This window comes from Musca domestica, unplaced genomic scaffold (genome assembly GCF_030504385.1).
Source record: "Musca domestica strain aabys unplaced genomic scaffold, Musca_domestica.polishedcontigs.V.1.1 38, whole genome shotgun sequence".
In the NCBI taxonomy this organism is placed as follows: Eukaryota; Metazoa; Arthropoda; class Insecta; order Diptera; family Muscidae; genus Musca; species Musca domestica.
The window spans coordinates 8,198,825-8,270,913 of NW_026712324.1; the positions used below are offsets into that span (position 1 = coordinate 8,198,825).

At 34.8% G+C, this 72,089-nt stretch overlaps 4 protein-coding genes across 11 annotated transcripts; 1 reads left to right on the forward strand and 3 right to left on the reverse strand.

Annotated features, from left to right (window-relative positions):
• Positions 1-6,542: 6,542 nt before the first annotated feature.
• Positions 6,543-8,977, reverse strand: LOC101897628 (calcium/calmodulin-dependent protein kinase type 1). Its single transcript, XM_005181790.4, has one exon. The coding sequence runs from the start codon at positions 7,948-7,950 to the stop codon at positions 6,580-6,582; it is 1,371 nt and encodes a 456-aa protein (XP_005181847.2). The 5' UTR covers positions 7,951-8,977; the 3' UTR covers positions 6,543-6,579.
• Positions 8,978-12,527: 3,550 nt separating this feature from the next.
• LOC101897804 (probable serine hydrolase) lies at positions 12,528-16,719 on the forward strand. Of its 8 annotated transcripts, none has more exons than XM_059126304.1 (5): positions 12,528-12,660; positions 12,720-12,832; positions 12,970-13,082; positions 15,185-15,325; positions 15,396-16,719. In XM_059126304.1, exons 4-5 carry the CDS (start codon positions 15,194-15,196, stop codon positions 16,284-16,286), a joined length of 1,023 nt encoding a protein of 340 aa, XP_058982287.1. In that variant the 5' UTR covers positions 12,528-12,660; positions 12,720-12,832; positions 12,970-13,082; positions 15,185-15,193; the 3' UTR covers positions 16,287-16,719. The 8 variants fall into 8 exon arrangements, with proteins under 8 accessions (XP_058982287.1, XP_058982289.1, XP_019891711.2 ...); XM_059126306.1 differs by having other exon boundaries at positions 13,007-13,082; XM_020036152.2 differs by lacking the exon at positions 12,970-13,082.
• Positions 16,720-17,285: 566 nt separating this feature from the next.
• Positions 17,286-21,267, reverse strand: LOC101898188 (pre-rRNA-processing protein TSR1 homolog). The gene is made up of 7 exons (XM_005181794.4): positions 21,032-21,267; positions 20,891-20,970; positions 20,309-20,828; positions 18,945-19,779; positions 18,280-18,403; positions 17,924-18,190; positions 17,286-17,862 (listed from the first exon to the last, which is right to left on the reverse strand). Exons 1-7 carry the CDS (start codon positions 21,135-21,137, stop codon positions 17,365-17,367), a joined length of 2,430 nt encoding a protein of 809 aa, XP_005181851.2. The 5' UTR covers positions 21,138-21,267; the 3' UTR covers positions 17,286-17,364.
• Positions 21,268-65,107: 43,840 nt separating this feature from the next.
• LOC131804083 (uncharacterized) lies at positions 65,108-68,280 on the reverse strand. The gene is made up of 2 exons (XM_059126433.1): positions 68,145-68,280; positions 65,108-68,076 (listed from the first exon to the last, which is right to left on the reverse strand). The coding sequence occupies exons 1-2, from the start codon at positions 68,156-68,158 to the stop codon at positions 65,250-65,252; spliced, it is 2,841 nt and encodes a 946-aa protein (XP_058982416.1). The 5' UTR covers positions 68,159-68,280; the 3' UTR covers positions 65,108-65,249.
• Between the last annotated feature and the right edge of the window lie 3,809 nt (positions 68,281-72,089).

Sequence of the window (72,089 nt, forward strand, 5' to 3'; positions counted from 1 at the left end):
TGGGCGAAGAAATAGAGTTGAGTTGGTTTAGAAAAATATCTGGTTTTGGTTAAGCGTACTATAATTGAAATAAATGGTACGAAATTTGATAAAGGGGCAATTGAACATTTTAAATGCTGAAATTTGATGTTAATGTCACTGTTGGTATCTGAGCTTAAAATATGGAGATTGTTTTAAAAATGTGTACAATAATTGTTCAAAAAGTACTAAATGCATATTGAATGAAGCTGAATTTCCGAAATTTTATATTGAAGTATCTGTTGGTATCTGGTCGTGGTAGTGGGTTTGCATGTCAAACTGAACAAATTGTCAATTTTGAGTTCTCACAAGGTCTAACACGAACTGTTGGAACGAATCTAAAATTTTAAAGTGGACTTTTCGCTGGCGAAGTAGCAGTTACTTGCTAGTTTGTTTATGTTAAATGAGTCTATCAAAAGTCGAAGCGCTCTGTAAGTTGTAGTTGGGCTTTTTTATTGAAGTTGAAATAAGCTCAATCTCTATGGTTTGTGTGTTTTAGCTTCTTGACCTTAGGTTTCATATACAAATTAAAACAAAATTATTTTATTTTGTATTTTATTCCTTTTAAGTCATTATTACTTTCAACATTACCAGGAGGCACAAAATATCTGGCTTTTTCCAAAGGCGACAGTTGTTAATTCCGTTTTTTTATTTTCATTACAGAGTAATCATTTTTTACCTATTAGTTCTTCAATGTCGCAAATTTAAACATCAGCAATGTAGTGACTTATATCAACATATTTTACCTGAATATTTACTGAAAAAATTAAATCATTTTTTTTTTCAAAACTTCTAGGGAATCTACTCACTTGGGATTTGTAATTTTAGTTGTTGTTGTTGTTGTTACTTTTTCTCACTTATGTGTTCTCTCCATTAAAGAAACAAACCACACAAGACAGAAAAAATAGGCTAGGCCCATTGAAAAGATCCAATTATCCAACACTTCAAAAAATAGTCTATACCCCATAGCCATAACACACTCACACACAGCAGGGCCAAAATAAACAACAAGTGCCAAAAGGCATCCTTTGTCAGTAAATATGTTGCTGTGTGTTCGGCTTCATATTAGCTTGTTAAAACTACAATCAACCATCCAGCCATAAACCATTCATTCCAACACCGAAAATCGTCGTCATCGTCCACAACAATTGAGCATTTATTTACCCATGACTTCATACTTTGTACAAGGGTTTAGTGTTTTATTTGATTTGAGACTAATAAAACATTGGGGCTGCAAAATATAGCTGCCTACCCCTTCCCCAGGCAAAAAAAAAAAATGGAAATAAAACCTCTAATGCCCATTTCATTATTAGGCTGTAATTTCTTGTTGGTTGCCTTAGACCTCAAACAGCAGTAGAAGAAGAAAAAAATAAATATGAAACAAAAATCATAAAGAAGGCCGGCAGGCAACAAACAATGCCGGTTGCTTTTTTTCGTCTTCTCTTAACTCTTTCAAAAAAACACTCGGGTTTTGCTTTTTTTGTTGAAAGTGAAGGGGTTTTGTTGTGATATTTGCTATTTATGTCTTTGAGTCAAAGGTTTTTGTTTAGGATTTCTATCACGTGGCCATATTGCTGGAAGACATTTTTCCACAAAAAGCGTTTTCTTTTTTGGCTCATATTCATAAAATATGGCCAAATGTAAATGGAAATATTTCCGTCTCAAATAGAAAAAAAGGGAGCATTTCCAATTTATCCTTGTTCGCTTGGTCACTTGGTTATGGATAAAATATGCAGATTAGTAGTTTGCCGAAAAAATGGTGGATATATTTATGACTTTTGTCTCCCGTGGGGGAGTTGCTGAACAAGTTATGAATAATTTTTGCCATCAAAAATTTCCACAACGAGGTTTCGAAAAAAAAAAATTTAATAATAATTGTAATAAGGAAGGCGTTTTACTCAGTGGAAATCAATTTAAGCTATAGTTCCCATGGAAAATTTGTAAAACAGTAGCGGATATAAAAGAAGTCCAAAGAGTTTTCAAACTTATGGTTCTAAGAAGGTTTTTCTAATCTCATATCCCTTTTACATGAAATTCCCAAAAGCATACTTTATTAATAAGTGTTTACAAAAGCAGGACAATAAAGTTCATGTATTAATTGTCAAAATGCCGACAATTGCAAATCCTCAATGAAATTACTATATTTTTGTTCTTTTTCCTCTCCCTTGTTCATTGTTTCTTTTTTTTTCATTTCTTCGTGATGTCAAAAATTATTAGCATTTACCATGGCAGAAGAATACAGGTAGATGCATCAACGCTTGTGAGCATTGATATGTCAAAAAATTTTAAATGTTTTTCAAATATAAGTAGATTTTTATATGTTTTCTTATACGACGTCATTCGGAGGTTATTATAATTCGCGTTTTTAACAATTTTTACAAATTTTAATAATTTTTCATTCAACATTTTCAATTCCAAAATTGGTTTGACAGTTCATTGTCCCAGCAGCTGTGTCGATGCGTCTACCTATATTCTTCTACCATGGCATTTACTGTCATTTAAATACAACTAAAATACAACTCTGATGCAAGAAAATTAGTATAGTGTAAACGTCAGGTTATTCCTGATATTTTTATATTGATTTGGGGTGTTTCGTAGTTTACTCCAATGAACTAGTTCAATTAAAATATTCATTGAAAGGCCAATACAACTAAGCCAATTAAAAATCGTTCCTATCTATTATTAAAAATTGATAAAGAAAACCATTTAGAAACCCATTCAATGGTTTCCAGCTTTTAATCATTCCCTGAAAATTAGTTGCACCGTATTTCACACTACATCAATTTAAATTCACACCATCTATGTCTCACGTCCAGCGGAATGAACGACTATATGTGGAGTTCAAAATCAAAAGTCAAATATCCACCAAATAAAACTAGGATTTTTTCGCTGCAAAGTGATATACAGATCGAAAGATCTCAGACATTGTTTAATTTCAATTGACCTAAGCAATCGGTAAAAAATTGAAACGGTATCATGAACTAAAGCATTATAACCGCTTGAAAACATGTTAATGAACGCCATGTATATGTCATATTCAATAGGATAATCCCAAGTTTTATATATGTAGAGTTAAGAATCAGATGTTATTTACTCTTATGATAAAAGAGGGTGTTTCACAAGGCAGAGTGATAAAGTAATCGAAAAATCAGACATTCGTAATAGTTAACGCCACGTCCAGTCCAATAATCAACTGTGTGTTCAGAATCAAAAGTCAAATATCCATCAAACAAAATAGAGATTTTTCTTCACAAGAGTGATATATCCAAAACAATGTTTAATTCCAATTGACCTAAGCAATCGGTAAAAAATTGAAACGGTATCATGAACTACATAAATATATATGTTCGAAAACATATTCGTTATAATGAACTCCATCTATATGTGATACAAACGAATAATCCCAAAACAAATATATGAGGATTTCGGAATCAAATGTCATTTATTCATATCACAAGGCAGAGTTATAAAGTATTTTTTTACCTTTTAAATTATATCGCAACTACATCAATATAAATGTTTGGAAACCTCTTCATTTTAATGACCGTCATCTATATGTCATATCCAAACAAATAATCCCAAGCCAAAAATATGTAAAGTTCAGAATCATATGTCATTTTTTCGTATGATAAAGGAGATTGATAATCACAAGATGGTGTGTATTTTTACCTTTTAAATTATCTCGGAAAATTTTTTGCAGAAAAAAATTGTACTTATTGTTTTGCCCGAGTGTGTATCAATGCTGTGTAGCATAGATTCTGAAAAGAACGCCATATCAACTACAAGTCAGTTCGGAATGTTCCCTGAACACATATGAATGATAATAAAATCGGACTTAACAAAAAAATTGTGGCGGCAGTTTAAAAATTCTTAGTGACATTCCACGCCATCTATATGTCAATATTTTTTAACAGCTAGAGTAGCTTCCTTATCTACGTAGGAATTCAGTAAGCTTTGTGAAAGAGAACTGTTCGAGCACATAGTGAATGAGGACCATAGGATCGACCTAAAACTTTTCAGTAAATCTAGTAGTTGATTAAAACAGCCTTACAGATTTCAAAACCATCTATGTATCAACGCTGTGTAGTATGGATTCTAAGAAGAACGCTATATCACCTACAATTCTGTTCGGAAATTGTTCCGATTTTATACAGATGATACAATACAATACAAGATACAATCGGTAAACAAGTTTTTAATTTTCATAGAAATCTAGGGATACTACAGGAATTTCTTCGTAATATTGGCCGCCATCTACATGACAACATTTTTTAGCAGCTAGAGGGCCTTACCAATCTATCGTAGGAATTCAAAAGGCTTTGCCATAGAGAACTTCACCATGACATAAAGAAATATCCAATTCGGTCGTCTTTGAATCATTGTATAATGAAATATTTGTTTATGCGCCACAGATATGAATAATTCAAAAAAAGATGTCGTTAGTGAAACCGGCCTGGGTGACTAACTATTACTGCATAAAGCCGAATGTAGCAATACAACGTAAATTATATCCTTGAGTTGCCTATGTATGAAACTCAATGTTCGATGGTATATTTTTTTGTGAAACTGGGTTGTTTTAACGGGCGAAGTTGCGTACCTTGTGTTAGAGCTGAACCATATGGCTTAATTTGTGTGAAATATAGTAGATGTGTCGATTGACTTTGAAATATATGTATAAAGAGAGGTGTACTGTAAAATAAAATTGACTTTGATATAATGAATTTTTTCAGACGAAGAGTAGAAAAAAAAAATAAAACACAATATAGCTCTCTTATTAAATATTGGGGTAGGGTTTTAAAATATTGAAAATAAGTACCAAATATTCCATAAACATGGATTAATTAAAGGACAATAGGCCTTCAACAAAAACCCACATAATTAGAAGATTTTTTTTATCCATAAACAACCTTTTTAGACCCTATAGAACCCTATCTAGTTCTATAGAAATGAAACTTGTAAGCATACAGACTTAAGGTGTGGGTAAATAAGCAGCTTGAAGTATTCGCATGACATATTTTGTGATATATCCTAAAGGCATGCCAGAGCCGCACTCGAATCCTGCTGTCGATTCCTCTTACAATTTGACATTAATATGCCTAGCCATGACGCCAAGCTGCTTATGTACCCTAACCTTTACTGACATCGTCTGTAGAGAGAAGACCTTCTTAGACAGAAAACCTACGTTAGATCTTCCTAAGGACTTCCTATCTATTGAGGGTCTATAAGTTTAACTTTATATAAGAAAATACGAACAAAATAATAATAAAATAAAAATAATCTTATACAATAAAAATACGAGGCTTTTTCGGAAATGTAACATTGCACTGCATTTACTGAACAACCCCATCGTAATTGCAATATCTGGCAACACTGCAAGTGTCAGATGTTCTAAAATGCAAAAATGAAACATATGTTGCGCATACAATCCAAAAACCTTGCTGTTCTAAAATATCTGATGCATTGAAGGAGTAAATATTAAAATGTGTTAATTATTTATATTTCTTATATCAACTTCAACATTTGAATTTCTTTTAAAGGGGGAGGTGCACTATCTTTATAATTAGATAACGTTTGTACATGACTTTAAAGTATTGCAAAACTTTTGGAATTCTGCTTTTTATACATACTTTAAAATCATTTTATTCCGTAAAAACCCGCTTTGACTCGCTAGGAGATTCATTAAATTCACAAATTCAATTAATTATATATTTTTCCATTTACGTTCTTAATTCCATTTGCGTTCTAAATTGGAAACAATCGCCTGCAACAGCTGATCGGCAAAAGCTGTGCAATATGGTCAAAGTTGCTCAACAGTTGCAGCGAAGCGTTGCACTTCCGAAAAGGCCCATAAATAAACAATAGATCCTGAAACCAGCTGAGTTTGAAAAATGAGTCGAGAAAAAAGAATAGTCTTTAAAAACCGTATACAAAAATATTTTCTTCTAATTATTTGCATATAAAACTTTGTTTTTGTGAAAAAATCTACTAAAATCTTGCTAAACCACATTACAGGTCACATAAAAAAATATATAAAAACGTTATTTTATAAAAATCTAAAATTCATAACCCTGATTTTCAATATTTCATTAATTTTACGTTTTCGTTTAAGCCCCTAAGAATTTGATTTATTTTTTTTTTTGTTTTGTTTTAATTAAAATAGAAATCATTAATTCTTTAATTTTTCTTCTCTTTCTTCTTTTCAATTTTTTTAAGACTTTTGCAAAATATTTTGTTTTTTTTTTTTTTTTTGTTTTATATAGTATAAGTGCAGTTACTGATTCGATTTGATTTTTTTTTCTTTCAAGTTTACCTAAAAAAATTATAATAATAGTTTATAATAAATATATATATAGGTATGTATATATATTTTGTTTTTGTTAGGTAAGTATGTATATATAATATGTTAATATAGTATATAATCATAATAATAATAATTTTTTTTTGTTGTTGACATCACCTTTTTTAATTCTTACTTAAATTGTTTATTAAATGTGCTGGTTGTTCTTGTTGCAGTTATTAAACCGTTATTTTTTTTTTTGTTTAGACCAAATTACTCTTGTTTTACTTGTTTGATTGTTTACTGCCATTATGACAGGACGCTGCTGCTGAGGACAATGTTGTTGTTGTTGCTGCTGCTGCTGATGTCGATGAGATTCTTTGGCTTTGAAAATCCATTTGCGCTAATGATGATGACGGCGATGGTGTGGACGATGTTTTGTTCGTACACGAATTCGGTTTGTTGAGGAGATTGCCCGAACTACTGCCACTGGCATTGTGACAGGTGGTCATTTCCACATCACTGCCACTGCTGGCGCCCAAATTATCCTGTGACATTTTACTCTCCTTCAATAGATTCGACTTGCTCTCATTCGAACTGAGGGCCATACGTTGCATTTGCCGTATGACGGTGGCGGCCAAATAGGCCTGCTTCCAACGCGATTTGGCGAAATTCTTTTTAAGTTGCTCTGAAACCGTGGCATGGATATTCTTGTTGCCTGCAGCATTACCCGAAATCCAGGGATGGGCCAGGGCCTGTTTGCAGGTGTAACGTTTCTCCACCGAGACACACATCAAGTGGCGTATGAAATCCTTGGCCGAATCACTGATGTCATCCCAATATGGTGAGTCAAATTCGAATTCTCCCTTGAGTATTTGGGCAAAGAGATTGGCATCGTTTTCATCGTAGAACGGCGGATAGCCACACAAAAGGATATAGGAAATGACACCTATACTCCAAATATCCACAGCCTTGCCGTATGGTCTCTGGGCCAAGACCTCGGGCGCCACATAGCCTGGTGTGCCACAGGCCGTGGCCATGATGCCGGAATCTTCCATTTTAGACAGACCAAAGTCGCTGATCATAATTTTACTGTCATCATCGGGGCTGTAGAAGAGCAGATTCTCTGGCTTCAAGTCCCTGTGTACCACACCCTGTTCGTGCATATAGTCGACGGCCTCCAAAATTTGCCTAATCAAATCGGAGGCATCCTTTTCGGTGTAGGAACCCTTCTCCACAATGCGATCGAATAGCTCACCACCTGTTACCAATTCCATGACCAAATAGATTTTTGATTTGTCCTCATAGGTTTCGTACAACTGGACTATGTTGGGATGGGTCAAACGCTCCCCACTGCGGCTATCGGCTGCCGTATCATTGTTGTGATGATTGGCACTGAAACGACGCAAGACGCGTATCTCGTTCTCCAGCGATTCCTCTTTGCCTTTGAGTGCCTTTTTGTCAATGATTTTTACCGCAAAATGTTGACCTGGGTTTTCCTTGCTCTCGGCCAGGCGTACCTCAGAGAAGGCGCCCGTACCCAATAGGCCATGCAGATTGTATTTATCCTCAATGGGTATGGTTTTGTTGAGTTCCTTAATGAATTCCTTCGACTTGGTTTTTTTAGCCGAATCCTTTTTGCCAAACAGCGGCATTTTGTGTGCGGTGTGTATGTGTGTGTGAGAGTGGTGGTGTAGATGTGTAAGTGTTGTTGTTTTCTTCCACTTCCCTTACTTCCTTTTCCCCTTCTCGTCGGCCCAATTCTTATTAATTTTGCTCGGCCACTGTTCACACTTTTTCTCCTTCCACCTCGTTTGCGTTACCAATTATTTCGTTACCGACTCACGCCCTCGACTACCCCCTCCAATGTCAGCCGTGGCAGCAGAGTTTTATAGGAAAAATCCCTTTGAGCTTATTATAAATTCCAGAGGCCTGGCTGCTGCTGCTACAACGCCAGCTTACAAACCCCACATGAAATGCCTATGACGTCGACCGTCGACAGCAAGCAAATGTTCTTCTGATGTGTTGCTGGAGAATTTTCCGTTTTGTGTATGTTTTTTTTTTCTATTTTATGATTTTTTTGTTGCTTTTTTAACACTTTTTTACATTTTCTTCTTCTTGCTGCCTTACGTTCTTTTCTATCGATTTTAATTTACATTCATACCCGTTAATTTTTTTTTATTTTTCCAGATATACCATTATTTGGATTTATTTTTGGAATATTAGATTTTTTCATGCATTGTATTTTGCCAATTCTTATTGCAAATCTTTTGTATATCTTTTTTCTTGTTGTTGTGTTATTTTTTCTTTGCTTTGCACTTACTAAACCAGTTAGAAGCAGTGACTAGCTATTGAATTAACCGTGTTTTGTTTCTTATTAATTTGTGTTTGATTAGAATCCGTTTCCGTTTCTTGTATTTTTTCTAATTGGAATTTTTCTTCCTTTTTTCTAATTTTTTTCTTCTTATTTTTTGGTGGTACGTCACACACGCACAGGAAAATTATATATCTCTCATCCGTCGTACCGTACCGTTTTGATTCGTTCCGTTGTCTCGTTGACCGTGTACTTTGCAGCGCCGAGTAGAGTTAATGAATGTATGTATGTTATTCTCCAGTGAGTGAGCAGAGACACAGTTTGGGCAAATAAAAACAACTTCATGTCAGAGAATGAAATGCTCCCCAACAAAAACACACACACACACACACTTGCATGCATACTCATAACAAACAGAATCCAATCAACCGATATTAATGGTGTTGCCAATCTGGCAAAATTCTCATTTGACAGCAACAATGTTCATAGAAATGAGGGGTATTTCTCATGGTTTGTGTGGGGAAAGAGCAAATGATGAGATATGCATGAGAAAAAACAACACTAGAGAGTGAGAGTAGGAAATTGATTAAATTACATTTTGTGCTAGGGAACAAGGGTTGCATGAGTTTGATAGTTATATTTTTAAATGATGGTCGGGGGGCTTTCACTACATTTCTCCGATGCTCTCATTCTGGACAACCATTGGAGGTAGATAGATTGTTTACAAAAAAAATCTCCATTAAAATGCATCAATATGGAAACGTATTGTTTTTATTATTTCTTGGTATGGCAGCTCTCTTACACATACTCAAATGTCATACACACAGATTCCAATTAGATGAATCAACTCTATTGGAACTTAATTGATACAATTAAGAAGCGTAAAATTCTGTAAATTAAACGACAGTTTTAAAACTTTTAACTGTAAATAAAGACATAAATTAATATTAAAATCGAAATTGAATAACTATAAAAGTTTATTAGGGTAATTTTTTTATCAATATCAAGTATAAAAAAACAATAAGGCGCACATTTCTGAAAATTTAGTATTAGAGAATAATGGAAAATATATACATAATTGTTTTAGTGGCATAAACACTAAGAATCGGTTTGATTGAGATTTGATTTGAGATTTGCAAATCTTTTAATATTGACTTTGTGACAATAGGATAATTTCACATAACAGCCACAACTGGCGTCCAAGCTATCTCGTGACATTTTTCTCATTTAACAATTAATTACATTAAAACGAAAAGCCATACAATTATCACTTTCAGCCAATAGGTAGGAAATTAACACAATATATCTGTCATTATTTGAACGCAATGAAAATATGACTAAAATAATTATATCTTACAATAACATCACACTACAGGTATTTATGGAATAGACTGAATGTCAGCGGTTTTCTTACCAACAAAAACCACAAGTTTCCTCAACATGGATAATAACAACGATTCTTAATGTTTTGATTTTTTTTTTTGTTTTTGGAGTTTTGAACATGACTAACATTGTTTTAAATATGTTAATGTTGGGCGCCAGTCTAAAATGTTTTGTGCTGGTTGTCAGTCTCAACAATATTTGGTTTTTATTTGGCACATGTAAAAAATAAAATAAATAAAATTTCATGGAATTTATTTTACGTTGAACAACCTAGCATTTAACTTAGTAGTTATTTTGGATCAGTTTAATGCTAGGAACACAATTGGAGCGAACGACGAATTTTTTCGCGGCGTATGTTCGTCGTCAAAAATAAAACACATATGTGTATATGGAAGTGCACACAATCACGGCACCGGCGAAAATTTCGTCGGTCGCCGCGAACTCAATTAGCTTTATTTCTATTTCATACGCCGGCGACCGGCGAACAAAACAGTACAAGGTGGCCATACTTGTACGAATTTTATGTGTTTTAGTAAATAAAGTTACTTTTTACTTTAAAATTTGTTATGGTCACTCTACTATCTGTTACTCGTATAAAAAAAACATGATTAATTTGTTTATTTATTTGTGTACTTGCGCCTAAGTGAAGATGGATATCAGTGAATTTATAATAGAGAAGATGGACATAAGTGAAATTATAATAGAGAACGTAAAGAATTATGTGTTCTTGTATAATTCATTGTAGTCAACAAATGAGCAAAAAGTAAACAACTTCATCAGCTGTTTTATAATTTCGTCGGTATTGTGTTCCATACGACGAATTTTCGCGGCTCATTTTGTCGCCGCGTAGGGCGAAATTCGTCGTTCGCTCCAATTGTATTCCTAGCATAAGTTTGTAAGACAAAGATAGTAGTTACTTATTATCAAATTAGTTTCTATTTTAACCATTTATCAAATAGATAATTTATGTTGTTTTTTACTAAGATAATGGCTAAATTATCAGTTGCTTCGAATTAAACTAAAAAGTTGTCAGCACAGTGTGTCAACAGTGGAAAAGGAGTAAATTTTTGCCTACACAAAAGTTAATAACTTTTTCTAAAAGTAAATATTATCTTTTGTTGAATATCGGGACAGTTGATTGGCTAAAGACATAAGTTACTGCCAATGTAGTTTAAACTGAGACTATTTATCAAATATTGTCTACACAAGACGCCACTTATTTGGCAATGTAAATAACTTTGTTGGCAATCTAAATAACCTGAAATAGCTCCTTTTCAAAATACCGAATATCGATCTATATATCAAATACCGAACCGTTGCATGGAAACCGTTGACCAATGTGGACAATGATTTGGCACTGATTATAGAACCAATTATGAAGTACAAATACCAAATTTCACACAAATCTATTAGAAAATGTGGCGTAGTAGCCAATGTTCTGCCACGGGAGCTAGAACACATTACGAACTAAAAATACCAATTTTTAGCAAATCCTTGGAAAAATGTGGGTAAAACTATCAAAATACCGAATATCCGAAGGTATATAGGTCCATAGGAAAAAGTGGACCTATATATACAATGTTTCGCCACCGGAGCTAGAACCCAAAACGAACTACAAATACCAATTCTTTAGACAAATCTGTGGAAAAATGTATCTAAAACCATTAAAGTACCGTATATCGGGAACTATCGTTATATGGGTGCTATAGGTACTATTCAAAAACTTGGACCTATATATACAATGTTCCGCCACCGGATCTAGAACCCATAACGGACGTCAATGACAATTTTTAGACCTATCCGTGTGAAAAATTTTTGCTAAAACCACCAAAATACTAAATATCGGGAGCTACCGTTATATGGGGGATAAACAATATATCTCATTTTGAATACCAACCATCCTAACCACAGTACGAACTACTGTGTCAAATTTTAAAGCTCTACGTGAAATAGTGTGGGCTGTATCGTGATTTCAACAGAGAGACGGGCATCGTTAAATCGACTTCGAATGTTATGCTGATCATGAATATATATTTTATGGAATATTTATATTATATTTAGAGGTGTTACAAACGGGATGACAAATTTAATATACCCTCCTTTCCAAGGTGGAGAGTATAATTATGAATAGTGTGTAAAATGGCAATTTTGACATGGACCCGTTATAACCCATGGTTAATAAAAGTAACAGCGTATACGTAAAACGCATTCCGCCTTCGAGAGCTTTTCTTCCCCAGACTAAACTTAATGAGTAAATTTTTCCGGAAACTTTTTAAAGCCAGCACCATTGCGGAATGATAAGGTTGTTAACCAAATGAACTAAATCACAACATTTGTTTACATTTTGCTTACCTTTCGTACAGTTCACAATAAGTGTTTTGACAAAAAATTTAGATGATCGGCTGCCGTAAATCCTGTATTTTTCGACTGTGCCATGGACAGACCAATATCAGTAGCCCAAACATGTTTCCAAACATATATAATTCTTATCCATCTAAACAATGCTTTAGCAATTACTTCTCCCAATGTGGCAACGCTTTATGTAACAAATTCAACTGCAAATTATTTCCGCAGTCGCAGTTGTCATTCATTTCAGTCAACATTCACGCTGAACGTCGTTGTTGGCCTTTCATTCGCTGAATTTTTTGGACATCTAATAAGCAAAACGGTACGGTGGAATTCAAATAATAAATAACAAAAACATTTAAAAAAATATATCCGAAACAGAGAGGTGCAAAGTCCATTGACAAAAAAAAAACCGACTCATCATCTTGGCCTTCAATGAACTCAACCAGAAGAGAGTGCACAGTGTAACATAACAGAATTCATTCATTGTCAAGGTACAACATGCCTATGTAAAAAAAACTACGAAACGAAAGAAAGGCGCGTTGTGTTTATAAATGATGACGTGAATTTTTTGTTTCAACATTTTTGCATAGTTGTGTAATTTGAGCAAACATTTAATTCATTATTTTAGATAAAGTTTCATCATCAGTTGTTGTGTTTGTTGATAGAAAAGAGAAGAGTGTGCGAAAGAGGGAGGACGAGTGGTTGTGCGTACATAACTAACTAGAACTAAGTGAATATTTGGTAATTAATTAATTCATTTATTTATTTTTTAGAAGAAGTTGATTCTAAAAAAAAACAAAAAACATTTACCATGATTTTGATTTCTTTATCATTAAAAAACCCCTGTCTGGCTGCGAAAAAAAAAAATAGTCTAGTCACATTTTTTTCCATTCGTGTTATCTCAAATCTGAATAGAAGTGATAACAGATAAGGGTTCATGGGAGAGTTCATAGTACCATTGATTTGGATGATTATTTTATCATAATAAAACAATTATGAAGAAGTACCTATTCCTGTCAATTACTAACAGATACGTCATAACTGCAAACCAGCAAAATCCCATGATGGAAAGTACCGAGTAATTCTGAATCACCTTTGAATTATAGAGACTGTGCCGATGAATTGAATACAATAAATATTTTGCATCGGAAAATGGAAGATGTGTACTGAAAAAGATCATTTTTAAACGTGAGCTGTATGAGTTCATGCATATCCGCTTGGAGAAGTTACTGTGTTTTGAATCCTCTACCATATAATGGAGGGTATATTAAATTTGCCATTTAATTTGTATCACCAAAATATTCGCCGGAGATCCTATATAGTGTAGTTAGGCATGATCAGGGTTCAAATTCTATGTCCATTTAGTTATGTCCATTTTTCCATCCGTCCATCTTTTGAAATCACGATAGAGCTCGCACTATTGAATCACATATTCTGCCCTCATCCAAGGCAGTGAAATTAGAAATTGTATTAGAATATATAATTTCAATCAACAACTTTTCCCAACACAGCTTAGTACCCATTATATGGCTATTAGGTAATGTGGGGATTAAAGGTAACGTGATAGCGAACTCTGTCGCAAATCCTTTACTGGCTTAAGAGTATGTCTACCGTGGTATGTGCCGATTTTGCCCCCCACTTTTCAAGCTAACCTGATATTATTCCCAGGATGTTTGATATTGGAAATCGGTCCTCTTTCTATTGGTTGAGATATCTGGCCAATTTCGAACCAAAGCTGCTGTAATTGTTAGTTTCGGGTAATCTGGGGTTATATGCCATACTTCCAAAACATATTAAATATAGGACCATTTTTATACCCTCCTCCATAGTATGGAGGGTATATCAAAATTGTCATTCGCGTATAACACCTCGGAATATACATTTTAGACCCCACATAGTATATATATTCTTGATCAGCATAAAATTCTATGTCGATTTAGCGATGTCCGTCCGTCTGTGGAAATAACTCTAGTTTCCGAACGAAATGACGTAGGTTGATAAAATTTTACTCAAATGTGTATTATGTCTGCAGGACTTCTGGTATGAATGATGGATGATGTAGGTCCATATTTTGGTATAGCCCCATATAATGGTACCTCCCTTTTTTCGTTATTTTGACCATTTTAGCGACATTATTCACCGGAATTGTTAAAAATTGTGTGTTTGAAGTTCGTAATGGATACTACAGCCTATGATAGAAAATTGTCTGTAAAGGTCCACGTCTTCGTATATCCCCCATATATCTGCACCTCCCGATATTCGGCATTTTGATGATTTTAGCGACATTATTCACCGGAATTGTTTCAAATTTGGTTTTTGAAGTTCGTAATGGATACTACAGCCTATGACAGAAAATTGTCTGTGCAGGTCCACGTCTTCGTATAGCCCCTACATAAATGTACCTCTCTATATTCGAAATTTTGATGATGTCTCGCATTTGAATATTGTAATGGTTTAGCACAAAGATCGATCCGGCCGAACTTACTGCTTTTTTACTTGTTTGATATACTATCCATAAAGGGTGCCTCCCTCCAACAACTTCGAATGGACTAATTCCGTTTTGACACAACATTGATCTGAATATAATCAATCTTCATCAGATTCTACTAGGAACTTGTTGCTGGCGCCTGGTCTACTTTAAATTCCCTCATCGCACATGGCACTTGTTCAATTTCTCAAAAATAATTAATGTGTGTCCTGAATTTTATATTCCGAATTTGATTGGATTTGAGGCAACGCTATTTTCTTATTGTAAAATTTCATGGAAACATCTTTCATCTTTCAATCTCTGCATGTTCCAGCTGATATTTTAATAAAAAACCATTATTTTTAACTATTTTCAGTACTCCAAGATGACTGCAGTTAATACGAGGCAAGTATTATTATTTCTTCGTCCCCTAAGGACTCAATCATCAAGAAGAAACAACTCCTCCTACAATTCTGTAACCAATGAACCAAAACAGAGAAATTTTGCCACAAGAGATGTAAGCAGCCATTTTTAAAGAAATAAATCAAACAATTTGATATCAAATTTCCTTCTTTCCCCAATTTCAGTTTGAAGAAATCCAAATTCCCGTACCATGGGGTCACATAGCCGGCAAATGGTATGGACCGAAACATGAAAGACCGCTGGTTGGTTTACATGGTTGGCAAGATAACGCTGGCACCTTTGACACATTGGCCCCCTTGCTGCCGCGGGATATGCCCTTCCTAGCGTTGGATATGCCTGGTCATGGTCTATCTTCTTGGCTACCCGAGGGTATACATTATCATTCAATCGATTATGTGACACTGCTTAATCGCATTATGGAGGAATATAAATGGGATAAAATTTCCCTCATGGGCCATTCAATGTCTTCGATAAACAGTTTTGTCTACACTGCCTTATTCCCGCACAAAGTTGATTTATTAATTGGATTGGATGTTCTAAAACCCCTGACGAGGTCTGCCCAAAAAATTGTCGATATTATTGGTGAACGTATCGAAGGCATAACAAAAGTTGAACGAAGAATACGTAATAAAAGTGAACCACCGGCCTATGAATGGGACCAACTGGTGGAACGTTTACATGTGGGCACCGACAAATCGGTGGATATGGACACATGTAAATTCCTGTTGAAACGTAACATTAAACCCTCCGAACATGAACCACATAAATACTATTTTTCACGTGATGGACGTTTAAAGAACTCGCTGTTTTATGCCTTCTCGCAACAAGTACCTGTTGAAATGGCAAAACGCATAACATGCCCTCACTTGTTTATTAAAGCCCTGCAAGCGCCCTACTATGAACGTAAGGAATATTATGATGAAGTTTTGGCCATTTTAAAACAAAAACCTAATTTCGTTTATTACGAAGTCGAGGGTAGTCATCATGTGCATTTAAACGAACCCGAAAAGGTGGCACATTTTATTAACTCGTTTTTGGAAAAATACAAAAGTTAGGAATACATGTAAAATATTGTATAGCTGATGTTATTTGAGAGTTAGACACAGACAAATTTTTGGACTGTTATTGAGTCTACAGACCAGAAAGGGAAATTAAATTGAAGAAAATGATACACGTTCTTTTGTCTTAAAATCTGGTGTTTTTCATGAATTTGCCTATGTCTAGTTTTTGAAATTGTATACTTTTATAGTAAATTTAGATTATTTAATATTATTGTACATAATTTTATGATTAGTTTGTTGTAAAGTTCAAATCAATTGCCTTGGGTATGTGAAAATCATGTCCAAATTTAACGACAGCTAAGAATCCTTATTACCTCAGGATCACCAAAAACTTTGATCATTAGACAACCGAAATCCATCCATCACTCTAAACGGCTATGAACTTGAAGGATATTAAAACGTTTATAGAAGTTATTACGAAAAAAAATGATTCTGCTAGTAATAAGCCTAACCTACTTTCAGTCTGAAGTAAGTTTACTCGATCTATAATATAACAAAATTAGTACACTTGACAACATCTACAATATAAACAAGATAGAATTACAGTTTGATGATACTTTCTCCTAGTTTTCTACTGCTTCCTAATATACACTTGATATGGTTTTTTGGTCTATCCTCTATAGACCTTCCATTGGTTTTGTTTTACAGGAAAACCCCCCTGTTGTTGGATGTTATGTGACAGAGACTTAGTGGAAGTTCCATAGGGAACTTAATACTAGATATTCAAGACTATTTTGGAGAGTACCGCATAGAGCATTTTATCGGATTAGTGTAGCTTTGGATATTTTCCGTTAATGCTCATTTTTTTTCTCAGCAATATATCGAAGTAGGTTATCATAAAATAACTACCCTGAACAAAATCCGAAATCATTGTAGCTGTAATAGTTTTTTGTTGCAATAAAATAGTGTTTAAGGCTGATTGTTTTTAGTTTTTAATAAAAAAAAAAACAAAATTCTTGTTAATTACAAAATTCCTAATATTGTTTATTTTCATTTCATTTAATTTAAATCCATCCTCTATACATTTTCGTAAACAATGTATGTTAACAGAAACACAATTCCATAATTCACTCTATTCTTGCATAGCTTCTGGCTGATCATTTTTCTTATCCTCAGTATCGGCATCTTCACAGGTTATCAGGCATTCGTCATAAGTCCACTTGGGATAGACACGTTTAAACAGATACATAAACACGGTATCGTATGAACGCAATTGTCCATCGAAATAGCACTTCATGTGACCATGAGTACCCAAAGATTCCTTGATATGACCCAAACGACCACATTTGGTGCGTAGTTTGACGGGTTTGAAATATTCCACATCTTCCTTGTTGAAGAACATGTAACGAATTGTGGCCGATTTACGATTAATACGCATTGGATGACCGCTGAGTACCACACGTTTGAGTATAATACGATCCGGATTACAGGAGAGCAAACAACCGCGCGCCACTAAGGCCAGTGTGGAGTCTGGATTTGTTTTGAAAGCCAATATGGGTGCCGGGGGGAATTGTATGGGCGCATAGAAGGTAGCACAAACCGTTGTGTGGGGTCGGAAATAACGTTCAAACTGTTAAAAAAAAGGAAATTATAAAAGTGAAATATAATTATCTGTTTTTTTTCCTCCTTACCTTATGTTTATCACCATTGGTGTGCTGACTGAATATGGGATTAACCACAAATCTGCGATAACCACATTGTATTATAAGTCTTTCTTTAGATTTAATGGGTACCTCCGAATCGGGTATTCTCTTGAGTACCGCATTCACCACCGACATTTGATGTTCATGTGGCAGAAGACCATAAACAATAACATTGTCCACTAATTGGGCCGATTTGTAGGCTTTCCATTTGGTAGCAGGAACATTGGCAACATAAATGGTAATATACCAACCAGGCTGCAAAAAAAAAAAAAAAAAAAAAAAAAAAAAAAAAAAACAGATAATTAAAAAACATGATCTTTGATTGGAATTAAAAATATTCTTACCACAGCACCATCAATTTCCTTGGCTTCGTTTATGATACGTCTCTTGGTACGCTCAAAGTTTTGGAATTGATAGATGCGAGCATAGTCATAGGGCAGATTTTCTTTGGGATCCCAGGGTGAGGTTCTAAAAACAGAAATATTCCATAATCATTTTAAGATGTAACTCAAAAATATTGATAATTAATCCCCCATGGAGTGACGATAGTCCGTCAAAATTAATTGATAAAATTGATGTTTACGCTTAAAGTTTAGATTGTCTTTTAAAAATGTTGATAAAAATCGAAAAAAAATTGTTGAAAAATTCGTTTGGAACTCAGATTGTCCCCAAAAATTTTTGTCAAAAAATCCACTCTCATATCAGGTTCAATAAAAAATATCCCCACCGGAGATCAGATTAGTCCCTTGAAAATTGTCAAGAAATTCCTCCAAAAAATCAAATCAAAAATACCCGCCGTCATCAAATATTGTCAAAAATACACACTTGAAGCACAGATAGTACCTCGAAAAATATTGCTTAAAAATCCATGCTTGAAGCTCTAATGACTTTTATAGTTCAAAAATGCATGCTTGGGACTCAGATTGTCCCTCCAAGATACTATTTAAAGATCCCCATTTGAAGCATGGTAGTCCCTCATAACACAAATAGTCGCCCCATTAAAACTAACCTAAAAGATTCCAATCCACGGAATTTCTGGAATCTTGTACGTGCCGGAATATCCAAGGGTGTATCAATTTCATCGGGCCACATCTCATCAATGCGCGCCTCCTTGATCTTTTTCATTGTTTCCCGTTCTTCATGGAAATCCATTTGTTGGTCATATTTTTCATCATTAATGGCAGCATCCGAGACTGAAGCAGTATCCACATATTCTTCGGTATCAGATTCGGGTTCTTCACATTCGCCATCAAAAGATTTATTTTCGCAGGACATGAATTCATCTTCATCGTTATCATCGTCATCACCATCCATATCATCATCATCGTCCTCCTCATCATCCTCATCTTCTACTTCTTCAACATCTGGAATCCAGGCAGCTTGATAGGCACTATAACCTTTAGGCACCCGCTTGATTAGCTTCATTTTTTTCGTCTCCTTTTGCGACTCGGCAATTTCTTCTTCTGTTGGCCATGTCTGTTCAGCATCCATTGGATCGGGAATATTTTCCGATTGTAAGGAAGTTTGTTTATTTGGATCGGCTTTGGCCACTAAACGTATATCGGAGGTATCCTGGTTGCTACGATATTTATCCAAACGGTAAGGGTCTTGTGGTGCATGAATTTCAGACATTTGAAAATCACCCAAACCGGTGATGTGCACCAATCCATTAACATCGAGTGGGGTACCGCGCAAGAAACCTGTTACTTTGAGAGTACCCTCATCTTCGGCTGGATTAGGATTGGGTATAAATTCAACATGATCACCAAAGAGATGTGGACGATTGTTGCGGTTGTAGATGAGGTTTTTCTTTTGACCACCAATGCGACGCATTACATTGAGACCTGGAAGAAGGAATATAAATGAATTAATAAAAATTTGGTCAGTGGCGTCCTAGGTTCTCAAAATTTGGTCAGACATGACTTCGAAAATTTTCCTTAACACGACTTGAATACATCGGCACACGGCTTAAAAATTTATGTTTGTTGCTGTTATAGCTCCTTTGAAGAAGATTCTTAACATTTTCTAGCATTTTTCTTTTGGCAAAAGTTCTTAACAATATTCGAGTTTTTTGTTCTTCTGTTCCCTTGAAAAATAATCTTATACTTTTTTAGCTCAACTAGACCATTAAAAATATTCTTAAAAATAAAAGCTATCGAAGCCGGATGCATACCCTCAAAATATATGTTTAAAGAATCCACGACTGTAGTTCTGCTGTACCCTCAAAATATATTCGTAAGTTTGAGAAACATTTGTTACTGCTTTCTTCTATTTCCATAGGTTTTAAAATACGTTTGGCAGCAAGAACAGACTAGTTTTTGAATGCGCCTCTTGTGTGACCTTATTAAATAGGGCTTGTTTATTTCCAATTACCTTCCATATTCGTATCCAATTGCATAATCTTCTCTTTGGGCAACAATTTCGAAATGAATTTCTGCACAGCCGCCTTGGCCGAGCTGCGACGTTTTGGATTTATAGATTCCAAGTCCATAAGTGCCACAACAGGTGTGGGTATACTTTGTGCCGAGATCATATTGAAGATACGATGTCCCCATTTATCGAAAACATCATCTTCGCCCATGGCAGCTGATGTTAACATCAAAGTAGTATCACATACTTTCAGATAGTCCAAGACCGTCAATTCATTGCCACGACCCACTGGCGGTATAATGAAGGCAAAACGTTGCTTGAAACGTGGTAAATTCATGTAGGTAACACCCGAGGGGGTACGTTCTACAATAGCCTCTTCATCACAGCTTTCCAAAATTGCCAAGGCGGAGCGGGCATCGATTTGTTGATGCATCGGAAGTATGCATACCAAAAATGGTGCAGTATTTTGGCCACCCAATTGACGTTTCAGAGCCAAGGCTTCCTCACGCTTGTTTTTGCGGAGCTGTGAGAGAAAAAAATATGGATTAATATATCTTTTACAAATAACTAAAGAAAATAACTTACTTGACTAATCTGATTACGCCTTTGTTCCTTGCGTTGAATTTGCTTGTGCTTGTGAGAAATGGCCGTATTGGATACCTTGCCTGAAAATTAAGAAATTTTTCATTAAAACATTTGGCTCCTGGTTCTCAAATATCCACCTACCTTTGAGAGCATTGTCGATGGCACCCTTCGACCGATGTCTGCCCGTCTTATGTGCCTTATTGGCTTGTTTTAACGGCCCAGGCCGATGAAAAACATGATCCGCCATAATTTCCTTTGACTCTCAAAACAATTTAACAAATTTTTACAGTATTTTCTTGAATTTTATTGGGAATTTCGTGTTAGAATTATGGAAGCACATGTGTTTTCGTTTTCACAACAAATAAAAAGAACAAGCATTTGACATGTTGCCTAGTTGTTGTTCTTGCATTAGATTGGATGTCAAAAAAGAAAACAATGCTAACACAGGGTGATTCAAAAAAAAAAATAATTAATTGTAGTTGCGTAGCGATAGTGGTCCTATCGAAAAATCGATGGGTTTTTGCTTGGGTGGCGAGCGATGGGCCTTTAAAGGAATTTTAAAGGTATATGCCATGGTACAATGAATTCAAGGTAGGGCAGAACTACCATATGATTTAATTTTTTTTATTTTTCTGGCTTAATATGTCAACTTCATTTGCTTATATGTGTGTCTTCTTTTCAATAATAAAAAATTGTTCAGGAAATATTCAAATTTGGGTGTTTTCAAAATGCTTATTGCATCGTATACCTCGACAAAATTTACAGTTTTTGTCGCGAAGTAAACCATAAGAGATATATAGAACATGATTTTGAAAAGAAATTTTGACCTTTCATTCATTTTTCGCGGTTTGAAATTATTTATTCAAAATAAATGCAACAAGTTGTTTTATTTTTTATTGTTTTGATACTAATTCTGACATTACAAGCCAAACAGGTAGACCTCTATACTTGCAATTTTTTCAAAGTTGACCTACCTTCTCTTCATTGTACCATGGTATATGCTTTAGCAGAAACTCCGCTATATGGAACCAGGGATGAAATGAGGTTAAATATTCTGCAAGAACTTGAATTTTAAATTACAGCTAATGTAGTTGAGAAATGCATATGTAATGTTCTAAATATACAAAATCAAAAGGGACTACCACGGTATAATGAATACAAAGTAGAATCAGCTTAAACAAGTTGTGAGATTGTCAGAATTTCTGTAGATACGTATGAAGCAAGTTGATTATTTTTTATTTATTTATTTTTTTGACTAAATAGAAGAAAAACTGGGTATTTTTAAAACTTACATGGTTGCAGCTTTTAATTTTTTTTAAATAACACTTGAAATTATATATGCATGGTACAATGAAATAAAGGTAGCCTCATTTCAAATTGGCATTTCCAGCTCTGCATTTTCTGTAATTTACCTTGTCAAATTTCAATGCAGTTCCCATCTCTGATTTTGTGTGTATACAAAGGATTTAAGAATATAGATTTTGACAATGAAATGTTGTCAAATGTATAAATTTGAAAAAAATTGTAAACATATGATTACATGACTTTACCTTCTTAGTTCTACCATGATTATATGACTTAAAAATTGAAAAACATTTTCGACATTACTTTTAAAATTTTGAAAATTGTGCTCATTATCTTGATTTTAATTGGCCGATGGAAAGACATCGAACATAGAATACATAGTTTGCTTTGTCCCAGATAATTATACCCTCAATGTCCCATAAAAGAACAAACCATGGCACATTTGTTAGGTACTGGATTTATCGCAGCTGATCATCTAGAGGAGTTGTCAAAAACCTTATTGCGTTTAAAAATTATACCAAAGGTAGGAAAAACAAGTAAAAAAGCTGTAAGTTCGGCCGGGCCGAACTTTTAATACCCTCCACCATTTGGTACAAATTTGGCAATTTCCAAAAAATAAAATCCGTTAAAAATTTCGTTAAAATCTTTAAAATACCGAATGCTTATACAACGACGTGGGCCTGCATAGGCAACTTTTGTCATAAGTTATTACAATATTTAAATGCGAAACTTGAAGAAAAATCTGTTTATAATGTAGTTAAAATCATCAAATTACCGAATATGGGCGGTACTGTTATATGGGGGCTACACGAAGACGTGGACTTGCACAGACAATTTTCTGGCATGGGCTGAAGTATCCATTACGAACTTCACATGCGAAATTTGAAGCAATCCCGGTAAATAATGTCGCTAAAATCATCAAAATACCGAATATTGGGGGTACGGTATATGGGGGCTATATGACCCATTTTCTGTTTTATGCTGCAGTATCTATTACGAACTTCAAATACCAAATTTGGAACGATTCCGCTAAATAATGTCGCTAAAATCATCAAAATACCGAATATCGGGGGTAACGTTATATGGGGGCTATATGAAGATGTAGACCTACATGGCTCATTTTTTGACTAGGTATGTAGTATCCATTACGAACTTCAAATACCAAATTTAAAACGATTTCGGTAAACAATGCCCCTAAAATCATCAAAATACCGAATATCGGGGGTACCATTATATGGGGGCTACACGAAGACGTAGACCTGCACAGATAATTTTCTGTTGTAGGCTGTAGTATCCATTACGAACTTCAAATACCAAATTTTAAACAATTCCGGTGAATAATGTCGCTAAAATCATCAAAATACCGAATATCGGGAGGTACCGTTATATGGTGGCTATATAATAACTTGGACCTATATGGCCCATTTATGATTAGTGATTACAACAGACAGACAGACAGACAGACGGACAGACAGACACACAGACAGACAGACGGACATGGCTAAATCGTCTTAGAATTTTACGCTGATCAAGGATATATATACTTTGTTGGGTCTGACATGAGTATTTCGAGGAGTTACAAACGGAATGACAAAATTAATATACCCTCCATAGTATGGTGGAGGGTATAAAAACAATAACCAGCATGAGAAGCTCAAAAGTCGGGTGGGCCGACTATATAATACCATATACCAATATACGTAACAAAAACGTTTAGAATGGGAATTTATTTGAAGTACTTGTTTCTAGAATGAATTCAGTCGGAATTGCCAAAATTCAGTTCATTCGGGCTGATATTAGCCATTTGGCGCACAAAAAAAACTGGGTTAAAGATATATATGGTAGATATATCAGAATCTGATCCGATCTTGAAATAGTGTATCTTATATCTGTTACAAAAGATCATTGATGAGGAGCGCATATTAAATTTAAATTTTATCGTTTCATCGGCCTATTATTGTGCCACGGAACAAGCGCTTGTCTATAACAGGGCGATTCAAATATTGTTGATTTCATGTTGGTAGGGTATGTTCAGTGGGAGATAAATAGTTTATAGGAGTAATATTGTAAGTGCAAATATCTTTTTATAATATTAAATAAAAAAAAAAACAGTAAATTATGATATTATACTATTGAAGATTAGAAAAGTTGCTGCGTTTAAAAGTGCGAAAAATTCAGCATTAAAGTTATGATAACTCAATAATAATACCTATTAATAATGATATTTTTAAAGTAATTCACGGTTATACAATTTTATGAAATACTTCGATTATAGATATTATATATTTCGATTATATATATTAAAGATTATATAAATATTTACGATTATAAATTATTTAAAAATAAAAATTAAAAAAAAAACATTATATTTCTAAGCAATTCACCAGTATAGCTACATTCTTAAAAAATCCAAGTCCAGAAACAAAAAAAAAAAAAATCTCAACTATTTGTCACATATTTAGCAGACTTTTATCTAATTAGAGAACTCATAAAATTGTATTATTTCGAGTTTTTGTTCGTTATTATTTGTTGTTTCCTACGTGAGTTGAGTTATTTTTCTTTTATTTTTGCAATCAGTTGCGTTTGTGTCGTAAGTCTTTTGTTTGTGTCTGACAATCCAAATTGCCGGAGCTAATATGATTAACGCTCTTCTTTGCTAATACCTATTTCCTTACACACAAAAATGTCTCTAAGTACACACGTACATCAGTTATGCTATGCGGCATAAGAACTTATGTAAATTATTAGCAATTGGCTGGCTAGAATATAGACATACTGTGTGTAAGTGTATGTTGAAAACAGGAAACAACACAAAAAAAAAAACAAGTCATTATTTTAAATTAACACAACAAATACAGAAATTGCAAGAGATTTGGTAATGAGGTGGTAATTTTTTATTTTTTGACATATGTGAGGCAGTATTCGAGGTGTGAATTTTCTACAATGACTTTGAGCTGTTTAAGCTCAAAGCGTGGATTTTTGAACCATATTTTTGAGGAAGTATTTGAGTATCAATCTTATAGTTTTTGACAACATATTCTAAGGAACAATCTATGTTTTCCGAGGGGATTCCTAAACAATATTTTTAAGAGAATATTTGAGATCCAAAGAATTGTATTATTTTAACTATATTTTTGAGTGACTATCTTAGCTCTTAAAATGTTTTTGAGGGCTATATATGTTCACCCTTATCGCATTAGATCCAAGCGAGAATTTTTTAATATTTTTTTGGGGGCTAAATAAACTCTAGGTGTGGATTTTTTTAAATATTTTTGACAGATTTATTTAACTTCAAACACGTAACTCATCGAAATAATAAGTTTAGTCATAACAAAGTATATACAGGGTGAGATAAAAAACTGCAACAAAGTCAAAAGTCATAATTTTTAATTCTATTTTAAATTTTATTGAATGAAAGCAAAAAATGTCGGAAATAGCATGAAATTTTAGAATAAAGTTAGATTTGTTCGAATTGGTTACCAACCTAGCTTTCCAAAATATTCCAGACACAATAGTCCAACGGATTGTCATCCGGAGATTTTGGAGGCCATTGTGCGCTGGAAATGAAGCGAGGAAACTCATTTTGTTACCATTCTTGGCTGGCGCATGCTGAGTCCTGTTGGAATGTCCAAGGCCTGTGGCAAAAATGTTTGCGTACCCAAGGCTTTAATTCACCCTCCAGAATATTTTCGCGATAATATTCGGCATTTATTCTGATGCCAGGGTCGATTAATACGAGCGGAGAGCGACCATCGGCGGCCCACACCATCACCATGGCCGGCCCTTGAGTTCTGGTGGCAATGGCTTTACCCCGAGCTCATTTTTCAATATTTGCCGAATAGAATATTGCGCTTCTTTACTTATCGAACCATTTCTGCTGATGTTGCTGTTTTCTTCCGTCGACTTCCTTGACGTCGGGCTTCGCTACCAGTATCACGGTAATGAGCGATGGTACGAGACACAAAAGATTTATTCACATTTAAATGCTGGAGTGCTCTAACGATAGCCAGATGTGGTTTTCCAGCCAAATATAAAGAAATCACACTATCCCGCTTGAATTCCATCACGAATAACTTTTTTTCTGGAAAGTTCTCACCAAAATGCTTTTGCACGCTTGAAAACAATATAATGAGCTGTCACTGGAATAATTTTAACAGCTGTCGGATGAGTGGCTTAGAAATGACAGCAGTCTGAAGTTGGTTGCAGTTTTTTTTTGCATCTCATCCTGTATCTGAGCTCCGAATCTGGCTTTCAAGGATTTTTGTGTGTGTCAGATTTCCATGAGTGGATTTTTAACAAAATTGTTTTAAGGGCTGTCTGAGCTGTATTCGTGGATTATTTAGTAATATTTCTTGAGGACTATTAACCTCATAACTATGCATTTTAAAGGAGATTTTTGAAAGATTTTCCGACCCACTATCATTAATATTTTTAAAAATTTTCTTAAATCCCCGCAAAAGCAATTACGACCATTTCCTCTTCGAATTCACTTCCAAAAATGCCATGGACATTTCATTTCATTGGGGCGACCAAAACATTTCCGATATCCAACAAGTGTTTCTCCAAAACTTCCTACTTCTCTAAAGCGATTATTTCAATTAATTTATCATTATTCACATCAATTAGTGTGAAATTGAATATTTCAAGTTTTGCAATTTGATTAAATGATTAATTAATATTGGGCAACGACAACGTATCGAGAGGGTAAATAGTTTATTGTTCTGGACTGGACAAGGTGCTGATGGCATGATATGGCAAATTCTTATCAAACAGTAGCAAATATTCGCACTTCGTTATGCGTTGCCTGCGAAAATAATTAAAATACATTTCAATGTTGAATTGTTGCCTACGGCCAACAACATTCCAGCTATTGAGTGGAACGGCATTGAAAACAACAACATTTGAAGCCAAGAGAGAAGACAAGAGAGAGAAAATAATAAAAGCACTACAATACAAATTTAATGAGAATTTTTCAATTTGCCTCCTTGTTGATGTCTTGTGACTTGTTCCTTCTGAGCATGGAATTTGTATTTGGCCCAGCAAAAAGAATTTTGAAATACTGAAATGGCAAATTGCAAAGAAAATTGTTAGTACTTTGAGTTATCTACGAAGATCGCGAATGAGGCTTTTGATTGTGTACTCCGGTTTTGTTTATTAAGGAAGTAACAATTTTATGGTACATTAACAATCATTGTTATTTTTGTTAAAAAAAAAATAGTAAATAATATCAACCATAAATATGTATCCAAACTTGCAAAATGTTTGTCTTTATAGTGTAAGTTTACGATGCCATTACCCGGGAAAAATATTCTGAAAAACTTAAAAAAAAAGTTTTTTTTTAGAAATCCAAAAAAAAAAAAAAAAAAAAAAAAATCCATAAAAATCTCAACGTTTGGAGCCCAGGGAGTTTTTATAATTTGTCTTTATAGTGTACGTTTACGATGCCATTATCCGGGAAAAATATTCTGAAAAACTTAAAAAAATTTTTTTTTTTTAGAAATCCAAAAAAATCCATAAAAACTTCAACGTTTGGAGCCCAGGGAGTTTTTAAAATTTGTATTGATAGTCGCTGCAACCAACTTCACTTCACAGCTGTCATTTCTAAGCCACTCGTCCGTAAGCTGTTAAAATTATTCCAGTGACAGCTCATTATATTGTTTACAGGCATACAAAGACATTTTGGTGAGAATTTTCCAAAAGAAAAAGTTATTCGTGATGGAATTCAAGCGTGATAGTGTGATTTCTTTATATTTGGCTGGAAACCCACAGTTGGCTATCGTTAGAGCACTCCAGCATTTAAATGTGAATAAATCATTTGTGTCTCGTACCATCGCTCGTTACCGTGATACTGGTAGGGTAGACCGACGTCAAGGAGATGGACGGAAGAAAACATCAACATCAGCAGAAATGGTTCGAAAAGTAAAGAAGCGACTTGATCGAAGCCTGCAGTGGGTCGCAGTGGCCGAAAAATGGCTCGTGAGCTGAACATATAGCAATATTCCATTCGGCAAATATTGAAAAATGAGCTCGGGGCAAAGCCTTTGAAATTTCAAAAAGTGCAAGAACTTACACCGCAACAGAAAGAAAATAGACTCAAAAGAGCTAAAGAGTTGCCGAAAGTGGTGAACTGCCTAATTTGGTTTTCTCCGGTGAGAAAACATTCGTCAAAGAGGTCAGCTGAAAATTTGCACTTTCGGTTGGACACCAGAACTCAAGCGTCGACCATGGTGATGGTGTGGGCCGCCATAACAGCCGATGGTCGCTCTCCGTTCGTATTAATCGACCGTGGCATCAGAATAAATGCAGAATATTAACGCGAAAATATTCTGGAGGGTGTAATAAAGCCATGGGCACGCAAACATTTTGGTCGCAGACCTTGGAGGTTCCAACAGGACTCAGCACCATCGCACTCAGCACGCGCCACCCAAGATTGGTTACAAAATTAGGTTCTTCGCTTCATTTCGAGCTAGACCATGGTGATGGTGTGGGCTGCCATAACAGCCGATGGTCGCTCTACGCTCGTATTAATCGACCGTGGCATCATAATAAATGCCGAATATTATTGCGAAAACGTTCTGGAGGGTGTATTAAAGCCTTGGGCACGCAAACATTTTGGCCGCAGACCTTGGAGATTCCAACAGGACTGAGCACCATCGCCACCCAAGAATGGTTACAAAATAAAGTTCTTCGCTTCATTTACAGCGCACAATGGCCACCAAAATCTCCGGATAGCAATCCGTTGGACTATTGTGTCTGGAGTATTTTGGAAAGCAAGGTTGGCACTAAAAAAATACCAAAGTCTCAAACACCTCAAGCAAGCGCTTCGTCGGAAATCGACCAAAATTCCGCAGAGCCACATTCGGGCAGCGTGTGAAGGTTTCATTGGCCGTTTGAAGATCATAATTCGTGCCAAAGGTGACCAATTTATTGCTATTTCCGACATTTTTTGCTTTTCTTCAATAAAATTTAAAAATATGTAAAAATTATGGCGTTTGATTTTGTTATAGTTTTTTATCTCACCCTGTATAGAATACTTTAGTACTTTTCGAGCACTTGTCGTACACAAACCATCTCTCTCTCATATAACTACCACCAACAACGACCCCAATAAAAATTTTAAAATTTCAGCTTTATCCATTCACACCAAACTAAACATTTCGAAAATTAGTACCGTTTAGGGCAATTCGCATAATTAGTACACATTTCCTAGACTACCCTCATATGTCAAACTTATCTTCCCATCTTGAGTTTCATACCAAATTTCAAGTATTTGGCTCTCTTTGTTCACATACTACCAAATGGTACCATTATAAAATTTAATAACAGTTTTGAACTATTCGTATTTTAACCAAAAAAAATTGAACTAATATTTAAAAAAAAAAAATCTTCTTAAAATGTCTCCTTGGGACTTTAAAAAGTCGGTCCCATTCAAAACTTTTTTTTCTTTTTCATGATTTTTGCTCTATTCTTTTACGCAATACCAATTTTTCTTCTTCCTGGCCTACATCTATTTCATCCAACTGTCATTAATAAAACATTCTAATTCACCGAAACCACCATCAAATTAAGGAACCGAAACGGAACACCGCAAACCAGATCAACACCATAAACCAACACATATACATACACAATTAACAAATTAACTTAAATGTCGATTATTTTTTTAATGGAGCTTTGAAATAGTGGAAATTAATAACAACATAATTGTTGGCATAAACCAAAAACAAATGTTCTAACCTGCAGCTATATATTTTTTTTTTTGGATTTTTTTTACTTAATTGATTCTTCGAGTTGTGAAATAATTATTAATAGTTTTGTGACCAAAGGGAGGTGGTCCGAACAACATTTCCATAAGGCGCCAGTTATTATTAAAGATTAAATTCGTGAGAAGTTTTCAGTTCGGTTTTGGTGGGAATAAAAAAAGTGAGGAAGTAATGGATTTTGAAAATCATAAGAAGAGAAATAACAATAACAATAAAAAAAACAGTAAGTTCGGCCGGGGAGAACTTTGAATGCCCTCCACCAAATGGAACGGATTTGGAAATTTTCAAAACAATAAAATATGTTAATAAATCTGTGAAAAATCTTAAAAACACCTGATATAGCCGTTATATTGGGTTCTATACCAAGACGTCGACCTGCATAGGCAAATTTTGTCATAAGCTATTACAATATTCAAATACGAAACTTGAAAAATCCGATAAAGAATGTAGCTAAAATCATCAAAATACCCGTTATATCGGGGCCATACGAAGACCTGGATATAATATAGATAATTTTCTGTCTCAAGCTGTAGGACCTATAAAGAATTACAAATACGAAATTTCAAACGATTTCGGTGAATATTGCACCTAAAATCGTCAAAATACAGAATATAGGACGGTACTGATATACGGGGCCTATACGAAGACCTGGACCTGCATAGACAATTTTCTGGCATAGACTGCAGTACCCATTACAAACACTAAATACGAAATTTGAAACAACTCCGATCAATAATGTCCCAAAAATCTTGAAAATATCTAATATCGGTGGGTGCCGTTATACAGGGTGAGATAAAAAAAACTGCAACAAAGTCAAACGCCATAATTTTTACATATTTTTTTTTTTAATTTGAATGAAAGAAAAAAATGTCGGAAATAGCACCAGATTTTAGAATATGTTTAGATTTAGAATATGTTGGTCACCTTTGGCACGAATTATGGCCTTAAAACGGCCAATGAAACGGTCGCACGCTGCCCGAATGTTGCTCTGCGGTATTTTGGCCCATTCCCGGCGAAGCGCTTGCTTGAGGTGATCGACACTTTGGTATTTTTTAGTGCAAACCTTGCTTTCCAAAATACTCCAGACACAATAGTCCAACGGATTGGTATCCGGAGATTTTGGTGGCCATTGTGAGCTGGAAATGAAGCAAGGAACCTCATTTTGTAGCCATTCTTGGGTGGCGCGTTCTGAGTGCGATGGTGCTGAGTCCTGTTGGAATGTCCAAGGTCTGCGGCCAAAATGTTTGCATTTATTCTGATGCCACCGTCGATTAACATGAGCGGAGTGGATTATCGACTGTTATGGCGGCCCACACCATCACCATGGCGCTTGAGTTCTGGTACCCAACCGAAGGTGCACATTTTCAGCTGACCTCTTTGACAAGTAAACACGATCATTTTGTTTGTTTACAAACTGCTGGCCAACGAATGTTTTCTTATCGGTGAGAACCAAATGCTTGAAGCAACTCATTAGCTCTTTTGAGTCTATTTTCTTTCTGTTGCGGTGTAAATTTTTGAACTTTTTGGAATTTCAATGGCAAATTAGCTCGGGGTAAGCTAATTTTTCAATATTTGCCGAATGGAATATTGCGATATGTTTAGCTCACGACCCATTTTTCGGCCACTGCGATGGGATTTCGATCAAGTTGCTTCCTTACTTTTCGAATTATTTCTGCTGATGTTGCTGTTTTCTTCCGTCCACTTCTTTGACATCGGGCTACACTACCAGTATCACGGTAACGAGCGATGGTACGAGACAAAAAAGATTTATTCACATTTAAATGCTGGAGTACTCTAACGATAGCCACTTGTTGTTTTTCAGCCAAATATAAAGAAATCGCACTATCACGCTTCAATTCCATCACGAATAATTTTTCTTCTGGAAAATGCTCACAAAAATGCTTTTGTTCTCTTGTAAAGAATATAATGAGCAGTCACTGGAATAATTTTAACAGCTTACGGACGAGTGCCTTAGAAATGACAGCAGTCTGAAGTTGGTTGCAGTTTTTCCATCTCACCCTGTATATGGGAGCTATAGCTATATCTGAAACGATTTTCTCCAAATTTGATGTCCTTGTATTTAGACTGAATTCGGTGAGATGTGCCAAAATACAGGTCATTTGGACTTTTATTAGCCATTTGGTTCACAATTAACCCGAAATCGGTTGAAGATATATGGGGGCTATATCTAAATCTGATCCGTTTATCTCCAATTTCAATAGGGTTCGTTCATGGGGCAAATATTGTTTGCAAAATGGCATCTCAATAGGATAATAAATGCGACCTGCATTTTGTTCACAAGAATACATGGATGGACCGACGGATAGACTGACATGCATAAATCGATTCAGAAAGTGATTCTATGAAGATCCTCAAAAGCAACTATGGGTCTATCTCGCAAAAGACATAAAACCCTTACCTCTATCTGGTGTAGAGTACAAAAAGTATATCGGTTTTCCAGACATGCCAGAATTTACACCCCCCCCCCCAAACATTCGTTGTATACAATTGTGATACACCCTGTAACATTCACCAATTCTTTACACCACGCCGTAATTTGTGTTTTCTCCTTGACACATCCATCTCTTTAATTTATTACTCTCTTTCCCGTATCTCTCTGTCCCTCTCTTTTAATTGTAGGTTTAAGGAATGCCAAATCCAATTCTTTTTTATGTGCCACTTGTTGATTATACAGTTGACAACTAATCACTTTTTATGCATTGTGACAAAATAAAGCAAAACAAAAATATTAAAACAGAAAAAAAAGATCGAAACAAAACAAAAAATCCAAAAATAAAAACGTTAATTTTGCAAAATCACCCCGTCGGGAGCAACCGGACAACAGACTTAGTTTGATTAATGGTCATGTATGTCTGGGGCTATATGATTTGAAATTTTTTCCAATACCTATCCATTTTTTCTATAAACATTGTATTTTAGATCCTATTTGCAATAATTAGCGGTCTTTTCTCTTTACACCGAAAACTATTATTATCATTGATTATTGACACTTCTGGGGGGATTTCAAGTTGATTGTTTCTCCTGCGGGTTTTTTTATTTCTTCGTTTCAAAAATCATTTTCAAATGATTTATTGTAAATGGAAACTTTCGCTAAATTCTCCAGGCATTGATATAGGCGGGGGGGCAGAAATGATTAGCTAATTGAGAGCTATGAAAGACGACCTTGGTGTTCATGTTGCTATGTGGCTAGGCTATTTTGAGGTTATAATTGTACATTGATAATACATCTATCTAGATGATGGTTGCGCTTGGTTGCCCGCCTCTGATATGCCATGTAGTTGCATATTATTTGATACCTTACAGAATTCTAGAGCATCTACATAAAATATTTTATGGGGTTTAACCTTACATACATGAAAGAGTAGTAAATTTACTGGCTGACTGATCTAGCATCAAATCCAAGGCTAAACGGCTGAATCTGGAATCTTGAAATTTTGCATGAAGACCAGTCTTTGTGCGCAGGCGTAAGATAATGATGGGTTTTTGGAAATGCGTACTAAAAGGGTACGAAAAGTACTAAACTGGACTAAAAATGTAATACTTTGTATTGAAAAACCAGTAAAGAAAGTCTTAAAGTCGGGCGGGGCCGACTTTATGATACCCTACACCACTTTGCTAATTAAGTAGAGCTCCACATAACAATTAAATGTTTTTATGGGAGAATTCAATCATACACGCTATGATTATAATTAAAATTTAAAGTTCAAAGGACTAAATATGCCAAAGCATTTGTATCTTTTAAATTAGGATTTGTATTGCCCACTTGGTGTACAATTAATTTGAAGTCAGATAAAAATATATATGGGAGCTATATCCAAATCTGAACCGATCTGGATAAAATTTGGCAAAGATATTTCTGAGCTGTATTTGATATATTTCCCTGAATATCGTTGTTACGGAGTGCATATTACGGTTGTGGGTAACAAATATAACAAATCGGATGAATAATATATATGGAAGCTATAGCTATATCTGAACCGATCTTCACCAAATTTGACATACTAGCTTCTAGACTCAATTCGGTCGTAAGTGGCAAATTCCATCCCATTTGGACAAATATTAGACGTTCGGTGCACAATAAAAGGTAAATCGGACGAAGTTATATATGGGAGCCATATCCAAATCTAAACCGATCTCGATAAAATTTAGCAAATGTATTTCTGAGCTGTATTTGATATATTTCCCCAAATATTGTTGTTGCATCAAGCATATTACGGCTGCGGTGGACAAAAATAACAAATCGGATGAACAATATATATGGGAGCTATAGCTATATCTGAACCGATTTCGATAAAATTTGGCATACTTATTTTCAGGCCTAATTTGGGTGTATGTGCAAAATTCCATACTATTCGGGCTGATATTACACGTTTGGTGCACAATAAAAGGCAAATCGGACGAAGATATATATGGGAGCTATATCTAAATTTTGACCGATTATCTCCAATTTCAATAGGGTTCGTCCTTGGGCCAAACAAAAGATCTTTGCAAAATTTCATCTGGATCGGGCAATAAATGAGACCTGTACTTTGTTTACAAAAATACATGGACAGACGGACGGACAGACGGACAGACGGACGGACGGACGGACGGACGGACGGACGGACATGCATAAATCGACTCAGAATGTGATTCTATGCAGATCATAAAAAGGAACTATGGGTCTATCTCGTTTCCTTCTGCCTGTTACAAACAAATGCACAAAGACATAATACCCTGACCACCTTGTGGTGTAGGGTATAAAAAGGTATGAGCTGATAGGTGGTGGAGTACAAAAGGGTGTTTGAAAATTCGAAAATATAGATTACGAAAAGTTCTAGAGTGATGGTAAACTTCTAAAATTGTAACATTTGGTATTATGTGATTAGATTACTAAATAGTATTATATTTTGGACAATTTGGTATTGGGTAAACTTATAGTGCCTAAGTTCTGAAATTTGGTGTTAGGGTCGCTGTTCATGTAAAGCCGGGACATATGAAGGTTGTTTCGGAAATGTTTCTCATAATTGTACGAAAAGTACTAGATGGTACTAAATTTAGCAAGACAGAACACTTTTATCTTGAGGTCTCTGTTGGTATCTTGAAATTGTTTTGGAAATGTGTCGTATATTCGTATGAAAATTACTATATGGCACTTATTGGGTGAAGGAATAGAGCTGAAATTCTGATATTTGATATAGATGTCACTGTTGGTTCCAGATGTTTAGATATGGTGGCGGTTTTGGTACTGCCAGTACAAGAAAAGTACTAAATAGTACTACATTTGATATAATTTGCGGTTAAGTGAACATATAGTGCTTGAAATCTGAAATTTGGTATAAGGTAACCTGTTTATTAGTAGCCTGAACATATAGAGGTGGTACGAAAAGTACTGAATAGTACCATTCATTTCGGTTTTGAGTGGAGGAATAGAGATGCAACTCCAAAATTTGAAATTTAGATAACTTTTGGTATTTGATGTTGATATTTGGAGGTGGGCTTGGAAATGCACACTATATTAGTACGAAAAGTACTAAATGGTTCTAAATTCGGAACAGTTTGGTTTTAGGTGAATTAAGCTGGAATTTTGAAATTATGTATGGGAGTCTCGGTTGGTGGTAGGTTTGTGATTAAGAGGTGGTTTTGGAAACGTGTACCACACGTGCTCGAAAAGTACAAAATAGTGCTTTTTTGGTACAATTTGGTATTGGGTGAATAGATAGTGCTTGCAGTTTGAATCAGGGACGTTGTTTACGCGTAACCTATACATATGGAGGTGCTTTTGGAAAAGTGTACTTTTCTTGTACGAAAAGTACTAAATGGTACTAAATTTAAGTATTGAGTAAAGGAGTAGAAATAAAATTCTGAAATTTGTAATTTGGATAATTTTTGATATCTTATATTGGAGCTGAAGATGTGTTTCGGAAATGAGTCCCATATTTGTACGAAAAATACTAAATGGTACTAAATTTTGGTATTGAGTGAAGGAATAGAGCTGAAATCTTGAAATTTAATATAGATGTCAGTGTTGGTGTCTGTGGTTGAGATATGGGTTGGTTCCGAAAAAGTGTACGATAAAAGGTCCAAATGTACTATGCAGTACTAAAGTGGCTATTGAATAAAGGGACAGAGCTGCAATCTCGAAATGTTATATTGGGGTCTCTCTTGGTATCTAGGATTAAGATATGGGGGTGGATTTGGAAATGTGTGCTATAATGGTACAAAAAGTATGAAATTGTACTAAATTTATTATTAGGTGAAGCAATAGTGTTGACATCCTGAAATTTGGTACAGATGGCATTCTTGGAGTCTTGGGTTAAAATAAGAAGGTGGTTTTGCAAATGTGTACTACACTTGTTCGAAAAGTACTAAGTGGTACTGAGTAAAGGAATATAACTGAAATTCTGAAATTTGATATAGGTGTCAGTGTTAGTGTCTGTTGTTGAGCTATGGAGGTGGTTCCGGAAATGTGAACTATAAAAGTTCCAAATGTACTGTTTAGTATTAAATTGGGTATTGAGTAAAGGGATAAAGCTGCAATCCCGAAATGTGGTCTCTCTTGGTATCTGGGATTAAGATATGGGGGTGGATTTGGAAATGTGTACTATAATTGGAAATGTGTACGAAATTTGGCACATTCTAAAATTTCTACCAAGAAAATCGGATCGAAATTTAATAAATCTTTTCATTCCTTCTGATACTGCTCCCACAGAGGTCAATTTTGCGAACCATGTCAATAAATTCCTTCAGACTTTGTATATCACAAAACTTTTACCAACTTTTTCCAAACTTTTACCGCCCGTCTGTCCGCCCGTTCGTCTGTCTGTCCATGCATGAACAAAATGCAGGTCACATTTATTTTCCGATTGAGATGAAATTTTCCTAACAATATTTGTCTGACCCAAGGACAAACTCTATTGAAATTGGTGAGAATCGGTTCAATTTTAGATATAGTCCCATATATATATCTTCAACCGATTTCGGGTTAATTGTGCACTAAATGGTCAATATCAATCCCAATGACCTGATTTTTGGCACATCTGACTGATTTCATAAAGCAAGTACATACAATTTGGTGAAAATCTGTTAAGATATAGATATACAGGGTGAGATAAAAAACTGCAACAAAGTCAAACGCCATAATTTTTACATTTATTATTTAAATTTTATGGAATGAAAGCAAACAAGCAAAAAAGTAGTAAGTTCGGCTGGGTCGAACTTTGAATACCCTCCACCATTTGGAACGAATTAAAAAAAATTCAAAAAAAAAATCCATTAAAAATTATTTTAAAATCTTTAAAATATCTATTATAGGAAGGTGCCGAGATATGGGGGGATATAAGATATTGTTGACCTTTAAAAGACAAATCTATATCTGGGTGTAAAGTACTCACAAGGAACTCCTTGTGTGGATTTTCAGATAATTCCGTTGAAAAATGTGGGTAAAATCATCAAAATACCGAATATCGGAGGTATCGTTATATGGGGGATATACGACATCATGGACCTATATAGACAAATCTCTCTCAGGGGGTAAAGTACTCACAAGGAACTACTTGTGTGGATTTTCAGACAATTTCATTGAAAAATGTGGCTAACATCATCAAAATACCGAATATCGTGGGGTACAGTTATATGGCGGCTATACGATATCGTGGACCGATATAGCCCATCTTCGAACTTGACCTGCCTCCAGACAAAAGAGAGATCTGTGCAAAATTTTAGCTTCCTATCTTAATTCGTTTAGACTGTAGCGTGATTATAACAGACGGACATAGCATCACATTTTAGAATAAGTTTAGATTTGTTCGAATTGGTCACCTTTGGCACGAATTATGGCCTTCAAACGGCCAATGAAACCGTCGCACGCTGCCCAAATGTTGCTCGGCGGTATTTTGGTCCATTCCCCGCGAAGCTCTTGCTTGTGGTGATTGACACCTTGCTTCCCAAAATACTCCAGCCATTGTGCGTTATATTATAACCACTCTTGGGTGGTGGGTGCTGAGTGCGGTGGTGTTGAGTCCTGTTGGAATGTCCAAGGTCTGCGGCCAAAATGTTTGCGTGCCCAAGGCTTTAATACATCCTCCAGAATATTTTCGCGATAATATTCGGCATTTATTCGGATGCCTCGGTCGATTTATACGAGCGGAGAGCGACCATCGGCCGGCGCACATTTAAGCTGACCTCTTTGACAAGTAAACACGATCATTTCGTTTGTTCACAAACTGCTGGACATCGAATGTTTTCCGATCGAAAAAAAAAAAAAAAACAAATACGGCAGTTTACCACTTTCGGCTAAGCGAAGCAACTCTTTAGCTCTTTTGAGTTTATTTGCTTTCTGTTGCGGTCTAAGTTCTTGTACTTTTTGGAATTTTAATGATTTTACCCCGAGCTCATTTTTCAATATTTGCCGAATGGAATATTGCGATATGTTCAGCTCACGGCCATTTTTCGGCCACTGAGTCAGAATTGAATATGCCTTCCGTACATTAGTTCCCTCTGAACCAAATTATAACTGATCTAAAGCCTACTTCAAATAAATTCTTTTGTTTCGGGAGCTCTACTAAATATGCCTAGTGGTGTAGGGTATCATATAGTCGGCCTTCCCGACTTTTGACTTTTCCTTTCTTGTTTTTTTGACATTGAAAATAAACATTATGAAACAAAAAAAAATTTAATCAAATATAAATTTTTATAATTTTTATGCAGTTTTATTATTATGAACGTATAAAAATGGCTCAGAAGATGTCCAAGAATCCCCCGCGTAATTAAATCAAATTTTCTACGGAGATTTATAATTTGTTTCAATATCCTATGGTACATAAAAACTGTTTGTAAATATATGTGTACGTTTTCAGTTTTTTTTAATAATCTACGAAGATGACCTTTAACGATTTTCTCAAGTAGTTGTGGTGTCTTAACACTCTTCGAGGGCACAAAAAAAAAGAGACACAAATCAAACATTGCCGACAAAAATAAAACAAATTACACAATAATTATGTAATAATTCTAAGCGATATTTAAAAATAAATTATATTTATGTTACTCTTTTTTTTTTTGGCTTTCAACAAGTGGTGGCCATAAAGTTTGAAAATTAAATTAAAAAAAAAAAAATACACAGCAATGAATGTATGATTACCATCATTATTATCATCATCAACAGCAGCAGCAGCAGCAGTGGCAGGAGAAGAACAACCAATGTTTGGCCTATCAACAACAAACAAACCATGAGTGATTTTGAACCAAACAAATTGACTGACAGTTATGTTCGGTTTTTATTTGTTAAGACAAACAGACGACCTCACAAATTGTTGTGATGTGACTTATGATGATTGGCCCTTTTGGATTTTTTGTTGTTTTTTTTTGTAATTGAAAATTTCAACACCTATTTCAAATTTTGGGGAGGAATTAATTACATGCCGTGATTCATTGCCCTTTTCAAATTTTACAGAATTGTGATGGTGGTTTGACCCATACATAACGCCAGATAACCGTAAAACACTGTTCTCAGACCATCAAGTTGTTGTTGATTTTTGTTTTATAGTTTTGTATTCCACTGCCCCAGCGTCACACGACCTCGAAGTTGTAAAGCTAGGCATTGTCAAGCATTGTTTAGTATCAGTTCTGCTAATTGCCAATAAAGTGCTGTCTTCATCCATTATAACTATTCTAATGTAAGCCCTTTATTTGAAAATGGAAAGTTTTATTTATTTTTTTTTTTGTTTTTCTGTGAAACGGGCCAACGTTCTGGTTACCTTGTAATCCGCTGGCATTGAAGGTCTTTACCTTGTAGTTTGTAACAGACGAACAGTCGATTTTTTTAAAGTTTCATTTGCATATCAACATGAAAGAGAACAGAAACATGCAACCGCAATGATTTCCAAATAATTTACATATGTAGAATTAAATTGTAATTCAAAAAAAATTTATCAGAAATATATATGTATTTTTTGAAAATAATTGTTTTAGATGCAAAAAAAAAAAAAAACAAGTAAGCAAAGGCTATAGTCGTGCGGGGCCGACCATGTGATACCCTACAACACTACAATATTTTCGAAGTCCCCTTATATCCAAATCCATTTTGGAAGATTTCGTTTTTGAAATAATGTCAAAGAACCCCGCCCAGAGGTTACCCTTAATTTTTTGGCCCGGAGAATTTGGCAAAAGTTGTGGTCCATTTAACATCTAAATGTAATCCAATGGTCATCTAAAATGCTAGACTTCTTCCCTGTCCTTAACTCTCTTCCGATGCGAAATTCCGTGTCGATTAGTTTCAATTGTGGCCTATAGAGCGACTACAAAATTAGAAAAAATTAAATTTTACTAATCAATTTGCACCTCTAAATGTACATCTTAAGAACAATAAGCTTTAATTCTGACCCTAACCCTACCCCCATGCCAAATTTCGTGAGAATCGGACGATAATTGCGACATGCATATAATACCCTCAAAACGTAGTGTTGAAGGGTTTAAACATTTAGGAAATTTACAATTCAAAATTGTAAGTCAAGTTGAAACCAGTAAAGAAAGTCTTTAAGTCGGGCGGGGCAGACTTTATGATACCCTACACCACTTTGCTAATTTAGTAGAGCTCCGCATAAAAATTAAAAGTTCATACACGCTATGATTATAATTATAATTTAAAGTTCAGAGGACTGAATATGCCGAAGCATTTGTATCTTTTAAATTCGGACTTGTATTGCCCATTTGGTGCACAATTAACTTGAAATCGAATAAAGATATATATAGGAGCTATATCCAAATCGGAACCGATCTCGATAAAATTTGGCAAGGATATTTCTGGGCTGTATTTGATATATTTCCCTGAAAATCGTCGTTACGGAGTGCATATTACAGCAGTGAGTAAAAAATATAACAAATCGGTTGAAAAATATATATGGGAGCTATACCTATATCTGAACCGATCTTCACCAAATTTGACATACTAGCTTCTAGCCTCAATTCGGTCGTAAGTGCCAAATTCCATCCCATTTGGACAAATATTACGCGTTTGGTGCACAATAAAAGGTAAATCGGACGAAGTTATATATGAGAGCTATATCCAAATCTGAACCGATCTCGATAAAAATTAGCAAATATATTTCTGAGTTGTATTTGATATATTTCCCAAAATATTGTGGTTACAGAGTGCATATTACGGCTGCGGAGGACAAAAATAACAAATCGGATGAACAGTATATATGGGAGCTATAGCTATATCTGAACCGATTTCGATAAAATTTGGCATACTTATTTTCAGGCCTAATCGGGTTGTATGTGGAAAATTCCATACCATTCGGCTTGATATTACACGTTTGGTGCACAATAAAAGGCAAATCGACGAAGATATATATGGGAGCTATATCCAAATTTTTACCGATTATCTCCAATTTCTATAGGGTTCGTCCTTGGGCCAAACAAATGATTTGTGCAAAATTTCATCTGGATAGGACAATAAATGCAAACTGTACTTTGTTTACAAAAATACATGGATAGACAGATCATCAAAAGGAACTATGGGTCTATCTCGTTTTCTTTTGCCTGTTACAAACAAATGCACAAAGACATAATACCCTGACCACCTTGTGGTGTAGGGTATAAAAATCGCATGCGATAAAAAATATGACAAGAATTGAAAAAAATGGAACAAAAAATATTCACTTCATTATTGGTATATTTTCCGCGATTTTCTTAGATTTTCTGCTTCTCTGGCAAAAGACCATTTTGAATTGATGGGAATTGTGAAAATCGGCCCAGCGGTTCTCGACTTATAAGCAGAATAAATAAGATATCTTTCTTTTACATATATATTGTTCCTATTTTGCTATATATCCGATTTCTTGGCTATCAGCATCGCTTTAATGGGCAGGAGTGACCTTTTAATGTATTTGTGATTTGGCTGGGGTTGAAAATATTCGCAGTTTCGTGGAAATTTTCCTATTTTCTTACACAAAAGTTAGGGTCTATTTTACCCGCTAATTATTGTCCGATGGCCAACCAAATTGGTAGGTTTCTGCCCACTCCTAACCTCTAACTCCATATAAATTTACCCGTCGATTGATTCATAATTGTGGCCTAGAGAACAACTGCAAAATCAGGAAATTTTTCAGTTTTTGGTCCATTTCAACCCCTAAATATCGTGCGATCATCTCTAAAAACAATAGGGTTCTATTCTGACCATAACCCCACCTCCATTTTCAATTTCGTGAGGATCGGTTCATAATTGCGACCTGTAGCTTGATTACAAATTAACATGGACAGACGGACAGACGGACAGACGGACAGACGGACGGACGGACATACATAGCTAGATCGACTCATCTCGGCGAGATAGGAAGATCCATATATACTTTCCTATGTGGGAAACCAATATTTCGAGGTGTTTCATAATTTTTGGCCCAATCAAACTTATAATACCCCCAACACATAGTGTTGTAGGGTATAAAAAATATTAAAAACAAGTTAAAAAGTATCAGTCGGTTTTGCCGATAGATGTATGTATACCATCAGCCAATGTTCAAATATTTATATATGTGTTGACTTGTGTTATGATTATTCCAATTGTTGAACCTCTATGGAGTAGGTTCCGAAGGAATAGGCAAATGTTGTCCATTTCGTATCGGATCTAAATAAATATGATATAAATATTGCGAAGTGCCAGGATTGGACTATATTGGTTCCTTCCTTCACGTTACCTCAAATATGTGATAATTTTTAGAGAATTTTGAAATACAGTCGACAGAAGTATTCCATTTTCATAATTCATCTAATACAGATAAAAATTTTAGTACGGGCAAAATTTCAAGAAAATCGAGCATTTTTATCCAATTTCTTGCGATGTCATAATTTCCATATTCAGCTCAGGTTTCTGGTTGAGAGAAATATTTAGATAAAGCAACTTTTTAAAGAATCGCTGGTCTGCTTCGCAAGTTTTGACAGATAAAAGTATTAAAAATTGTGACCCTTTGTGGGTTCCGAACCCAAAGGAGTTCGCAGATATATATCATCTTCACCACATATCTAGTGTTAGTAAAAACGTTTGTATGTTGTAAAATTTGAAGAGAGTTGGATGCTTATCTCTCTTTCTTTTATTCAATTTTTTTTAGCTTTTATGGGGGAGGTACCAGAAGGAGTAGACCGATATATCCCATCTACGAGGCATATCGTGCCTTAGTAGTAATAATGGGATGTGTGAAATATGAAGAGAATCGGATGCTTTTTTTGGATTTTATAATCTTTTTGGTTATTCAAAACTTTAACCTTTTGTGGGGGAAGTACCAGAATGAATGGTCCGACCTCTACCACTTTACAACAGATCTTGTGTTGGTAGAAATTTTGAGATGTGCCGAGTCTTAGTGGAACCTGATGTTAATTTCGCGTTTCATGAGCTTCATAAATATTAAAAATGTTGACCCTTTTGAGGGGAAGGTACCAGAAGGAGTGGACCGATATATTACATTTTCACACCAGACTTTAGGTTAATAAAAATATTGTGCTGTGTGTAATTTGAAAACAATCGGACTCTTTTTTATACCCTCCACCAAAAAAAGTATGGAGGGTATATTAAGTTCGTCATTCCGTTTGTAACTCATCGAAATAATCATTTTAGACCCAACAAAGTATATATATTCTTGATCAGCGTAAAATTCTAAGACGATTTAGCCCTGTCCGTCTGTCTGTCCGTCTGTTGTAATCACGCTACAGTCTAAACGAATTAAGATAGGAAGCTAAAATTTTGCACAGATCTCTCTTTTGTCTGCAGGCAGGTCAAGTTCGAAGATGGGCTATATCGGTCCACGATATAGTGGACCATATAACGGTACCCCCGATATTCGGTATTTTGGTGATTTTAGCCACATTTTTCAATGGAATTGTCTGAAAATCCACACAAGTAGTTCCTTGTGGGTACTTTATACCTCGGCAGAGAATTATCTATATAGGTCCACGATATCGTATAGCCCCCATATAACAGTACCCCCGATATTCGGTATTTTGATGATTTTAGCCACATTTTTCAACTGAATTTTCTGATAATCCACACAAGGAGTTCCTTGTGAGTACTTTATCCCTTGAAAGAGAATTATCTATATAGGTTCACTATATCGTATAGCCCCCATATAACGGTACCCCCCGATATTCGGTATTTTGATGATTTTAGCCACATTTTTCAACGGAATTGTCTGAAAATCTACACAAGTAGTACCTTGTGGGTACTTTATACCTCGGAAGAGAATTATCTATATAGGTCCACAATATCGTATAGCTCCCATATAACGGTACCCCCGATATTCGGTATTTTGATGATTTCACCCACATTTTTCAAAGGAATTGTTTGAAAAACCACGCAAGGAGTACCTTGTGGGTCTGTATACCTCGGAAGAGAATAATCTATATAGGTCCACGATATCGTATAGCCCCATATAACCTACCCCCCGATATTCGGTATTTTGATGATTTTAGCCACATTTTTCAACGGAATTTTCTGATAATCCACACAAGGAGTTCCTTGTGAGTACTTTATCCCTTGAAAGAGAATTATCTGTATAGGTTCACGGTATCGTTCCGATATTAGATATTTTAAATATTTTAACAGAATTTTTAATGGATTTTATTTTTTGAAAATTTCCTAATTCGTTCCAAATGGTGGAGGGTATTCAAAGTTCGGCCCGGCCGAACTTACTGCTTTTTTACTTATTCAAAATTATTCATTTGACAAAATTTCATTGTCAAAATGTCTGTCTGTTGTAATCACGCTATCTTTCGAACGAATTGAGATAGAAGGCTAAAATTTTGCACACATGTTTATTTTTTCAGTAGGCAGGTTAAGTTCGTAAATGAGCCATGTAGGTCCACGTTTTCATATAGCCCCCATATAATGGTACCTCCCGATATTCGGTATTTTGATAATTTTAGCGACATTATTCACCGGAATTGTTTCAAATTTGGTATTTGAAGTTCGTAATTTCCAAATTCGTTCAAAATGGTGGAGGGTATTCAAAGTACGGCCCGGCCGAACTTACTGTTTTTTAACTTGTTTTATTCTACCATAAGTTTACGTATCGAGACATGAAATAGTTTTGGAGAGAAAAATTTGATTTCCTCCTCCGTAAACTTCTGACCTTTTTTGTGTAAAAGGTAAACTTTTTCCTAGAATTCTTTCCGAAAACGAGAAAACTTTAATATTATTTTAAATCTTGAAAGTGTGAACGTACTAAATTATGTATGAAGTTTTTATTAAAAAAAAAAATCATCAAACATAACAAAATGTTCATTTTGAGTACTAAAAAGGCCTAAAACAAACTGTTGGATCGAATCAAAAATTTCACGGTGGACTTTTCGCTGACGTAGTAGCTGGTGCTTGCTAATTCTTAAATAAAACTAATCTAATTTTTACGCTTAATTCTGTTTGTTTAGAAAAAATACTCCCCATAAAATAGCTAAAGTTATCATAGCATTTTAATTTCCTTATGCCGGAACTTGGACAAGTGAAAGATTCGAACGTCATTCAAATCAAGTAATTATTCTCTCAAAGCGAATTCCCCAAAATTACGGTGACTAATTGAAAACGAATTTATGTTTTTTTTTTTTTTTAATAAAAAATTTGCGTTTTCACAGCAAAAATGCCACTGGGGGTAATTTATTGATTCACTGCGACTCACTTGTCAACTGCATCAGTGATTTTAAAAGCAAAAGTGATATAATGATACCTTCAAATTTGTTAGTTTTTATACCCTACAACACTATGTGTTGGGGGTATTATAAGTTTGATTGGGCCAGAATTTATGTAACACCTCGAAATATTGGTTTCCCATATAGGAAAGTATATATGGATCTTCCTAGCTCGCCGAGCTGAGTCGATCTAGCTATGTATGTCCGTCCGTCCGTCTGTCCGTCTGTCCATGTTAATTTGTAATCACTCTACAGGTCGCAATTATGGTCCGATCTTCACGAAATTTAAAATGGAGGTGGGGTTAGGGTCAGAATAGAAGCCTATTTCTTTTGGAGATGATCGCCAAATGTTTAGGGGTTGAAATGGACCAAATACTGTAAAAATGTTGGATTTTGCAGTAGCTATACAGGTCGCAATTATAGACCAATCGACGGAATTTCGCATGTAGCTAGAGTTTAGGGCGGGGAAGAAACCTACCAATTAGGGTGGTCATCGGATAATATTTAGCGGCTAAAATAGACCTTATCTTTTTTGTTGAAAAAATTCAACATTTTTCATTAAACCGCGAATATTTTAAATCCCGGCGAAATCACAAAGCCATGATAAGGTTACTTCTGATCGTTACATTGATGTTCGTTAACGCTGATTTTGTTGAAGAATATAGTCAAATGTCTGTATCTCATATAGATGCGTTTCAGTCAAAAACCAATAATAAATGTAAATCTTTTGCCACTTCAGAGAGAGTTTATAGGTCTTTGGGAAATATTGGTTCCAGATCTAGGAAAACCACTTACGTACAACATCTACCAATAAATTGGAAATGAGCAAATTAGTTTAAGTTGCTATTATTCGAAAATTAGAGAACGAAACCTGATGGTTTTCTTTTATTATTTGTCACAACATCTTGTGGAATTCTTTCGAGTATCTCGTCTATATAAACTGTATCGTTTATTATAGTGTTGTAGGGTATTCAACGGTCGGCCCCGCTCGACTGTAGCCTTTGCTTACTTGTTTTTATTGGATTTTGATTTTGTGAACATCCTTATAGATGATGGATCGCCAGTAGATATTGCATAAAACACAGATTGATCAATTATGGTTTTTGCGATAAAATCTACAATCGATATGAGTTATGAATTGATTTAGTTTCTCCCTCCCTTTGAATCTATATCATTATAAGTCTCTCACAAGTTATTTCAGTTCCCTGATGGGATACTTGCTCCTACTTATTCTAAAAATAAAAAAAATGCCAATATTGTAAGACATATCAAGGCCCAAACAGGCAATTTTATTATATTTTTAGATTTAATTTTTATGGTTCTGGTATTGAAATATAATATTAATCCCCTGTTCGAATAATCGATTCTTCGTGTTACGTTTAATTACCCATATAATCTTGGCATCGGTCATGTTATTTCATTAATTATTTGTTTGTAAATTTTGGTTTAATTGAAATGTTGTTAATTTGAAATTAGAGTCTTTCTCTCTCTCTCTGTTTGTGACACCCCGTTGAGATGTTTTCATTTAAACAAGACAATTTTCAGATAATTTCAAAATTTTGACACATTTTAAATTAGGATTAACATTAAAACATGACGACGACAGGGACAATTGAGCGGCCAATTATATTTTGCAATTATCTAATTCAGATTTGTAGTCACGAAACATCGGCGTTAAGTGCATTTGTTTGAGGTCAAGGCGAAATGGACATGAAATATTTTAATAGAATTAAAAACACAAAATTGCAAATATTTGTGTTGTTGATAATGAATTGTCACATTTGAAATGTAATTAAAATACTTCCTAATAATAGTATGAGTTTCATGGGATACAAAATTATTTTTTTTTGGAAAAAGTTAGTCACGAAATGGGGCACTGACCTTTTGAATAAACAAATGACAAGGTCAAATTTTGTTTGTAAATAGTGCGCAAGATCAGAAGACTTATGAAATGGGATGCTATCAATTGAAAAACCAATAGGATGAATTTATAGAAGATTTGTAGTTGTGTTTTCCTATGGAAGACCTGTTAGAAGAGGTATCTTGAATGTTTCAAATACTTGTTGTCAGAACATCTCTTGATATTCTATGTTTAGAAGTCCCCTTGGTTGCCTATAAGAAGACCTTTGGGTCCTCTATGAAAATATGACTTGGACTTCTATGAAAAGACCTCTTGGACTTCTATGGGAAGATGCCGTCAACTTCTGTGAGAAGACCTCTTGGTCTTCTGTGAGAAGACATCTTGGTCTTCTGAGAAGAAGATCTTTTGGTCTTCTATGAGAAGACTTTTTATTCTTCTATGAGAAGACCTCTTGGCCTTCTATGACCATAACATCTGGTCTACTATGAGAAGACCTCTTGGTCTTCTATGAGAAGACCTCTTGGCCTTCTATGAGAAGACCTCTTGGCTTTCTATGAGAAGACCTCTTGGCCTTCTATGAGAAGACCTCTTGGCCTTCTATGAGAAGACCTCTTGGCCTTCTATGAGAAGACCTTCTGGTCTACTATGAAAAGACCTCTTGGCCTTCCATGAGAAGACCTTTTGGTCTTCTATGAGAAGACCTCTTGGCCTTCTATGAGAAGACCTCTTGGCCTTCTATGAGAAGACCTCTTGGTCTTCTATGAGAAGACCTCTTGGTCTTCTATGAGAAGACCACTTGGCTTTCTATGAGAAGACCTCTTGGCCTTCTATGAGAAGACCTTCTGGTCTACTATGAAAAGACCTCTTGGCCTTCCATGAGAAGACCTTTTGGTCTTCTATGAGAAGACCTCTTGGTCTTCTATGAGAAGACCTCTTGGTCTTCTATGACAAGACCTCTTGGTCTTCTATGAGAAGACCTCTTGGTCTTCTATGACAAGACCTCTTGGTCTTCTATGAGAAGACCTCTTGGCCTTCTATGAGAAGACCTCTTGGTCTTCTATGAGAAGACCTCTTGGTCTTCTATGAGAAGACCTCTTGGCCTTTTATGAGAAGTCATCTTGGTCTTCTATGAGAAGACCTCTTGGCCTTCTATGAGAAGACCTCTTGGTCTTCTATGAGAAGACCTCTTGGTCTTCTATGACAAGACCTCTTGGTCTTCTATGAGAAGACCTCTTGGTCTTCTATGAGAAGACCTCTTGGTCTTCTATGAGAAGACCTCTTTGGTCTTCTATGAGAAGACCTCTTGCCTTCTATGAGAAGTCATCTTGGTCTTCTATGAGAAGACCTTTTGGCCTTCTATGAGAAGACCTATTGGCCTTCTATGAGAAGACCGCTTGGTCTTCTATGAGCAGACCTATTGGCCTTCTATGAGAAGACCGCTTGGTCTTCTATGAGCAGACCTCTTGGTCTTCTATGAGAAGACCTTTTAGCCTTCTATGAGAAGACCTATTGGTCTCCTACGAGAAGACCGCTTGATCTTCTATGAGAAGACCTATTGGTCTTATATGAGAAGACTTCTTTATCTTATATGAGAAGACCTTTTGCTGTTCTATAAAAAAGCCTTTTGGTCTTCTATGAAAACGGGTTTTGCTCTTCTGTTGGAAGACATTTGGCCATCATAAGAAGACCTTTTGGCCTTCCATGAGAAGACCTCTTGGTCTTCCGTAAGAAGAAATTTTTTTCTTCTATGAGATGACCCCTTGGACTTCTATGAGATGGCCCCTTGGACTTCTATGAGAAAACGTCAAAAGTCCTTCCATAGATGCAAAATTGAAGATCCTCCATATCCTCTTTACTAAAACACTTTTTCATATAACAGAAACCCATATACGACTTTGGATCATCCCTAAAAAATCCATGACATAAGACTCCTTGAAATCTCTTCAAAATTAATTGCTATTGAAGATATTTGATTAATGCGAGTAAATCATGTTAATTGATTGTCTGCCGGCTTAATGGCTGGCAAAAATTTGACATGCAATTTGTTAGCAAATTAATTCTTTTGTGAACGGTCTCTCATCGATTTGAAGTGTGTTATTAATTTACAGTGAACATTTTTGTTTTCCATATTAGACACCTGTATTGATATTTTTTTGGGTAGACAATAAAGTTTTTTTTATTTACAAAAGATCATTTGGGATTCGATATTATTTATGGGTTGTTTTAATGGCTGTGCCTTTTTTTAAATAATCAAAGAGTATCAGAGAAAAATTACTCTTATTATCATGTGATGACATGATTATAAAAAAATCAACATTTTTGGTTAATAATTTTTCCATTTTAATGGCGAGGACCCATTTTGGGTTAAGAAAAAGTCAAGGTCATCAAATGTGATATTTCATCTTTTTAAAGATAATTTATTATTTTTATATAGTCAGACCTTTAAAGTCTCATGAGAGTTAGGGTAGTTTTGGTTTACCATTTTGAAAAAAGTAAAACCAATTTTTATGAAATCTTGGATGGCACTTAGTCTTCCGTCTCCGAAAGATAAATACATTCTTTGATTTAATTCAAAATATTATAATATTTAAAAACTCTTTTGAATGTATGTTTTTAGTTCGTTTACGATTTCAAGTCGTCATCCCTCGGTTCTAATATGTTAAAAAATATTGTATTGAAGCACCCTATTAAAAAGTTAAAAAGTATTATATCCTTAGCCCATGTACGATTATTTAAATATATTTTGACTTCTGTTATTCATACTCTATGGAGTAGGTTCCGATGATATAAATATTGCGAAGTGCCATTTTTGGACCATATTGGTAACTTCCTTCACTTCCTATATGAGATATGTGATAAAATTTACAAAATATTGAAATGTGCTCCAGGTACCAGATATAGAAAGCCGAATTATTCCATTTTCATAAAAGATAGTGATATCTGCAAAATTACAAAAAAATCGAACACTTATATCCAATTTTATGCGAAATCATAAAATTCCGAATGCGAGAAATATTTAGATATGTTAAGATGTAAAGAATCACTGACTTGTTTCACAAGTTATGACAGATAAAAGTATTAAAAATTGCGACCCTTTGTGGGTGAGGTACCAGAAGGGGTTCGCAGATATATCATCTTCACAACAGATCTTGTGTTAGCAAAAATGTTTGCATGTGTGAAATTTGAAGTAAGTTGGATGCTTGGTTCGCTTTCTTTGAGCGTTTTGTTTCTCTAATCTTGAACCCTTTGTGGGGGAGGTTCTAGAAGAAATGGTCCGATCTCTACCTATCTATCTTTATACGAATTCTTGTGTTGATGGAAATATTGAGATGTGTCAAGTCTGAATAGAATTGGAAGTTAATGATCTTCATGGATATTCAAAATTTTGACTCTTTGTGGGGGAGGTACTTGATGGAGTAGACCGATATTATCCATTTTCGTACCTGACCTAACACTGATTCAAATGTTAAGATTTGCAAAGTTCGACTAAAATCGGATCATCGCTACTACTTCTGTGCAGTAAAATATTTTTTATACCCTACACCACAAGGTGGTCAGGGTATTATGTCTTTGTGCATTTGTTTGTAACAGACAGAAGGAAACGAGATAGACCCATAGTTCCTTTTGATGATCTACATAGAATCACATTCTGAGTCGATTTATGCATGTCCGTCCGTCCGTCTGTCCGTCCGTCTGTCTGTCCATGTATTTTTGTAAACAAAGTACAGGTCGCATTTATTGCCCGATCCAGATGAAATTTTGCAAAGATCTTTTGTTTGGCCCAAGGACGAACCCTATTCAAATTGGAGATAATCGGTCAAAATTTAGATATAGCTCCCATATATATCTTCGTCTGATTTGCCTTTTATTGTGCACCAAACGTGTAATATCAATCCGAATTGTATGGAATTTTGCATATACACCCAAATTAGGCCTGAAAATAAGTATGCCAAATTTGATCGAAATCGGTTCAGATATAGCTATAGCTCCCATATATATATTGTTCATCCGATTTGTTATTTTTGTCCACCGCCGCCGTAATATGCACTATGCAACAACATTATTTGGGGAAATATATCAAATACAGCTCAGAAATACATTTGCTAAATTTTATCGAGATCGGTTCAGATTTGGATATAGCTCCCATATATAACTTCGTCCGATTTACCTTTTATTGTGCACCAAACGTCTAATATTTGTCCAAATGGGATGGAATTTGGCACTTACGACCGAATTGAGTCTAGAAGCTAGTTCGTCAAATTTGGTGAAGATCGGTTCAGATATAGCTATAGCTCCCATATATATTATTCATCCGATTTGTTATATTTGTTACCCACAACCGTAATATGCACTCCGTAACAAAGATATTCAGGGAAATATATCAAATACAGCTCAGAAATATCTTTGCCAAATTTTATCGAGATCGGTTCAGATATATCTTTATCCGATTTCAAATTAATTGTGCACCAAATGGGCAATACAATTCCGAATTCAAAAGATACAAATCCTTCGGCATATTTAGTCCTTTGAACCTTAAAATCTTTTAATTGTTATGTGGAGTTCTACTTAATTACCAAAGTGGTGTAGGGTATCATAAAGTCGGCCCCGCCCGACTTTAAGACTTTCTTTACTGTTTTTTTGAAGGAGTGGACCGGTATATCCCATCTGAGTCGGTGCCTGTCCGTCCGCCCATATGTCTGCCTAGATTGAGCCTAGACACAGGTATGTCAAATTTGGTGAAAATCGGTTCATATACAGCTACAGCTCCCATATATATTGTTTATCCGATTTGTTATATATGTTCTCCACAGCTGTAAAATGCACTCCGTAACAACGATATTCGGGAAAATATATACTTCCATTACTGGTTTTTGTTTTGAAAATTAAAAAAAGTATATATTTTTAAATATTTTTCCTACCTTCGAGAACGTGAGAACGTAATCACTATCGATAATGTCGTCATTCTCTATAATATTCCAAAACTGCCACTAAGACCCTGAATTCCGTTGTCATTGTACCCTGTGGCGTATGAATGATGATGTTTCGAATATTAATCGCTTTATTCATACGTTTCGTATGCTAAATGATAACGAAAGTGAAAACCCATTGCGTCATGGTTTTGCCACCACCAACCATCCACCCACTAGCCATGTGAACTGCTACGATAATAATTCTAATTAAATATTCTGATTAACTGTTTCATGGATGAATAAAAAGTCAGTCTCTACTCTGCCGCACTTCTACAGAACAAACAGAAAACAAAAAACACTGACACTCTTAAAAGCGTTCAATCAACTCAGCAGCAACAACAACAAACAAGGTTTAAACTAGAAATATGCTTAGAATATGTAATGATATGTTGTGGCAGCTGTTTGAGGCCTAGGCTACAATTTTGCTTAAATTTAATAAATCTTTTATAAAAAACGAAACAATGGGGTGCTGTAATTCTGTTGTAAACTAAGTTCTTTTTTCTTTGTTTTCTTTTTATATTGTAACATAATATGTAATTTAAATAATTTTGTTCATTGTTGTTGCGAATTAATTGCTGTGCGGTTCTAAAAGCTTGGCAATCACCGCTTACCCAGTTACAAAGTTATTGACTTTGAGTTTCTCTAGACCAAGACCATTGCCATCAACGTCATCATCATCCTCATGATCATTACAGCCATCATTACCACGGCTCACGGCTGTATGTGCAGCGAAACTAACGGGGTTCCATCGTTAGAGCTGTAGAATTCTTTGGAAAATTAAAGTTGTGTTGCTGCCTTAATATTGTTATAAAAAGTAGACTAATTAGTAACATACGAGCGTAAAATAGGCCTAAACTTAATACAAATTTTGGAAAGAGACCTTGGGAAATGGTGGTAATGATGCCAATATAATTTTAACGTTGCATCCACTATTTAGTTAAAGTAACAAGTTCGAAAGTTTCAGTCGGTTTTTTATACTCTCCACCATACATAGTATGGAGGGTATATTAAGTTCGTCACTCCGTTTGCAACTCATTGAAATCATAATTTTAGACCCAACAAAGTATATATATTCTTGATCAGCGTAAAATACTAAGACGATTTAGCTCTGTCCGTCCGTCCGTCCGTCTATCCGTCTGTTGTTATCACGCTACAGTCAAAACGATTTTAGATAGGAAGCTAAAAACTTGCACAGATCTGTCTTTTGTTTGCAGGCAGGTCAAGTTCGAAGATGGGCTATATCGGTCCGATATCGTATATCCCCATATAACGGTAACCTCCCCCCCCCCCCCTTATTCGGCATTTTGATGATTTTAGCCGCATTTTTCAATGGAATTGACTGAAATTGTACAAGAGGAGTTCTTTATGAGTACTTTACCCCCTGACAGAAAATTGTCTATATAGGTCCACGATATCGTATATTCCCCATATGTCACCACTTTCCGATATTCGGTATTTTTAAGATTTTAACAGAATTTTTAAAGGATTTAAAAAGATTTTTACTTGTTTTTTAAACAGAAAGTTCTTGAATAAAAAATTAGCCGGAAAGAAACTTTAAAAAATTCGTAACAACCCAACATTTTAAGCTGAACTCTCTATACCCTACACCATAAGGTGGTGAGGGTATTATGTCTTTGTGCATTTGTTTGTAACAGGCAAAGGGAAACGAGATAGACTCATAGTTCTTTTTGATGATCTGCTTAGAATCACATTCTGGGTGGATTTAGACATATCCGTCCATGTATTTTTGTAAACAAAGTACAGCATTTATTGTCCTATCCAGATGAAATTTTGCACAAATCATTTTTTGGCCCAAAGACGAACCCTATTGAAATTGAAGATAATCGGTCAAAATTTAGATATAGCTCCCATATATATCTTCGTCCGATTTGCATTTTATTGGTCACCAAACGTGTAATATCAGCCCGAATTGTATGGAATTTTGCATATACACCCAAATTAGGCCTGAAAATATGTATGCCAAATTTGATCGAAATCGGTTCAGATATAGCTATAGCTCCCATATATATTGTTCATCCGATTTGTTATTTTTGTCCACCGCCGCCGTAATGTGCACTATGCAACAACAATATTTGGGGAAATATATCAAATACAGCTCAGAAATACATTTGCCAAATTTTATCGAGATTGGTTCAGATTTGGATATAGCTCCCATATATATAACTTCGTCCGATTTACCTTTTATTGTGCACCAAACGTCTAATATTTGTCCAAATGGAATGGAATTTGGTACTTACGACCATATTGAGTCTAGAAGCTAGTATGTTAAATTTGGTGAAGATCGGTTCAGATATAGCTATAGCTCCCTATATACTGTTCATCCGATTTGCTATATTTGTTACCCACAGCCGTAATATGCACTCCGTGAACTTTAAATTATAATTATAATCTTAGCGTGTATGATTGAATTCCCCCATAAAAACTTTTATGCGGAGCTCTACTAAATTAGCAAAGTGTTGTAGGATATCATAAAGTCGGCCCCGCTCGACTTTAAGACTTTCTTGACTGGTTTAAATACAAAATTATTGATTACGAGGTCTTTGTTGAAATTCTATTAAACATTTGATCACTTTTATAAAAGAAATCTTTAAAATATCTTTTTTAAAAAGTAAACGACTTTTGGTACATCCCCAACGAACAGACTACATTAAAAAAAAAAAACGTAGCAATTTGGCACATCGTATTATTTTTATCAAACTAAAGTGCGAAAATCGACGCAAAAGTTTGAAAATTTTAATACACTTTGGCCTCGACTCGGATTTAGCTCTATTGCTTTACCCAATACCAAATTTAGTACAATTACAGTACTTATATCCATAACCAGCTCCTTCCCTCCCCTTCAGACACCAACAGTGACAATTTTATCAAAATTCTAGAATCCAGCTCAATCCTCTATCCAATAACAAATTTGGCACTGTTTACTACTTTACGTACAATTGTAGTACACATTTCCAACATCACCTCCATATTTCAATCCCACCAACCAACAGAGAGCTTAATATCAGATTTTTGGATTCCAGTCCTATTTTTCTACCCAACTTAGTACTATTTAGCACACATTTCCGAAACCACCTCCATACCTCAATACCAGATACTCAGTAAGTAGTGTGCTTATGGGGATGTTGGGAATTCACCACGATTTATCACGGCAAATTCTATTGGGGATGTTGATTTGGGTAAATTCACCACGGTGAATTTTAATGGGGGTGTTGTCTTGGGAATTGTACCACGGCAAATTCTATTGGGGATGTTGATTAGGGTAAATTCTCCACGGTGAAATATATTGGGGATGTTGTCTTTTGAAATGTACCACGGTGAAATATATTGGGGATGTTGTCGTTTGAATTGTACCACGGCAAATTATATTGGGGATGTTGTCTTTTGAATTGTACCACGTCAAATTTTATTGGGGCTGTTGGCGTTGGTGTTGCTAGTTTTAATATGAACTACTAGATGGCGCTAAGTTTAGCGCAGACACAATCCAAAACTGTGTATGGGATGGTGAAATTTCAAGTTTTAATATTCACCACTAGCAGAGACACCCTCCGAAAAAAAAAAATGTATTATGATCATATCGAGTGGGGCTAAAGAGATTCACCATGTGAGAAGTGAATATAGCAGAAACACATCTGAAAGAGGTAAGTATCGAAGAAAATCATTTTATCTAGATGGCTCTCAGAATGCTTTTATATAGTCAACATGCTGATTACTGCAGTCAAATGTGCTTATTAATTTATTTGAAAACATATATTTCAAGAAATCGACTTCAATAAATGTGATATATTATAGAAGAGTTTCAATTGACAAATATGCTGCAATTATTGATATTTCAGGGGTTTTAAGAAAAACGATAACGAAGTCGAGTGGGTTGAACACGAAAATCAGCATGTTGGCTATGCAAAACATGATGAGATAAAAAGACAAAACTAACTTTTCGTTGTACTTGTTTTAATTTGTCTATAATTTTAGCGACTCAAAAATGTTCAGTCATTTCCCTCGAAACGATATAGGCGACATCTAACGGTGAGTTCCATCCATACTATCCATAAATTATGTTGTAGCATAGACACACTCCAAAACTATTGAAATATGATCATATCGAATGGGGCTAGAGAGATCCACCATATGAGAAGTGAATATAGCAGAGACAAATTTGGTTAGTATCATAGTCAACAAGAAGATGTGTGTTCTATTATTTTGTCCAGATGGCTCTCCAGTCATTTCCCTCGAAACGATATAGGCGACATCTAACCACCAATTAATGTTGTAGCATATACACACTAAAAAAATGCTGCTGTAGCCAATCAAAGCAAATTCTTCTTGTGTGGACAGGCATTTTGATACATTATATCGATCGCTTTTTGATAGTTTTGTCGATGAAGAATTTGTTTACATTATGTAGCAATTTGAGAGAATTGAAACTGAAAGAGTTTCATGACAAACCCTGCATCAATTCGGTATTGAAGATTGAAGGGATTTGAAGAAGGAAACACCATTGTTTACATTAACTAACAATTGGATTTCTGTGAAATGGATATGAGAATTTGGGGGGAAGCGTTGTTGCAGAGTTTCATGACAAATTCTGCTTCAACGATAGATTGGAGCATGAATGAGAACATGCTTAACTATGCTCAAAATTAAAAACTCTAGTAACTCTGTAATATTGTGAAATTCGCGTTAAATATTCGTATATATAGAAGACAATTTCAAGTAAGGCTCACAGTATAAAATTAAACATTGAAAGTGATATTATGGCGAACGCAGATTTAATAAACTTATTCAATTCTTTCAGTTATAAAAAAATAATAACTTTGAAAGAAATGGAGGATAACAAAGAATACAACATCCATGGCGCCTTTAGAACAAATACAAAATATGGGGAAAGAATTGTGCTGAAAATTAATGATGCTATCCTCTATTTGCCGTCAAGATTCCTCTCGCTGGCGGATGAATACATAAAAGAAATAGCTGGTGGGGGTTATTCTGTGACGAAAACTGTGTTGAAAGATGGAAGCGGAAAGAGTCTTTACAAACTAGAATTAAAACATTTGGATCAACCAGATTATTTTTATCAACCATATTTAACATAAACTGAAAAGTAAATAAATATTTTGTTTGAAACTAAAAATTGCAAGCTGTTTTCATTTTAATGTGTACAGAGAAATATTTCAGTTTATTAGTGAAGCTTTAGAAAGGAAGATGTCTCTTCTTAATAAGGAAGACGAACGCTTAAAAACCTTTGCTCGCTGGCCTTTAAATTATCCAGATCCCAAGACAATGGCTGCAGTAGGACTTTATTATACTGGAGTAGGAGATATTACCAGATGTTATTTTTGTAAAGTAAACATTCATAGTTGGGATCAAACTGATTGTCCTGTTACTGAGCATTCAAGGTTGACATATCGTTGCCCATTGCTGGAAGGTCGTGAAACAACTAATGTCCCAACTATTTCAAAAAATTGGAATTGTACGCCTTCTGAAATTGGTGTAGATGTTTGTGGTCGTGGAGCGAGTAAATGTTCAACCATTTTCTTATTATTGTTCACTTTCATTACCTTTAATGCTTTAAATAAAGTTTTATGCAAATAATACAGTTGCTTGTTTTTATTTATTAACTTTATTAATTTCATCGTCTAGTATGTAGCCAAGTTCTTTCCAGTTTTGTTCAATGAATACAAATATCTTAAATATATTATTTACGGCACACTTAAATCTAGTGTCCAAATGTATAGGACAGTTTGTAAAATAATTTTGGCAAGCTCGAAGTTTCATATTATTTTCTAAATTTATAATGGTAGAATGAATATATTTCTGTAAAAAGATTTTCTTTTCTTGTCCAACGACAAAAATATATTGATAGTTGTTCAATGGTGTAAGAGCTTTCTCGATATCATTATAATTTTTTTCTCCATCCGTCCAATCTAAGCCATTCACATGTGTCTTGGTGTAGGCATTTGTTCTGCATGCTTCCCCAGAAAGTTCTTTTATATTAAAAGGTGGACGAAACAAAAAATAATCTGGAACAACAGAAGCACCACACATAAATGATAGTTCCTTCACGAAAATACTCTTGTGGTTTCCATGGCAATATTGAAAATCAACCAGTGCAATATCCGATCTATTGATTTCAATCATCTTCTTAGGAAAGTTGAATTTGAATGGAGGGGATATCATCGATGTTGGAGTATTTATAAAATTTTGTTCATGTCCAATAAAAACTTCAAACAAAGATGTCCACAATTGTATGTATGAAATCGTTGATCTCTTTTATAATTGTATGTAATAGCTGGTCCCAAATAATGTAAAACTTCTACCGGGGGTTGAAGATTACCGAAACTGTCGTAATAGTCGATATTATTATTGATTTTATTATATGCCACCCAATGCGTGCCAGGTCCACTGCTAACATCCAAATTTATGATACCACATTCAATTCGATGTGGTTTCTTAGGTAGATTATCACGCATATAAACACCTCTAAAGTGAGGTATATATTTTTTCCCAAAAAAACTAATATTTACATCGGTTAGAGGACCTTTGGGTAGCTGCTTAATTAGTTTTTTGGAGTTTTATTTTCATCAACATAAATTCCATAGCCCTTTTTATATGGTTTGAGATAGAGACCTTTACCCATAGCTATAGCTTCTATTGTTTTGTTATGTCTGGTTTGTTCATCCAACTCTTGTTTGGCTTTTTTTGCATTTAAAACGGCATTGGTAATTGCTGAACTACCCGATGCTAAGGCTCCCAATGCTCCTAATCCAGTTAGAATGGGAATGAGAGGAAGAAATCCACCTCTTTTGGGGACGCTTATTACTCGCGGTATAGCGACCTTTGATTTTTTTCCTCGAAACGTCTTTTGTATTTCATGTCTGGCTATTTTTATGGCTTCATCAATATCAGTTGGTTTTTTGCTTTTAAGGGAAATCGTAGCTTTTTTTAAAGCGTTTTTAAAAAGTTGTTGACCCAATATTTGTTTGGGGTTTTTATTACCCATGCCTAGCTTTGTCTTAGCCTTCATTATGTTAGTTACAAGATATGCGCTAATTTTTTCTCCAATGTTACTATTTTTCGATTTTACTCGCTCCCAAGCCCGTTCAGTTAGTTCACGATCAGCAATGTGACGTTGTTCAATATCTTTATTTTGTGAATAGGCAATATCGTGTGCTCTACACGCTGCATCTAATGGATTAATACCTTGATCTCCTCTTTGAATACGTTTTTCTAGCTTTGTTCCAGGTCCACAAAATTGATATCCTGGTAAATGAAGTTCAACGGGTAAAGAGTTAATCAACTTATTTACCAGTCCTCCTCCTTGAACGTGTTTCTTTCTAATAAATCGCTTCGTGTTGTAAACAATCATTTTATACTTTTTAGCGGGACGCTGAACGAAAGAAATATCGATATTTGATTATATTATAAATATGAACGTTTTCTTAAAACTACTCATTAGTTTAAATCATGAGATTACTGGAACAACAAGCTAAAATAATTGTTCAAAATGTGGATTTTATGCAAAGAAAGACCCCTCGACATAGTACTTTGCTGCCTGATTCTATACGAGCCTTAATAGTAGGACCATCAAATTGTGGAAAGACTAATGTGATGCTTAGTTTGATAGAAAGCCCCAATGGATTAAAATTTGAAAATGTTTACATTTACTCAAAATCGCTGTATCAGACAAAATATGAGTACCTAAAGAAACTGATATCCACTATAAAGGGAATGAGATTGTATACATTTAATAACAATGACGATGTTATACAAACGGACGAAATAAAGCCAAACTCAATCATGATTTTTGATGATGTTGCATGCGATAAACAAAACAACATTAAAAATTACTTCAGTATGGGGCGACATAAGAATGTTGATTCGTTTTATTTGTGTCAAACATACACACGTATACCAAAACATTTATTGCGTGATAATGCGAATTTTATAATCGTGTTTAAACAAGATGATCTGAATTTAAGACATATATTTAATGATCACGTCGGATGTGACATTAGTTTTGAAGATTTCAAAAAAATTTGTCATGAATGCTGGAAGGAAAAGTATGGATTTCTAACGATTTCCAAGGATGACGAAATTCACTCTGGAAGATACAGAAAAGGCTTTCATATATTTATTCAACCTTAATATTATTTAATGTATTTGCAAATGTTAATTTATATTAGTGCACCTACAGCCATGGAGGAGGAAATGCTGAAACGGCTTGTTAAGTCCAGAAATGTCTTGAAAAAGAAATTTCAAAGCATTAAAATGGGTGAAGAAGCTAAAACTACAGAATTGAAAAATACTTTCAAACCAATAACGGAGCCAATAAACAAACTACTAAAGCTTTCAACTGAAAATACTTCCAAAATGATTATGCCTAAGAAAGAGAAAATGGAAATGTACAGAGATTCTATTATTACAAGTACACCCCTTAAGAATTATAAACCAGATGTTAAGTTAGATTCCAATGCATTGGAGGGGTTAAAGCATAAAGTAGATTACACACAAAATTTCGATTCCTTTAATACATCACAAGACGACGACAAATTTTATTCCAACAATGAGGAACCTATGAATCTATCATTCTTGAAGAAAATTAAAAAACTAGATGTAGTCTATGGTCCACACAAAGATAACAATGGAGAATGGAGATTTGGGGACCAACCACTCAAAATAAGCAATGAAAAGATTATGATTGGAAATAAAAATTGGGCATTAACACCCGGTTTGTTTGAACTGTTGTTTTATCAAGACCCCAAGAACTATGATCATACAGAACTCGATATTTACAAAACAATATTATTAGACACAAATGCGCATAAAATAAACTATGAATCTAATGGACGAACAAAGTCCAACAGGGGACAAAAATATAAGAAAATAATAAAAAATATAATAGAGGATACTCACAGCGGCAATGGCTTACTGACAATAAATCCTGGTAAACCCAACTATATATACTGGGACGATCCCAACGAATTGATAGAACGATTAAAGCTGTTGTTGGCATCACAACAAGCCGGAAACAATAACCATACTAATGAAATTGTTTCTATTATCGAGGAACTGCGAGAAGGAAATATAATATATTAAATAATACTCTCAAGGAGCATACAACATATGACTGTTGACAAGTTTGGACATCATTACAATCAAAAAAATCAATCAATAGCAGTGAGAGAAAATGTTTCGAGATTATTGGGAGTCAATATTGATGAAGATAACAACCTTAACGTGCAAAATAAAAAGATTAGGAATGTTGCATCTCCAGCAGAAGGAGCGGATGCGGTCAACCAAGCATACGTACATACGCAAATCAAGCACATTCAAGAAATTTTAAAGAAAAATTTCATTCAAGAGTGCACCTTCCTAAGAGAAGAAATATCACAACTCAAACGTTCACAAAACGAAATATTTAAAGCCTTATCGCAAGCTCCATTCAACTCACCAGCTTTAATATATCATACCGAATAAAACAATGGAAAAGCGGGGTTTGGTAAATGAACTTCATCATCAAGCACGAAAAAACTTTCCAAGACGAAGGGTTATTACAAAGGGTATTGATGATCTCTGGCAAGCAGATTTAGTTGAAATGGGCAGTTACTCAAAAGCAAACAAGGGGTTCCGATTTTTGTTAACTGTCATCGATACATTTTCGAAATTCGCATGGTGTGAAGCCCTTAAAACAAAAACGGCAACGGATGTTTCTATGGCTTTTGAAAAAATCTTACAAAGAGGAAGAATTCCAAAAAATTTGCAAACCGATGATGGAAAAGAATTTTTCAACACAGATTTTAAAAAACTAATGCAGAAATATTCCATAAACCACTACTCCACATATAGTGTATTGAAGGCCTCAATTGTTGAGCGTTTTAATAGAACTTTGAAGTCGCTAATGTGGAAGGAGTTCAGTTATAATGGGAATTATCTATGGATTGATGTTTATAGAGAATTGGTTAAACAATACAATAAAACACCTCATCGAACAATAAAAATGGCCCCTATTCAAGTAAATTCATCGAATGAGAAGGCATTGTTGCAATCTGCTTATAACCACTTAAAAATTTTTAGGAGACAAAACTTTCGTGTGGGTGATCATGTACGCATTAGCAAATATAAACATCAATTTGAAAAGGGATACACGCCAAATTGGACTACGGAAATATTCAAGATAAGAACAATAAGAATAACAAACCCCGCTACTTATTTATTAGAAGACTATGAAGGAAATCCCATCCAAGGATGTTTCTACAAAGAAGAACTTTTACCCACAAAATATCCCAACACGTATTTAGTTGAGAAAATTTTAAAAACAAAAGGTAATAAAGTCTTGGTTAAGTGGCTGGGATTCTCAGACAAACATAATTCATGGATAGATAAGAATCATATCATATAATCTTAATATGTAGATATACAATATACAAGCATATATTTAAATAAATAAAAACCCATATATACGTATGCATATTTTGTGTTTCAATTATTACGACAAAGAATTTTGCAATGTCAAGAACGTTTACTGTGTCCGGTAAATCTCCAATTCTACATTCAACATATTTACCCCCAATTGAATTGGGAAATAGTAGTTATGAGTGTTGCCTAATAGATTTCCAATCATACAATTCAATACCCAATGTGGATAATGATAACAATCTCTTTCACATTGGAGACAATATTATAAAAATACCTATAGGATCCTATGAATTGCAAGATATTGCGAATTACTTGGAAACGGAATATAAAACTATCCACGAGAATAGATCCATTGAAATTAAGGCGAATAATAATACGCTAAAAGTAGAAATCATGTCTTCTCATGATCCTATTTACTTTGATAAAGAAAAATCTATAGGCAAGCTTTTTGGTTTTACCGAAAAAATCTTAGAATCTGGGAAAAAACATACTTCAAACCTTCAAGTCGACATTTTAAAGGTTAATGCCATACAAATACACTGCAATATTGTAACTGGATCATTCATGAATGGGTCGCCAACGCATATTCTACATGAATTTGCTCTTAATGTTCCTCCGGGATATAAATTGGTAGAGAGACCAATGAATCTCATTTATTTACCAGTGAACGTCAAAGAAATCGGTCGTCTGGAGATAAAGATAGTAGATCAAGAAGGTCGCTTTATAAATTTTAGAGAGGAAGAAATCACGCTACGTATTCATATAAGACCAATGCAATCATGATTATCTACAATAAATACAATCATAAACAAATACCAAGACACATTCAACACAAAGTTGTCAAACCGACAAGACCTACAATTTCAAAGGAAAATAAAGAGTTTTTAAAACTTATTAAGCTTAAAGTCAAACCAAATGTCTGAAATACTTAACATTAATGAGCGTCCATTCTCGGATGAGAATATTGTAAAGAGAGACTACCACAGCTATGTTCCATATATTCAATCATTTAAAAATAATGATGAAATTCGGATAAGTATACAAAATCAGGATCTTTACATACTTCCATCGGAGAGTTATCTATTCATTGAAGGAAATTTGAAAAATAGCAAGGGAGAAGTATCGCAATATGCAAGACTGAGAAATAATTGTGTGGGATACATGTTTGATGAAATTCGCTATGAACTAAATGGAGTTGAAATTGATCGTACTCGTTATCTAGGAATAACTACAGAAATTAAAAATTGGATTTCTCTAAGCGAATCCGAAAGTAAGGTTATGAGCAAAGCGGGATGGAAAGCTGATAATGATTTATCAGTAGGATACTTTAATTTTTGTGTACCCTTAAACCGTCTACTAGGGTTCGCAGAGGACTTTGATAAAGTAATTTGCAACAGCAAGCACGACTTGATTCTTTTGCGTAGTGCCAACGATAAAAATGTGTGTTATTCAACCATGGATACGGAGGAAATTAAACTCACCATAACAAATGTTGTATGGAAAGTACAACACATTCAATTATCAGACTATAGAAAAATCAGCTTCTTGAAAACTATTAAGGATGGAAAAGCGTTGCCTTTAGCATTCCGCAGCTGGGACTGCTACTTTAATCCAACTTTTGCTGGTGGAAGACAACACAGTTGGAGTGTTAAATTGTCTGTCAATCATGAAAGACCACGATATGTTGCTTTGATATTTGAAAAAGACAACAAGCTGGAACATTGCGAACTTAAAAACATCAAAGTTCACTTGAACTCTGAAACCTATCCTTACGATGATTTGAATGTAAAGTTCGAAGAAAATGGCTATGCAGTACTATATGACATGTATACAAAGTTTCAACAATCATATTACATGAGGGAGCCACAACCAATTCTTACATATGCAAGTTTTAAAGACAAGCCCATTGCCGTTATTGACATTAGCAATCAAAACGAAGCTGTTAAGAATGGACCAATCGATTTAAAAATCCAATTTGAAACCAATAAACCAATTCCACAAAACACTTCTGCGTACTGTTTAATTATACATGATCGTCTGGTCGAGTACGTTCCATTAACAGGAATTGTACGAAAAGTAGTATAATCTATTTTATACTCACCTTTGCAAGAATATTTCAATAAAACGCAATTTACATAAATTTATAAACAAAAATATTTTGTTTTATTTTATAATAAGAATAGTTAAAGACTAGTTAAAATATAATACACTTATATTTACTTAAAAATTAAACATTTTGTGTTGCGAGAAAATATTAATATGATGACATTTATAGTGAGTAAAGACAATTAAATTAATATTATTACTATGCTCTTTTATCTATATATTGAAACTTAAATCATAATTAAATTTATATTTTAATCCAAGTCCATTGAGACAGATTCATTTGAGTTATTTACATTTGTTTCATGAAGGTTATTTAATCTATAGTGACCCCAAGCATAGGTGTGAATACCATCCTCTAGAATAAATCGTTTATCATCATGATGGCTTAGCGATATTTTAGTAATTTTGTCTGTATATATTGTATGCTGTCTTGACCTAAACGAAAACATGGTACCGTAAAAAACCTTTTTGTTATAAAGACATTCTCGATATTTATCTATAGTATACTTTTTTAGGACCGACTTTTTAACTCCCTTAGATTTTTTTACTTCTTCGCTATCAACTACATTGATGGCATACATTTTAGGACGAAGGCCTACAAATTCAACCATTGTTTTTCCGTCATTCTCATCTTTCATCATGCCAAGTTTTTTCTTATTAATTAGAGGAAGTTTATATTTATTTTCTTTTGAAAACCCTGAGGTGTCAAATCTAGCCAATATTTCATCTAAAGATAATTCGGAATACAAATTCCGTCCGTAAAATGTTAATATGAACGAATCTGTATCCATATAATTTAGAATAAAATCCTCACCAAATTTCACTTTTAGAAAATCATACAGAAAATCATACATCACCCACTTTGATAAATCTAATATGCAGAACCCTAAGTACAATGGTCTATCATATTTTACTCTGACATTCCTAATTTGAATAGCAACCATATTTTCGGAGAATATCGAAAGGCTGTGAAAATTTGGCTTCGAGATTAATTTACTAGCAACATTCCTTCTTCTTTGGTTTGCCTCATCTACCCACATTGTCACAATTTTCACAGTTTTTCTTTTGTCGATATTCTCCATTGTCTTACCGAATGAAGAGTTATTCAATAATTTAAAAAAATCTTTTTCAAAGGCATTTTCAGCCTTTTCCCTATGTTCATTATTCTTCAGTATGTAAGGAGCTAACCAAGCGCTTTGTGTGAAAGCCAAAACTCTATGGACTTTCTTAAGAATTAGTCCATGTTTCAGAGATTGCTTAAGTAATTTGTAGTGTATGGTGTATGATGTTTTGTCAGTAAAATCTGCAATCAGTTTTTCAGTTTTTGAGCCCTCAACACACTTTTTCTCCGCCAAAAAAGGTAAATCGTTATGTTTGTCGTGAAGGTGCGGTGGATATTCAATATCAACCTCTAAAATAAAACCAGTAGGAGCGTTGTCAGGAATAGATAATATTACAGCTGGATCATTGAATTTCTCCATTTCATAACCCTCCACCCATCTAAAATCTTTTTCAGGGAGACACTCAGTCATAACTGTACCATATAAATTATTTACATCCAAGTAATAGATATTTACCTCTGGTTTGGCACTATTATAATTGGGAGCATCTTCATTATTTGCTACCGAGTGTCTGTTTGAGCACTGGGTAAGCCCTCCCCGAATACCATTTTTGCAGAAATTGTACATGTCTATATCTCTGAGTAGCTCAAGTTCGACTTTAGTACATAGTAGCATTGCATCCCAAGATAGAGATGGTGCTGTGAGATATTGACAAGGGTCCAGTTCGTGAATTCGCATACATAAGCTCCTGAAATTTTCAAATACGTCTGCTAAAAGCAAGACATCAGCTTTTAAATACAAATCCATGTAGTCTTGCATAGTTTGACATCGAAAATGTGACCAAACATTTGTTGCATGCCTATAATCGTCTGACGAGCATTCAGTATCTGTCAACTTATTATAAAATTGGTCTATAGGGGGAAGTTGTTTCTCCTTCAATTTTTCAAATGATGAAATATATTCGTAGGGAAATACTCCTTTCCTAGTCATAAGTTCGAATGCTTCATCATCAGGAAAATGAGATCTGACAGCAACAAAAGAATCTCGAGATAAATTCCTTGCTAATTTATCCAAACTAGTAGGCATAAATCGAAAACTATCTAAGAAACGATGCTCTAATCTATTCATTTTCTTTTTCTTCTCTTTTTTGCCCTCACTTTCCTCTTCTTGCTGGAATTCCTCATCATCTTCCTCACTCGAATCTTCTTCTTCTCCTACAACAACTGTACTTTTTAAAGAACTAGAGTCGGTTGACTCGTTATCCATATTAATGAAATAAGACATTGAAATATATTTTTCTTTGTTTTGAGGTATGACTCTTATTTCACCTCCAAATTCAACTAATTCTTTAAAGAAGAGGTGACAGTCGTACGAAGAAAAATTGTGGAAATATATTGGAATAAATTTAGGTAGATGATATTGCAGATTGCAATGGTTATGTACCGCACCTCGATATTGCCCCGTTAAGTGACAATGATCTTTCACCCTATCGTTACCTAAAATATCGCCACATATACGACAATTTATATCCCTAAGAAAGGCTGTCTCTTCTTCGGGTGTTAGAGTATTCATAGGTTTCGTTTTGGTTAGGTAACTATCATACAAAAATTTACAATCCTGAATTAGTTCTTTCAGAAAAACATTTGCTGCGTCGGGTCCACTATATATAAATAACTTATTTAAATTTTCATTAAAACTACATTTAATAAAATAACTAAAAGCACATGGAATATGCTTCTTTACCTTTTCCGTTTTTTTACTCGCCCCATTGTTCTCATCTTCCTGCACGTCTTCCAGTACACTTTCGGAGTCAGCATAAATAACGAAAGGCACCTTATCCTTTTTCTTGTGATTGACGAACTTCAGTACGGCTTCTTTTTTGTTCGGCAGGGCACAGACTACTTTTCCACACTGCTTTTTGTGAGTCATACATTTATTTTCATCGTGGAAACATTGCAGGCATCCAAAACAAAAATAACCTTTCTCCTTATGACTTGTGAATTGAGACCGCATAAGACTGAAAAAAAGAACAAATACATGATTATTATGATATGGTTTTGATTGATAAGTTTTGTTTTTAATTACCAAGACATATCCATAACCAAAATGTAATGAAAATTTTCTTCATTGTGCAGCAATATTAAATTAATGTGATTGCTTTTCGTCTCCTTTGTTAAGTAATATGGACCAACGACCGACTTGTTTTCATAACCGAAAACATTTACGCTGATCTCTGGGTTGTTCATTTCAAATTTTTTTATATATTTAAGACCCAATGGGAAATTTAATTGTTCGAAATTTAGCGATATTCCAGACTGCAGAATAATGACATCTTGGTGTATGTCTACGTTATATGAAGAGGTTATACTCGGATCTCCATATGCAGTTTCTCCCAATGCAACAACCATACACCACTTAAAACAAAAGTCATCATAGTTTTTGATGTTAAGGCACGCACCCTTCTTGTTGCTTAATGATTTCGGAGTTGGAATATAATGTGAGCCACGTGTTAAGTTGGCCCTCAACACATTTATGTCAAGTTTTAAAAGTTTCTCCAGGGCCCAATTAGAGCCTCTTTCTTGGAACTCTTCTGATTTAGCCATAATTTCCACACAGTGGTTGAAAACGACCTCTTCCAAATCATCTCCCAGGGTTAATAGCGTTGTTTTTGAAATATGATTAAATATATTTTCAATAGTTAACTCTTTGGAAGTTGAAGGTCCATCTTTTTCATTGTTTGGTTTCACATATAGTCCTTGGAGTTCCATATTAAATTTTATGAGCGTTTTACCGTTTAACTCATTTTTCAAGGTTTTAATTATTAATTCTTTTGAAGCATTAAGAAAATCGATCGGGTACAAAATGTCTTTATTGTTTTGTATCTCATAGCTGAGTATATTTTTGTTAAATGCACTTTTAACAATTTTTATGTCAGAATCCAGATTTTTTCTCACGGTGGATCGATGTTCTTCGCTACGAACGTGTGATCGTATATTATTCACAATTTTATCACAATCACCACAAAACTTTTCCACCTTCACAGCTGATTTATTTTCATGCTGCTGCTTTAGTTTTTCTTGTTGTTGATCACGATTTTGTTTCATTACATGCTCATCTCCATGATGGTTCTCTAAGTGCAATTCTAAATCGTTTACACTTTCACATAAAACATCACAAAACATACAATGCTTTTTCATATGTTTCACAAATTCACTTTTTTCCTTGTAATAAAGGCTGCATGACCAACAAATTTTTTGAGACATTATAAAAACTTTTTTAAAAATATTAAGAAACGATGCTTATTAATCTGTGACTTGTTGAGTACTGAAATTTCTTCCAATCCAATCAATACATTATTGACTACATTTTGTAAACAAATAGAAATTCTGTGATTGAAGCAGAATTTGTCATGAAACTCTGCAACAACGCTTCCCCCCAAATTCTCATATCCATTTCACAGAAATCCAATTGTTAGTTAATGTAAACAATGGTGTTTCCTTCTTCAAATCCCTTCAATCTTCAATACCGAATTGATGCAGGGTTTGTCATGAAACTCTTTCAGTTTCAATTCTCTCAAATTGCTACATAATGTAAACAAATTCTTCATCGACAAAACTATCAAAAAGCGATCGATATAATGTATCAAAATGCCTGTCCACACAAGAAGAATTTGCTTTGATTGGCTACAGCAGCATTTTTTTAGTGTGTATATGCTACAACATTAATTGGTGGTTAGATGTCGCCTATATCGTTTCGAGGGAAATGACTGGAGAGCCATCTGGACAAAATAATAGAACACACATCTTCTTGTTGACTATGATACTAACCAAATTTGTCTCTGCTATATTCACTTCTCATATGGTGGATCTCTCTAGCCCCATTCGATATGATCATATTTCAATAGTTTTGGAGTGTGTCTATGCTACAACATAATTTATGGATAGTATGGATGGAACTCACCGTTAGATGTCGCCTATATCGTTTCGAGGGAAATGACTGAACATTTTTGAGTCGCTAAAATTATAGACAAATTAAAACAAGTACAACGAAAAGTTAGTTTTGTCTTTTTATCTCATCATGTTTTGCATAGCCAACATGCTGATTTTCGTGTTCAACCCACTCGACTTCGTTATCGTTTTTCTTAAAACCCCTGAAATATCAATAATTGCAGCATATTTGTCAATTGAAACTCTTCTATAATATATCACATTTATTGAAGTCGATTTCTTGAAATATATGTTTTCAAATAAATTAATAAGCACATTTGACTGCAGTAATCAGCATGTTGACTATATAAAAGCATTCTGAGAGCCATCTAGATAAAATGATTTTCTTCGATACTTACCTCTTTCAGATGTGTTTCTGCTATATTCACTTCTCACATGGTGAATCTCTTTAGCCCCACTCGATATGATCATAATACATTTTTTTTTTTCGGAGGGTGTCTCTGCTAGTGGTGAATATTAAAACTTGAAATTTCACCATCCCATACACAGTTTTGGATTGTGTCTGCGCTAAACTTAGCGCCATCTAGTAGTTCATATTAAAACTAGCAACACCAACGCCAACAGCCCCAATAAAATTTGACGTGGTACAATTCAAAAGACAACATCCCCAATATAATTTGCCGTGGTACAATTCAAACGACAACATCCCCAATATATTTCACCGTGGTACATTTCAAAAGACAACATCCCCAATATATTTCACCGTGGAGAATTTACCCTAATCAACATCCCCAATAGAATTTGCCGTGGTACAATTCCCAAGACAACATCCCCATTAAAATTCACCGTGGTGAATTTACCCAAATCAACATCCCCAATAGAATTTGCCGTGATAAATCGTGGTGAATTCCCAACATCCCCATAAGCACACTACTTCAGTACTTTTCGTTCAATTATAGGAACCATTTGTAAAACCATCTCCATATCTTAACCACAGACAATTATGGCACACACTTCGAAAAACACCTCCATATCTCAATTCCAGATACCAATAGAGATCTAAATATCAAATTTCAGAATTTCATCTTCATCCCTTCATCCAATACCAAATATGGCACCATTCAATTCTTTTTGAACAATTATAGGAACCATTTTCAAAACAATACGAAATATGATACCATTCAGTAATTTTCCGACAGTTATAGGACCTGTTTCCAAAACCACTTCCATATTTTAAATATAGACAGAAAACATCTATAAAAATTTCGGGATTTCAGTCCTATTCTTCCATCCAATGCCCAACTTAGTATATTTCCAAAATCACCTCTATATCTAAATGTCAGATACCAACAGAGACGTCAATATAAAATTTCTGCATTCCAACTTTATCTATTCATCCAATACCCAATTTAGTACCACTTAGTACTTTTCGAACAAATAAAGTACACATATCGGAAACTACCTCCATATCTCAATTCCAGATACCAATAGAGACCTCAATATAAAATTTCGGCATTCCAATTCTAGTATACAAGACCCCCCCATCCCCCAAATACTGAATTCTAGCTTGGTCTTCTGTTACTTCACCAAATACTTGGTACCTTTAAAGAATTTTAATTTTTATACCCTACAACACAAGGTGGTCAGGGTATTATGTCTTTGTGCATTTGTAACATTTTGTAACAGGCAGAAGGAAACGAGATAGACCCATAGTTCCTTTTGATGATCTGCATAGAATCACATTCTGAGTTGATTTATGCATGTCCGTCCGTCCGTCTGTCCGTCCGTCTGTCCATGTATTTTTGTAAACAAAGTACAGGTCGCATTTATTGTCCTATCCAGATGAAATTTTGCGCAAATCATTTTTTTGGCCCAAGGACGAACCCTATTGAAATTTAAGACAATTGGTCAAAATTTAGATATAGCTCCCATATATATCTTCGTCCGATTTGCATTTTATTGTGCACCAAACGTGTAATATTAGCCCAAATATTATGGAATTTTGCACATACACCAAATTAGGTCTGAAAATAAGTATGCCAAATTTGATCGAAATCGATTCAGATATAGCTATAGCTCCCAT

Coding starts and splice junctions, on each gene's coding strand:
- LOC101897628 (XM_005181790.4), bottom strand. CDS start 7,950: ATGCCGCTGTTTGGCAAAAAGGATTCGGCTAAAAAAACCAAGTCGAAG.
- LOC101897804 (XM_059126304.1), top strand. CDS start 15,194: ATGACTGCAGTTAATACGAGGCAAGTATTATTATTTCTTCGTCCCCTA. Junction 15,326..15,395: donor GAAATTTTGCCACAAGAGAT/GTAAGCAGCCAT, acceptor CCCCAATTTCAG/TTTGAAGAAATCCAAATTCC.
- LOC101898188 (XM_005181794.4), bottom strand. CDS start 21,137: ATGGCGGATCATGTTTTTCATCGGCCTGGGCCGTTAAAACAAGCCAAT. Junction 18,191..18,279: donor AGGAAATTGATGGTGCTGTG/GTAAGAATATTT, acceptor TTTTTTTTGCAG/CCTGGTTGGTATATTACCAT. Junction 17,863..17,923: donor CCAATGGTGATAAACATAAG/GTAAGGAGGAAA, acceptor TTTTTTTAACAG/TTTGAACGTTATTTCCGACC.